Below are 72,089 nucleotides of genomic sequence, written 5' to 3'. Positions count from 1 at the left end.
CCATTTTCTTACTGCTTTCTTTTGCCAAAGTGGACTCATTACCATATTTAAATTGATTTAATTAAGGGAGGAGACTGGGGCGTTGTGCTCGTGCATGTGCGCTCAATTTTACGTTAATTGGGATGTACAAAGAGAATATGCGTGGGATCCTTCGTACGCAGAGATTCAGACATCTGTTTTTTTTTAAAAAAATTAAAAAAAATTCACCAATTCAGATTGGTGTCTGAATCTCTGCGTACGAAGGATCCCTTCGAATGTTTTAGTATGAATTCAACGCAAGTCTTTGTACATGAGGCCCTGGTTAGGTTCACAGAGTTAGTTGCCATGGTAACTGACTCTGAGTATAAGTTACCTCTCTTTCAGAAACGGGCTTAACTTACTCTGCTTTCTCAGGTTTGACATACCTCCCATTCTGAAACAGAAAACCCAGAGTTTCCCTCATTTCAGGGTTAACATACTCAGAGTTTTCACTTTACCTCCTTTCTGAAACAGGCCCCTGTTCTGTGGGAAGGGTATGAAAAGTGCTCACATCCCCTGCACAGCCTGGAACACACCATTTATCCATGATTTGCCATTTTTGCTACACTCTCAGAAAATAAAGTACATAATTGTACCTTTAGGGGTACAATGGCTTGTCACTGGGGCTGTACCCTCAAGGGTACAATATTGTACCTTAACCTTTAAAAGAAACGGTACATATATGTAACTTTTAATGCTTTTTGATCCTCTAAAAAAAGTAACATATATATACCTTGAGGTCCAACAGCAAACACTCCAGTGTTAATTGAACTCTCCTGGGAGTTTATATGACTCCAGACTCAAGAGTGTTAAAGTTAATGATATAATTAAGTGATTCATTGAGTGATGATTGAGCATTATTGAAGACACCTGATGTTAACAAGCAGACTCACTGAAGGAGAAAATATATTTTTTTAAGACACCGTTATGGAGATCAGTGTTTGCTTTAGTTGGGCTCTTGACCCTTAAAGCATTAACTTTAGAATTTGTTTGGCTGTTATATCTGAGTTATAACTGCCAGATGAACAAAGAGAAAAGTTGATCAGGTAGTGCTGGTTATGTTTTGACATAATCATAATTTTACCTGATTCACTGAATTCATTTAAAGTCTAATCTCATACTTAAATGTTTATTGTTGATTACGACATCACTGTGATTCTACAGCGAAAGATTTTCAGCATTTTCAATATAAACTAAATATTTGTAAAAGTTGTTCTGATCAAAAGACTTTGAAAATTCCTTTATGTAGACACACTGACATCAATAATCAGCCTATGAATCTGAACAATGGTGACAATAATAAAGCATGTTGCAGTGGCTGCCACCAATCAAAACTCATTCATGGCTCCCATCATGCATTGCGGTATGAATAAATTATGATCTGAATTGTCTATGTAATTTATTTTCCCTAATTGAATATTCTTTTTGTCACCATTGTTGAGATTCATACACTGATTATTGATGTCTGTGTGTGCCTAAAAGAAAGATTTGTTTTATCAGAACAACTTTTAAGAAATCCTCTAGATTATTTCAAAACTTCTGGATTTTATGCTATAGTATCACAGTGATGCTGTGATCAACAATAAACATTTAAGTCAGAAATTATATTTTAAATGAGTTCAGTGATTCAGGCAATTTCTGAGTATGTCAAAACATAACCAACACCACCTGATCAACTTTTCTCTTTGTTTATCTGAGAGTTATAACTCAGATACAACAACCAAGCAAAATCTAATGTTAACAGTTTAAGGGTCAAGAGCCCAACTCAAGCAAACACTGATCTACATAACGGTGTCTTAAAAAATGATATTTTCTCCTTCAGTGATTCTGCTTGTTAACATCAGGTGTCTTCAATAATGCTCAATCATCACTCAATGAATCACTTAATTAGATCATTAACTTTAACAATCTTGATTGTTAATTTAACATTCATATTTTAACACTTTAACACTCTTGAGTCTGGAGCCAAATAAACTCCCAGGAGAGTTCATTTAACACTGGAGTTTTTGCTGTGTTTAATATTTATCAGTATTTAATATCAGTAAATTGACTTACAAAATTTTTATTTCCTTTATTTCAAGGCTACTAAAATATAGTGATAAGTTAAAATATACCTTAAATGATTAAGGTATCATTAAAACCTTAAAAAAAAACAAAAAATAAAATAAAAAATTACTTAGCAGAGGCTGTCTTTTGATATTGTACCTTAACCTTTAAAAGAAACGGTATATATTTGTACCTTTTAATGCTTGGGGACATATATGTACCCTTTTGACCCTCAAAAAGGTACATATATGTACCTTGGGGGACAGAAATGGACTCCTGCTGTACCCCTATTTCTGACAGTGTATTGCACTGTAAAAATTAATACGCTATATGTACTCAATAAAATTGTGGCAATAGATTACAAGCAATATTATTAATTAAATTTAACAAATTAGAATTGAGTAATAATTAAATCATAATTTTAACCATTTAAAATGAGTAAAATTTGCAACCATTTTTTTTAAACAAAAATATCTGAATAACAGACAGATGTCAAAGATGAATTAAGAACTCTTTATTTTTATTGCCAACATTGAAGACACCTGATGTTAACAAGCAGAATCACTGAAGGAGAAAACCGTAATTTTAAGTCACTGTTGACCCTTAATTCATTAACTTTAGATTTTGTTTGGCTGCTGTACCTGAGTTATAACAGCCAGATGAACAAAGAGAAAAGGTGATCTGATGGTGTTGGTTGTGTTTTAACATAATCATTATTTCACAATCATTTAACCTGAATCACTGAGCTCATATAGAGCCCAATTTCTGAGTTAGGTTTACTTTATTAATTATAGCAGCACTGTCCTTGTACAGCATAATATGTTTAGCCTTTTCAATGAAATCCAAATGATCAAATCAATTAAAAAAAAAAATCTTCAATTTTTTTTTTTATGTAGACACACATAGACATCAAGAATTAACGTATGAATCTAAACAGATCAACTCTGAACATAAGCTCATTATTTATTCATGCAGCAAAGTATGATGGGAGCCATGAATGAGTTTTGATTGGTGGCACCCAGAATGCCCTGCAACATGCTTTATAATTGTCACCATTGTTGAGATTCACAGGCTGATTATTGATGTCTGTGTGTCTACAAACTAAACAAAACAAAACAAAACTATTTTATTGTATATGAGACACTTTTAAGAAAGTCTTTGGATTACATTGTAAAAGTTAGAAATATTATGCTGTACAAGGACAGTGCTGCTATGATTAACCCCCTGAGGTTGGCTATCGCGCCGGCGCGATAGGCTCGTTTTTTTCCTTATCAGTGAAAAAAATAAATAAAAAAAAATTACTTTTTATCTTATATGCTTGTTATACATCAATCGATCCTGTTAAGTGTGTATTATTTTTGTGTATACTCACAATAAAAACAAAGTGTTGTGCTTTTCGCCAAATAAAGAAAAATAAACATGATGCGAGTTCTGCCTTCTCTCTGTCAGTGAAGTCAATTCTGAAACGCGTCCAAAAATGAACTATAACTCGGCGAATACTCAGTCAAACAGACATACAGACACACAGGCATGAAGCTTGAATTATCTTCTTTTAAATGAAGTAATTTATATAAAAAACAAATATTCTCAACTTGTGAAATCTGTATTAAAAAGAGATCGAGCCGATGTCGCGTTGTGCTTGTGAACTTTCAAGTCGCTTTCAAACACTGGAGCGGCCGCGGCACAGAGTTGCCATGGAAACGCCGTGGGACCACTGCGACTGGTAAGCAGGAAAACTCCCTCTCTCGCTGTTGTTTTCAAATTCACTGCTTTCAGGTGATATTAGTCTCTAAAATCACACGGATAATACACACAATTGTTCTTGACACTTCTCTTACTTGTAATTGATACGCTTATGTTGAATATTTACTTTTATAGACATGGCTTTGTGTCTTCGGAAAAAGTCCATTAGCATCTCAACCGTTTTCAGAAGAGGTAAGTTAAGCTAAGTTAACGTTAACTCGGTTGAGCTTTTGTTTATGAAAGTTTGGGCTTTTAATCACCTCTTATGTGTATATGAGAGGTTTTGTAAAGGTTTTACTTGGAAGTGAGCTAATTTATTTTACACAAACGTAAACATAAACGTATGTAATCGGTGACGTCACTTACATGGAGAACTTACACTTAAGTTACATGGTTGAAACTAGCTCAATGGTAAACAAATATTGATTAAAAAAAATGTTCTGTGATTTCAGCAGCAACAAAATAACCCATAACAGAGGGAAAGCTCCACGACTTCAACATTTCTGAAGAAAGCTACTGCCGGAGAAGTAGGAAATACAGGTAACGTTAGGTAGGTAACGTTAGGAAATCCAAAACTAAAGAATTAATTACTGATTTTAGGAAACAGAGTCCCCCTCTTCCCCTCACTATCATAACCTATTGAGATAATACAAGAATACAACCTTGGCACAATAATTGATAGTAAGCTATGTTTTGAATTACACACTGATGCTGTTTGTGCCAAAGCCCAGCAGCGAATGTATTTTTACTGTAGACTGAGGAATTTTAACATTGACCCCACTTTGATGAGAATGTTTTATTCTTGTTTTATTCAGTCTGTTTAACCTTCTGTTTTATCTGCTGGTTTGGTTCCTTGTCTACAAAAAACGATTAGAGAGTATTGTTAGGACGTGTAGCAAGATTGCAGGCTTTAACTTTCCCCCTCTCTCACACATTTAGCAGCTCCTCCAACAGAGTGGCAAAGAAGGCACTATCTATTGCAGCTGACCCTAGTCATCCTTTGTCCTGCCAGTTCAAGCTACTTCCCTCAGGCCGTAGGTACTCCATGCCCAGATGCAGGTCAAATAGATTCAGAAACTCATCTCAGAAAAGCATTTCACCTCTGCTGTAGCTTATATATAATATAGCTTAGCTATAGCTTCTTACTTGTAATAAACCTGGCATTATATAATGATATTGTTGGCTCTGTGACAAATGGTTTGTTGTGTTCCTAGATCCTTCAATGTTGATGCCCTGGCCTCCACCGTAGCAGAGTTGGGCGGATCATCATCTCTAAGGCGCTATGAACCATATGATTAGTAAGTAAAACTTCAAACATACACTAATGTCTAACATGCACTAATTGTGTTGGTAAAAAAATTATGTTTTGAAAGAAGTCTCTTATGTTCACCAAGACAGCATTAAAAACAATAATATTGTGAAATAATATAACAAATTTTAAATAATTTTTTTCTATGTGAATATATTGTAAAATGTAATTAATTCCTGTGATCAGAACTGAATTTTCAGCATCACAGCTTCATATGATCTTTCAGAAATCATTCTAATTTGATGATTTGACGCTCAAGAAAAATGTATGATTATTACCAGCTTTCATTTTCTCAAAGGCGTAGCAGGATACCCAGGGCTTGGTTTACACCTATCACAATTTCTAGCCACTGGGGGACCATAGGCAGGCTAGGGGAACTCATATTAATGTTAAAAAACCTCATAAAGTGAAATTTTCATACCATGCAACCTTTAAGTGTTTTATACCAGTTTTCTATGTGAGGAAAACGCTTAACTGTACATAGTAGTCTATTTTTAATTAGTATGGTGTTTACAGAGTTATCATTTATTTATTTTAATATCACTGTCTATGCGTTAAGTCACGTTCTGCAAGTGCAAATCTCTAAATTCAACTTTGAACTTTGGTATTTTACAGGGGACAAGTTCTCAAATTCAACTTTTTATGCTCTTGAGTTTTGCTACTCTTTTACTTTCATAAATAACCTTCCTGATAATGTTCGGGGCTCAGACACACTCTCCCAATTTAAATCTAGACTAAAGACACAACTCTTTAGCCAAGCATTCAATTAACACATCTCATAATCTTGTTTTACAGTTAATATGTGATGAAATAGTAAAAAGTGCACATGATCATCTTTTGCCTGAAATAATATGAACTGCAGCTATGCTAATCTTTCTCCTGTTGCTTCCCTGTTTCTATCTCAGGATGCTCAGCAAGTTCACTAGAGATTATAGCAGCTCCAGTTTGGATCCAGCCTCACTTGTGAAGACTTCAGATGATGGCAACTATAGATGGACATAAAAAAACTGCCAGATATTAAGGTGGGGTAAGCGATATTTCAAAAACGCTGTTGGACACTGTTGATATTTGGAATGAACCCAAACAAACACACCCCTCTCTTCAATGCTCCACCTCCAAAACTCACCAGATTGCCCAGCAGCCGCATCACCTTATTGGTGTAAATAACTAATTTATGTTATTGCATGACCTGCTCAATAAAAGCGCAACACTAAGAACGTTTCAGGAAACACGTTTTTAATTATGATAAGGGCTGGATTTCCCGAAACCTTCTTAACGCTACGTCATTCCTAAGTTATACCTTAAGCTGTACCTTATCGTTAATACGTGTTTCCCGAAACGTTCTTAGTTAATTGTACCTTCTGTAAGTCATACGTTCGGATATTTCCCCACCGGTTAATCAAAGTGTGACAACACCGGTAATACCATAATAGAAGTGACGCGCATGCGATGCAGCGTGCTCGTTTTTCCAGGCACGCATATGCCACAGCGAGGTGAAAACATCTCAACTTTTCAGAATGCCACAAGCGCACCGCAGGTCATGTGACAAAAACCAACCGATCAGCTTTGGCCTTTCCGTAACAACATGGAAAACTCGGCCGAACAGCCGATCATAGCTGTACAGGGCGAGTTTTTATTTCTCATCTCCATAAATATATCTAGTAGTAAAGCTAATGCAAGGGCTAGAAATCAATTAATCCTTTGCTGATACTTCCTCGTCATCATGGAGAGCGCAGTTCATGGTTGCATAGCAACGACAGACGCCACGGGAGCGCAAGTGCTTGTAGAAAGGAGAGAGCGCTTTCCACACGTTTTTAGACGCGATATGTGAACGGCTCCTAATTCAGGATAAACTGAGAATCTATTTGGTTTAAAATCATTTTTGTTTTGTTTAAAATGGAGATCACGATAACATACATCAGAATAACATGTTTCAGTCTACTTAAAAAAAAGATACTCAATTGAATCATTAATTCAAACACTTTTAAAACCAATTAATTCAGTGTCTCATTCATAAACACCTGGGCTGGGTTTCCCGATAACGTTGTCTCTTAGCGTGCTACGAAGACTCTTAAGGTATAAGAGAACCATACCTTAGAAAGCTGCTAAAGATATTCCTTCTTACGTGTGACGTTACCCAGTGCTGCCCGTGGCGATGCTGCTGAATCTGCTGATATCGATGGCTCGAGAATCAATTATTCTTTCGTGCAGGGGCTGCTTCACTGCGTTAACTGAGAAAGCGGTGTTCTTTATAAAAGCAATTAAGAAATGTACGCGGGTTGGGTGAAAATAAACACTGACATTATGGATTCGGATGGCAATAAAATCACAGACTTACCCCTGTAAATGTTTAAAATACCATACAAACCCATGAGAAACAGTTAGCATCTACTTACAATTTAACTGACAGTATGCTTTCACTGGCCTTTGAAAGCACTCCGCGGACGGCGCCGTCTTTTAGCACAACTATTCGCTGTATCGCTGCCATAGTTTGAGCAAACTCCCCACAACAATCATTCCCTTTAAATAGACTATTAAACCTATTAAACTATTAAATGGTTTGCCAGCTGATGTACATTTGATTGTTGTTAGATTTTTAATTATATTATCCAGTGTAATGACAATTTTATTCTTAGCTTTAGTCCTAACTGCTTTTTCTCAATGTTTTTCACTCTGTTACAGGTTGCCAGGAAGAATCCTTCTCTACATTGTTGCTGTTCCTTTTTGATCCCTTTTCTCCTGGAGTTCTTTCTGGTGTCATTAAAATGTCTTAACTTGAATTGTGTCTGTTCATTATACTAGAGACAGTTACACACAAAATTAAGAAGATATTTTTCAATGTCAGTATAGCCTACTTTTTTCATATTGGATAGTCAAGTAACTCCAGGGCTGTGTACATAGACATTGAGGGGGACAAGTCCTACACTGCAAAACATGCTTTTCTTACTTAGTATTTTTGTGTTGTTTCTTGTGTTGTTTCCAGTCCAAATATCTAAAAATTCTTAAATCAAGAAGCATTTACTAGAGAAGTAAAATGACATAAGAAATTCTATTTTGTTTTCAGATAAACAGAGTAATTTAAGTAATTTTTGCTTAAAACAAGCTAAATTATCTGCCAGTGGGGTAAGAAAAAATAATCTTGATTCAATTGGAAAACAAGATTATTTTTTCTGTGTTGCACACCGGTGCACGCCGTTTCCAGGAACGGGAAGACGTTGCGCACCGTTTTGAACTTGAACGTGCCCCAGATCATTGTACTTGTTTACACTGTCTCGCAGCGCTGTGAGGAATAATACTATAATGGAAAATTTACCTCAGAAGTACGAGGAGCAACAGATCCGAGGCTATGGAATAATGTAGTAAGTTTTTTTTTCATTCTCAAGTGCGGCGCGTATCTGTGCATGAATGAATGAATGAATGGCAGAGATGCCGCTGTTTACCACAACTGGCAAAAGACGGTTTAAATTTGAATCGTTTCTGTCTGTGAATGTTTCGCTTTTAGCAAACTGTATTGCTGAGTAACTGAGTAAAAATCGAGTGAAATATGTTGAAATAAAATGTATTTGTATAAGCAACGTATTAAACTGCAAATTAACATTTATATTTCTTATAATAAAAACGAAAGTTACTATGTTACAGACATATGAAAGACAACATTTCATTGATTAGTTTTGGATAGATTATACATTTTTACTGTAAAATATCTGCCACCTCAAATAAGCTTTTGTTTGCCAATTTTTGCTCATATGTTAAATATAGTATGTTTTGTCAAAAATAATCAAATAATATGTTATAGTGTTTATTCCAATGTAGCCTAGGCTATATTCAAGTAATGAATCCTTAACTTTGAAATATGTATGATAAAATGTATACTTTAGTTTTTACAAAGAAAGATTACACTTGAATTGTTGTTGTAATTGTAACCTTTTTAATAAAAAAATAAATACAAGTTAGATGTAAACAAACTAATAAAAGGTAAATATAAGCCTTTTCTTTAAAATAATTTTTTATTGTGTTTTATTAGTGACAAATTTGGGGAGAGGATAAATATTCCAAAACTGAAAATACAGTATGAGAATTAACTGCACAATTACTAGACATGTTTTCCTTTTGATATTATAGGCCAATTTGCAAGAATTGAAAAATAAAAAAAAATTGAGATGCTTCCAACTGTTGCTCTTGCATTCTTTCTTGTGACACACCTGAATGAATGGCTCATTAAGTATGCGGGCCCCATTGTCTCCAGGTGTGAACCACTAAATATGCATGATCGTTGACGCCCACTCCGCATATGGCCTTTCCAGACAGAAAGTGTTTTGCAAAATTTAAATCAATGCATTGTGTTATGTGAATGATTAGGCAGGATAATTTTCACATCAAGAAAAAACTCTAGGCGATGACATCCATTAGTCAAAAGTCTTATTCACACATATTTAGAATGTGTTTTATGGCCTTATTTCAGAAACTTTAGTTTTTAGTTTTTTCAATAACCATGCATAAACATTATTCTCTCAAAAATACAAACATGAACATGCATGGTGCTCACATATGATGGTAGCCCTGTTTGTGCTATATAGAGTGAATTTACACCTTTGCCATTAATATGTTTATAAGCAACTGAAAAAAGCAAAAATGTCAGGGCATGTCAGAACATCTCAAGGGCCCCAAAAACACCTCAGACCCCAGAGGGTTAATAAACCTAAATTAGTAAACCTAACCATGGACTTTAACCCATGTGATATAGGCCGGGAGCCAGGTCCACTCCTCAGGATGTTTTTGCTAACTTTTTTTCACTATTATTTCCTATTATCTTATACCTTGGGCCATCACAAGTTGATAATGACCACCCCCAACTCGGCCCCGTTTGGTCTCAGGGGCCAAAAAACACCCTTTTTGGGAAAAGCTTTTGGCGGAATGATGTAATTGTGAATATAAAGGTACTGCAGCTACATTAATGGCCATATAACCCTAAAATTGTGCATGGTGTATCCTGACACATAGGGGAAACTAGCAGAAAAAGATTCTGGGTATTGCTGCCTTTTTTCTGTCAAATATCACCCTTAACATACCCCAAAAGACTAATAAATGGCTGTCTGCCTGACAAATTGTCATCAAAAGTGATCATTTTCAAGCATTTTATTATATATATCACTGCCTGAAATGTACATGAAAAACTTCCCAAGTTTATAAGCTTCAATTTAAGTCCATGATGATCTTTCTATCTAGAGGATTATAGCTGGTATAACCAAAGTTCTCCATTGTACCTCAAATAGGAGAAAACAGTACTTTCAAGCATTACCATTCCTTATGGGTTCCATAAGTCCACAAAGTCCTTGCAACACAAGGAATAAAGATGACTCTAGTGTGTAGTCTGTTATCAAAAAAACAACCTTCAATAGAGTAAACGTTAGTAACCTTCTGTACAGGTAAACATTCTTTACAGCCAAATGGCGAAACTAATATACAGCTCAAACATAAAATAGAAAACATTTATTTGGTTCTTAGATCTTTTTGCTGCTTATCCATGCTGTACTTTGACGACTGGTCATGTTAGTGTGTTGTATTAGTGTAGAAAATAAACTCTTAATCATCATTTTCCTCATCTTCATCTATATTTGTATGGATTTCATCAGTTTTTGGAGCCAAGCACTTCGATGTGTTCTACATACCTTCAAGGAGATTGTGAAACTGAGCGAGCTTCTTCTTCTTCGGACCTCTCCACACTGGTGCGGGTGACAGCACAGCAGCACGAGCGGTCTTTTTTCTCTCTCTTTCTTTTCTTTTTGCTTTTGTTTTGACTTGAGCAAACAAAATCTGTTCTCACAGCTGGTAAGGTAACGTGGTTGAGAACTTTGTCCAGCAGAAACTTTTTTTCAGAAGCAGAAAAGTTTTTTTCAGCCAGTTTTTCATGTACATTTGAGGCAGTGATATATATACTAAAATGCTTGAAAATGATCACTTTTGATGGCAATTTGTCAGGCGGACAGGCATTTTTTTTGTCTTTTGGGCTATGTTGAGGGTGATATTTGACAGAAAAAAGGCAGCAATGCCCAGAATCTTTTTTCTGCTAGTTTCCCCTATGTGTCAGGATACACCATGCAAAATTTTAGGGTTATATGGCCATTTATGTAGCTGCAGTACACTGTAAAAAAATTACTGTAGAATTTACAGCAACTTACTGGCAATTTTGGTTGCCAGTAAGCCTGTAAATTTTACAAGAGTACTGTAAAACATCAACTACAATTTAACAGTAAAAATACAGCACTAATAAATTGCTGTAAAATTTACAGCAACTTACTGGCAATTTTGGTTGCCAGTAAGCCTGTAAATTTTACAAGAGTACTGTAAATCATAAACTACAATTATACTGTAAAATTATACAGCACACCTGTAAAAGCATCGAAACAAGAGCAGCTGTGAATTTACAGTTCTTTAATGTAATCTTTACAGTATGTTACTGTTATTAATAATGTACTGAATTAAACCCTGAGATAACTCACTACATTTGAGGAAATTAATTGGTCAATTGCCATTAAATATTTACTAGAAACGTCAATTTAACTAAATCCTACTAGTGATCATCATCACACATGAATGAGTTGAAGAACATAAAAACTTAATCAATGCTTTAGCAACTACACAGTCACTGCCTTTAAATAAAGCAACATGCAGCATAACATCAGTGTTTCTCTGCTCATCCTGGACTGAAGCTCAGGCTCTACTCTTCAGCACAATGGTGACACACAAAACTCAACAGAAACCCTTTAAATCCTAACAGATCATTAAAACAGTAACATATCTCCACTATAGCATTATGTGCAAAAACACATGAAATCACACAAAGCAAATCACAGAATTGTACTTTTTGTTTAGTAAATTTGACAGTGAGATTTTACTGTAAACAACTGACTTAAGCCACAGCTTTAGATGAAATCACCTGAAGAGTGATAATCATAATCAGACTTAATGCGAAATAACTGAGGTTTAGATGTTGATGATATATTGACAACATTTAATTTGAAGTTACCATGATCGTGATTAGTGCTTTCTTTAGTTGGGCTCTTGACTCTTTATTTCTATAACATTCATTTTTCTTTTGCTACTATAACCATGTCTTCATAAGACAAACTGGTTATGGCAATAAAAGCCAAGGAAAAATATACTGTGGTGTTGATGGTTGTGTATTGATGATGGGGTATCAATGTCTAGTGGATGATATGCTGATGTTGACCAGAGTCTATTCTCTAATTATGAAAAATTGGTTGTAAGAGTCATATGATACTACAACATGTCATGAGATCAGATAATTTGTGTTTTACATATTTTCGAATCACAAAACTTCACAATTTACAGGAACACACATATATCAAGAATCAGCATATGAACCTCAACAATGGTGACAAACAAAATCTTCAGATAAACAGATAAACTCTGAACATCACAAATCAAGCTACTAAAAAGTCACATCAAAAACAACAACAAAAACAAAAGCACATGGTAAAAATGAAAGAAAATAATACAATTCAGCTACATAATTTATGCATGCAGCAATGCATTCTGGGAATTATGTACTATGGTGGTACCCAGCATACATTGCAACATGAAGCTTTTCATTTGAATGTCACCATTGTTGAGATTCATGCGCCGATTGTTGATGTCTGTGTGTGAGAAAATAACATGGCATTTTAAAACTTTCTATGCATTATATATTTTTTAAAATGTTCAAATTATAGCAATGCCATGGAATATCATGTGTGTATGCTTAATAATTAATCATATGAAATGACCCACATGATTGCTCAAGAATAGATTAAAGTGTGAATGAAATGAGATATAGTCTTGTAAGCTTTATTGATGACATCATCAATACAGAGCCATTAACACCATAGCACTTTTCTCACGGCTCTTTAGCTATAACTGTTGTGCCTCATAAACACACAGTTAAAGCAGCCAAAGAAAAACTAATGTTCCAATGTCAAGGGCAAGAGCCCAGCTAAAGCCAACACTGATCACCATCATGGTAACAATAAAAAAAAAACATCAACATCTAAACCTCCGTTAATTCTCAAAAAGACCTTCTGATTATGACAGAAATAAAGTCAGTCTGGTTCGTAATAAGTGAAGCTGGTAATGCTGTTTGTGGAGTTGTTTAATCCTCCTCTGCTGAGATCTTCACAGATTGAATGTCTTCTTTTCTCTTCAGGTGATTTCATCTAAAGCTGTGGCTTAAGTCAGTTGTTCACAGTAAAATCTCACTGTCAAATTTACTAAACAAAAAAGTACAATTCTGTGATTTGCTTTGTGTGATTTCATGTGTTTTTGCACATAATGCTATAGTGGAGATATGTTAGTGTTTTAATGATCTGTTAGGATTTAAAGGGTTTCTGTTGAGTTTTGTGTGTCACCATTGTGCTGAAGAGTAGAGCCTGAGCTTCAGTCCAGGATGAGCAGAGAAACACTGATGTTATGTTGCATGTTGCTTTATTTAAAGGCAGTGACTGTGTAGTTGTTAAAGCATTGATGACATTTTTATGTTCTTCAACTCATTCATGTGTGTTGATGATCACTAGTAGGATTTAGTTAAATTGTTGTTTCTAGTAAATATTTAATGGCAATTGACCAATCAATTTTCTCAAATGAAGTGAGTTATCTCAGGTTTTAATTCAGTACATTATTAATAACAGTAACATACTGTAAAGATTACATTAAAGAACTGTAAATTCACAGCTGCTCTTGTTTCGATGCTTTTACAGGTGTGCTGTATAATTTTACAGTATAATTGTAGTTTATGATTTACAGTACTCTTGTAAAATTTACAGGCTTACTGGCAACCAAAATTGCCAGTAAGTTGCTGTAAATTTTACAGCAATTTGTTAGTGCTGTATTTTTACTGTTAAATTGTAGTTGATGTTTTACAGTACTCTTGTAAAATTTACAGGCTTACTGGCAACCAAAATTGCCAGTAAGTTGCTGTAAATTCTACAGTAAATTTTTTACAGTGTACCTTTATATTCACAATTACATCATTCCACCAAAAGCTTTTCCCCAAAAAGGGTGTTTTTTGGCCCCTGAGACCAAACGGGGCCGAGTTGGGGGTGGTCATTATCAACTTGTGATGGCCCAAGGTATAAGATAATAGGAAATAATAGTGAAAAAAGGTAGCAAAAAACATCCTGAGGAGTGGACCTGGCTCCCGGCCTAATAATGAGCTGATGAGTTGAATCAGGTGTGTTTGATTAGGGAGAAAAAGAAAACGTGCAGTGTTGGGGTTCTTCAGGACAGGTTTGGGAATAGACTGTACACGTAATACGCATGTGCATGATGTCATCGTCTCCAGAGATTCGCATTTTTGTTGTTTACACGGAGACCGTTTATAAAAAATAGCACTTTGAAACCCGTTTTCAAAAGTTCACATTTTGTGGCATAAAAAGTTTTATGTTTTTAGTTGTAAACGGTGTCGTGTAAACAGCCCTTAAATATAATACTTTCAATACTTTTCACGATTCGTTAATCTCGATTGCTGTAATAGTAAAAACTTAGTAAATGTTTTTTGAGAGAGTTCCACATATAGTACTAGATATTTCATATGCAAACATGTCAGCCAATCACAGCAGTGGGCGTTTACACTGAAGTCTCACACAGACACGCCCCTTCAAACAGAGCGTTCAAATCAGAGGCTAAAATCAGGGTAAGAAAAATGCCTTTTATTTCTAAATTATGACAATTTTTGATGTAAAAATCATACTAACATTATAAGGGCACCCCAGAAAACATTATAAAATAATAAAATAATCCAGTTCATGACCCCTTTAATGTCCTCTTTTATCTTCACTTGGTTTCATCTAGGCTGTGGCTGAAGAAATTTGTAGTTTGTGTTCTTATTTCTCTTTCTTTCAGTGCTTGTTCACAGCAGGTGTTTGAATGATTGAAATAATGTTTCAGGATCATCACACTAACCTTTAAATAATATTTATAGTAACATTCAGAAAACTGGACATTTTTATGTTCTTGGAATGTTAAAAGTCAATGTTCTTAGAATGCTGAATTGTTAATCACAATCAAGTTGAAAGAACGTTTGAGGAACATCATGCCTTTGAAAACAAGTTCCTCTAACGTCAAGAAAACTGGGCTGGGGGGGACTGGCACAGCGGAAGAGTTCCCACTATAACCCTCAGATCACCCTGAGTATTAACCGAAGTAATCCTCTGCTCTGCAGAGTGACCAGATCGGGGAGTAGCAGAGGGGACTTTATAGAAATTATATAGACCCATTTCAAATCTTCCATTTATGTCTAAAATATTAGAAAAAGTGGTGTCCGCTCAACTGGGCTCTTTCTTACAAGAAAATGATATCTATGAAAAGTTTCAGTCTGGATTCAGACCGCATCACAGCACTGAAACTGCGCTCGTTAAAATCACAAATGATTTACTTTTAGCTTCTGACCAAGGCTGTTTCTCAATACTAGTTTTACTTGATCTAAGTGCTGCGTTCGATACTATAGATCACACAATACTCTTAGATCGACTACAAAATTATACTGGTGTTCAAGGACAAGCATTAAGCTGGTTCAAATCATACCTATCTGACCGCTACCATTTTGTCTCTTTAAATGGAGAAAAATTGATCATAACTCCAGTAAACTATGGAGTGCCGCAGGGATCTGTGTTAGGCCCTCTGTTATTCTCAATATATATGCTGCCACTTGGAAATATTATAAGGAAACATGGAATTAGTTTCCATTGTTATGCTGATGACACTCAAATATATATTTCATCACGGCCGGATGAAAACGCTAAATTATCCAAATTGACAGAATGTGTTAAAGATATCAAAGATTGGATGACGCGTAATTTTCTTTTATTAAATCCAGACAAGACAGAGGTAATACTTATCGGTTCAAAAAACCGCCCACAAAACCTCTCACAATACAATTTTAACATCGTAGGATGTCCTGTTACTTTATCCACTACAGTAAAAGACCTGGGTGTTATACTAGATTGCAACCTGTCTTTTGAAAATCATATTTCATATGTTACAAGAACAGCCTTTTTCCACCTTAGAAACATTGCTAAGCTACGTAATATGCTATCAGTTTCCGATGCAGAAAAGTTAGTTCATGCATTCATGACCTCGAGACTAGATTACTGTAATGCTTTATTAGCTGGTTGTCCTGCATCCTCAATAAACAAGCTACAGTTAGTCCAAAATGCAGCCGCTAGAGTTCTTACTAGATCAAGAAAATATGATCATATAACACCGATTTTATCATCACTGCATTGGTTACCTATAAAGTTCCGTATCAATTACAAGGTATTGCTACTGACTTATAAAGCCCTAAACGGCTTAGCTCCAGTCTATTTAACGGATCTTCTATCGCCCTATAATCCATCGCGCTCTTTAAGATCACTAAATTCGAGGCTTTTGGTCATACCTAGGATATCCAGATCCACCAAAGGAGGGAGAGCATTTTCACATTTAGCTCCGAAACTCTGGAATAGCCTTCCTGATAGTGTTCGTTGCTCAGACTCGCTCTCCCAGTTTAAAACTAGATTAAAGACGCATCTCTTCAGCCAGGCATTCATATAACATTTTAAATCTTACTGTTCAAACTACAATCTGGCCTATAGTTCATAAATGCCAGAGGAGAACTGGCCCCTGACTGAGCATGGGTTCTCCCAAGGTTTTTTTTCTCCATTGGGTCACCTGATGGAGTTTTAGGACACCATTAGGTCACTTGATGGAGTTTTCGGTTCCTTGCCACTGTTGCCTTTGGCTTGCTCAGTTGGGGATATTTTGGGGATATTAATTTAATTTTATCAATCAATAAATTTACACTAGAAACAACCTTGTTGTGTTATTTTGGTTTAATGCTGTGAAGCTGCTTTGATGCAATCTGTATTGTGAAAAGCGCTATATAAATACACTTGACTTGACTTGACTTGACTTGTTTCAAGCTTCAAGAGCCTCGATCTCAACATTGTGATGGTCATGTTCCCGCAGTGGGAACAATAATCATCAACGAACGCTGTCTTAGCATGCTTACAGCCCAGGCATGTGAGGCAGTGATTGTGGCTGTCAGACGGGGCCAGGAAACGGCCGCATTCAGAAACGTGTGGAACGCCATCTTAAAAAAAAACACACACAACGTCACCCATGTTTTATCTTTTAGGGAAATACTGCTCTTTTAAAGTTGAATTGTTGAACTGCCCAGGGGTACAGTTGCTGCACTTAGCTGTAAAAAACTCTTTCATGTCGCGACCACCGCTGATATGCTGTCACGCCAACACAGAACTGCTTCCCTTTTTTTTAGCCCACACGAACAATGATTGTCAAGAGCAGAGTGAGAAAACCGCTCGGCTCCAAAGTGAAAACTTGAATGAGGAACTGGAATGCCTTGAATCTGTGCGTTCTCTTAATTTGATTTATCCTTTTTGGTAACACTTTACGGTAAGGGTACATGAATTATCATGAATTCATGTATAAATTCATGCATGAAATATGCATTCATTCATGCATTAATATCTCATGAATCATCAGGAACTAACACGAGTTCAACGTTTTTCATTCATGACTTCATGGATGAACAACACCTTAATTAAAACATTAACTAAGATGAGTACATCATCATGAATTATGATTTATTACGCATGATCATGATGTTTTCTTTGTTCACACAAAAAATTGGTCTTTACCACCCATTGTGGATAAAGCTATGGTTATGGTACATGAATCATCATGAATTCATGCATAAAAAAGTATTAATTCATGCATGCAAGACTACTCTTCGAATTATTAAAGGAATGTACAAAAATCCACATTATCTAATGCATGCATACAGGCTAGAACAGTGTATCAATTAATGTGAGAACTTTTTTTCTGAATTATGATCTGAGTTTCCAAGCATGTTCATGTCTTCTTCATAGCCTGCAGGTAAATGGACAGAGCCCAAAATTGGCCAATCACAGCACATATTATACGAATTCTGTTGGCGTTCAAATACTAGTCATCATTAACTAAGCATTATTTATCAATGACTTCATCATGTGTGTGGCCCCTCAACTAAAGTGGTGACTCGGTCCTTTGAAACACTGATGAACAATGTGTTTTCATTATGATCTGAGTTATCCAGCATGTTCATGTCTTCTTCATAGTCTGCAGGTAAATGGACAGACCTCAAAATTGGCCAATCACAGCACATAACATACGAATTATGTTGGCATTCAAATACAGACTATACAGTAGTCATCATTAACTAAGCATTATTTATCTATGACTTCCTCATGTGTGTGGCCCCTCAACTAAAGTGGTGACTTGGTGCTTTGAAACACTGATGAACAATGTGGCATAACTGTGAAATGACATGAATATGAACATGAAAGTTCAAGCCTTTGCAAACAATGTACTGTGGACACAAATGGACTTTGATCTTAACTTGCAACGTGATCTCATGAGAATACGTGTGTATTTTTACGTAAAGTGTAGTTCTACCATACGTACATTTATTTACGTTTTATACACACAGAAACGTATAATACTGACAGTGGACAGCACAAAAACGTAATTTATTTACTTATAAACAACTTATACAAACAACGACGTACAAATTTGGGCGTATTCCTATTTAACTTATGCATATTCAAATCGTGGCATTAATGTTTTGACTCATAATACACTAAAACACAACATAAATTCACAAAAGAAATCAATTTTATTAGCTTAATGTGATCAAATCTTTATAATCCATACGTTGTTTGCAAGAATCCATACGTTGTTTGCAAATGCAGCCCTTTATCCAGTGATCTTCATCTCCATTTCTCTCAGAGACCAACGTCAGAGACCAACGTCAAATCCCGCGCTCGTGGTGAATTCAAATTCAAAAATTGCGCCCGAAGCGTTACGACATGTTTTACGGCAGTGATATCAAACGCTCATTGGCTCTCGCATGCTTCGTCACAGATTGCGACATGTTTAAGTTGTGTACTACATTTGAAATGGAGAAGCGCGCGCGCCTTCACAGAGCGAACAGCAAACCGAACCGGATTAACATTTTCATGGATTAATAACTTAAATTCTGCTCTGTAACGTTACCTCATACAAAACTATTATATAACGTTACTACCAGAGAGGACTGCGACACATCGTCATGTGAACGACTTTTGGTACCGGTTTTGACATTTTCTCAATAAATAAATGATTGTGATTGTCTGTCTGTTGTTTTAATTTATAATTGTAGTTACGTAGTTTTAAGAAATTGTTAGGTTTAGGGGTAGGGGTAGGATTAGTTGCTCAAACTATCTTTTAATGCTACATTGTTAATAAAACTGCCATTTCCCCACACATATCTGTCCATTACGTTTTATCCTTTTAATATTGTCTATAAAATGGGTATGTTTAGGTGTGGGAGTAGGTTTAAGGGATCTTACATTTATAATCTATAAAATGGTAAAAGGGAAATTATACAGATATCTTTATAATATGAAATATTCGTAAATAGTTTAACGTACATTTTTTAGCTGTAAAATCGTAATAATGTTATGTAACTTTACTGCTTTATTCTGAAACCAAACGGTATAAACCAGTTAAATCAACAGCTGGAAAGAGCTGAGAAGGAATTCAGTATACACCATGAACTTTATTTTAAGTGCCTGTATATCTGAAAACTCTTTACAAAACCATAAAGCTGTTTTACAATTTCATGATATGGAGGAGTCACATCAGTAGCTTAAAGGTGACTCTTTACCCAAAAAGAGATCAAGCTGTTTGTGAAACATTTTTTTTTAAACAGCTTTATGGTTTATACCGTTTAAGAATAAAGCAGTACAGTTAAGATCTTTTGAAGATCAAAAACAGTCCATTTGTGTCCACAGTACATTGTTTGCAAAGACTTGAACTTTCATGTTCATATTCATGTCATTTCACAGTTATGCCACATTGTTCATCAGTGTTTCAAAGCACCAAGTCACCACTTTAGTTGAGGGGCCACACACATGAGGAAGTCATAGATAAATAATGCTTAGTTAATGATGACTACTGTATAGTCTGTATTTGAATGCCAACATAATTCGTATGTTATGTGCTGTGATTGGCCAATTTTGGGGTCTGTCCATTTACCTGCAGGCTATGAAGAAGACATGAACATGCTGGATAACTCAGATCACAATGAAAACACATTGTTCATCAGTGTTTCAAAGGACCGAGTCACCACTTTAGTTGAGGGGCCACACACATGATGAAGTCATTGATAAATAATGCTTAGTTAATGATGACTAGTATTTGAACGCCAACAGAATTCGTATAATATGTGCTGTGATTGGCCAATTTTGGGCTCTGTCCATTTACCTGCAGGCTATAAAGAAGACATGAACATGCTTGGAAACTCAGATCATAATTCAGAAAAAAAGTTCTCACATTAATTGATACACTGTTCTAGCCTGTATGCATGCATTAGATAATGTGGATTTTTGTACATTCCTTTAATAATTCGAAGAGTAGTCTTGCATGCATGAATTAATACTTTTTTATGCATGAATTCATGATGATTCATGTACCATAACCATAGCTTTATCCACAATGGGTGGTAAAGACCAATTTTTTGTGTGAACAAAGAAAACATCATGATCATGCGTAATAAATCATAATTCATGATGATGTACTCATCTTAGTTAATGTTTTAATTAAGGTGTTGTTCATCCATGAAGTCATGAATGAAAAACGTTGAACTCATGTTAGTTCCTGATGATTCATGAGATATTAATGCATGAATGAATGCATATTTCATGCATGAATTTATACATGAATTCATGATAATTCATGTACCCTTACCGTAAAGTGTTACCTAATTTTTAAGTTAATATAGCCTATATCTTCCGCACTTAACATCCACATTTCTCCTACATAAAATATAGAAACATCATGTAGGTTATGTCCTGATAAGAAAGGTTCTAACACTACTTTCCATATAGAATTTTTTTTTTTAGTAAATATGCATCTTAAAACCTCACCTTCAGTGACAGATTCTCCAGATGCCATTTTCCAGGATTCAGCAACACATTTTCACTTACTGACAGATTTACACTGGGCCAGGGCAAATTGGTCTGCAGTTGCAATGTTGCACAAAGTTTCCCTGATCCCAGGTGTGTACTCTGATTCAGAAATGGAAAAGGGCTATTGAGGGGAATGCCCTCAGCGAGAGGACAGACTCCCAAAAAAAAGTAAAGGAGTATGACTGTTCTTCTCATTTTGACTGCTGTTGCTCACAGAAGAGATGGTGTTTTCTGCTGGCACATACAGTCTTTTATTTATGTCAAACTCTGCAAAATTAACAAACACAACCAGAAATTAGATTTTGTTTCACAGTTTGTTGAAATGACTGGCAGTGTGACTTCATATCAAAGTAAAATGTTATACATTATATTTCATGATATACAGTATGTCACAGAATATTAGAACAATATATTCCACCAAATAAAAACAAATATACTGACATTAGCATTACAATAATCAGATAATAATGCTCAATGAACATACACAAACTGTATACATGCACTTTAAGTAGCCATTTAACACTATATGACTGTAAACTCTATTCACCAGCATCATAATAGTCACCAAACAATGACAGAATGTTATAGGACACAAACGTTTTAATAAATAAATGTTACTCAACTCTCTTTACAAAAAACATTGAGCGCATTGTAATAAGACTACAATCTCTGACAACATCAGGCATTCTGTAATTTCGCAATACCAGCACAGCCGAGTTAGCCGCATAACAGCCGCAGGTGTGCTAATGTGGTTATTATTATATATATTTTTTTTATCGATTTAAAACATAAGCGCATCAAGCAAACACATCGAATACACATATAATCATTAGAAAACATCAGTTGCAATGCTCACTCATCTTACCTGCAAAATCAACAAGCACAATAAGAAATTAGATTTTGTTTCACAGCAGTGTGTTGAAATGACTGCACTGTGACTTCTTCATATCACAGTAAAGCTCCCTGAGGTCAGTGTGGTCGGATTTGGTCGACGATTTCCAGCCCAAAAGCTCACCAAATCCCACCCACTACCCCCCAAAAACGCCCAAAACTTTAACTGCTAAAATAATGTAATAGAAATGTATCCATGTCAATCAAGGTTGATAAGAACCACTTTGATCTCCTTAAAACAAAATAATTTTGACAAAATAAAACAAAAATAAATGAATTTCCAAGGGAAACGGATCAAAACAGAACGAATACATTAAAGAGAATCAGCAAACATGACTAAAATGTCCAGGTAGAAACTATGGCAAAATGGCAATCAAGAAATTAACTGATGACTTTAACCCTGGAAAAATACTTGCATCATTTTCAATGTCAACAGTAAAAATAAGCCATTTTAAGGGGAAAAAGTACCCAATATAAGTGATTGGAATAAGCAACGTATAGCAGGCATTTCACACGCTAACACACACACTACAGCCAAAATGTGTCATTCATTGGTACATAACATAGGACAATCTGAATCCTAGAAGAATGTGCTTACTGTTGTGTTGTGCTTTAGCTTCAGACAGAACTACAGTACATCTTTCTTGAACATGAAGTACATATTGTAGAACACAACGCAGAGTTCAGCACAGTCAAAACTGATAATTGTTGACTCAACCCTTTTTTCAGCAGCTGTCTGGGACGTGTAGATTACAGTCTGGATAGTTTTTAAAAGTTGCAGATGTCCTGATCAGTGCGCACATGACACAACTGTTACAGGTATAATATAATAACCATCTGTTTCACTAGTTTAGATAAGATATAAATTTGAACAAAGCATGCTGCAAAATATCATAAAAAAATTAACTAAATCTGAACAATTGAAAAAGGTCTGAAAACATGCCACGGTCTGTTTCGTAATCGACTGACTGCCCATAAAACAACACAGACACTTTTTTATATATATTTTTATATATCAACATATCTATAAATAATGGCTCAAATCCCAGTAAATTGACAAGCGCAAACCTTAGTAAATCACCTTGCTTGATTTAAATATTTTCCTCCAATAAATACTGCATCTAAAAGTGAAACTCCTACAAATGCATTTGCAATAAGGTCAGCCGCAAAAATAACCCTTTTCATGCCTTTTCTGCACTAATATTTCACAGTGTGTCTTTAGTAAATCATTGCGCTGGCGTTAGTAAATAGCTGTTAGTAAATCTGACCTTAAATAAATTTTTAGATTTTAATGTTGCAGTGCAAACTGATTATTGACCTCCTGAAAATCCAAGGCTTTCACACTAGAGGAACCTTTTCATAGTTCCTAGAACTAATGGTGGAAGTACACAATTTTAGTTCTGTTTTAGCAGGAACTGGGAACAATTTTAGTTCTAGGAACTCATTTTGAGGGAACAAAATTTAGCTCCTACACTCTCAGAAAAAAAGTTCAAAGCCATATCATCTGATCATCTTTTTTTTTCTGGCTTCCTTTGCAACAAATTATGTGTTTTGGTAAACACTGTTACAAAGACCACAAAATCACATAAAAAGACTGATCAGACAAAATCACTGATCACCATAACGGTGACCAAACATTTTCATCTAAACCTCTGTTAATTCTCAAAAAGAACTTCTGCAGAGATCTTGAGAGATTTATTGTCTTCTTTTATTAGCAGTTGATTTCAGGGTGTTATAGTTGTTGTGTTTCATTTTCTGAGAGTGCAAACATGATATTGAACCAACATCACATTGTAACATTTATTCAATAATGAAATTTTAACATTTTATCAATATTAATTGCGGCTGCAAAAGTGATGTTGATTCAATGTGGTTAACACTGGCACATTAACATTGTTTTAACATTGTTTCGATGGTTGCCTGCTATCTGGGTATGATAAAGATGTACCTTTTCACTTTTGTACCTTAGGGTCCTGCCCCAGTGACTGCTTTGTACCTTTTTTTTTTTTGAGGGTGTACTTCAGAGTAGGGTTCAGAGTAGGAAGGCAACAACTGTTGTAGAAAATGGAAGAAGTTCAAGATGAAGGTCAATCTCCCTCAGTCTGGGGCACCATGCAAGATCTCACCTTGTGGGGCATCAATGATCATGAGGAAGGTGAGGGATCAGCCCAGAACTACATGGCAGGACCTGGTCAATGACCTGAAGAGAGCTGGGACCACAGTCTCAAAGAAAACCATTAGTACCTCCACTCGCCGTGTTTGGGGGAAGAAGAAGAAGGTTGAGTACAACCCCAAGAACACCATCCCAACCGTGAAGCATGGAGGTGGAAAAATCATTCTTTGGGGATGCTTTTCTGCAAAGGGAACAGGACGACTGCACCGTATGAAGGGGAGGATTGATGGGGCCATGTATCTTGAGATCTTGGCCAACAACCTCCTTCCCTCAGTAAGAGCATTTAAGATGGGTCGTGGCTGGGTCTTCCAGCATGACAAAGACCCGAAACACACAGCCAGGGCAACTAAGGAATGGCTCCGTAAGAAGCATCTCAAGGTCCTGGAGTGGCCTAGCCAGTCTCCAGACCTGAACCCAATAGAAAATCTTTGGAGGGAGCTGAAAGTCCGTATTGCCCAGCGACAGCCCCGAAACCTGAAGGATCTGGAGAAGGTCTGTACACAGCAAAAACTCCAGTGTTAAATTAACACTCCTGGGAGTGTATATGAGTCCACTCTCAAAAGTGTAAAGTGTTAAAATATGAGTGTTAAATGAACACTCAAGAGTGTTAAAGTTAATGAGATAATTAAGTGATTAATTTAGTGATGGTTGAGCATTATTGAAGACACCTGATGTTAACAAGCAGAATCACTGAAGGAGAAAATCACTAATTGTAAGTTACCGTTATGGTGATCAGTGTTTGCTTTAGTTGGACTCTAGACCATTATACATTTACTTTAGATTTTGTTTGTCTGCTGTTATTGATTTATAACAGTCAGATGAACAAAGAAAAATGTGATCGATTGGCGTTGGTTATGTTTTGACATAATCATGTTGTGATCCGTAAAACAAAACTTATTGAGATGGCTTAACTTGTTAATTACAGCAGCTCTGTGATTCTACAGCACATGATTTTCAGTATTTTTCAAATAATCCAAAAATATTTCATAACATTGTTCTGATCTAAAGACTTTTAGATAAATTCATTTAAAACACAGACATCAATAATCAGCCTGTGAATCTCAACAATGGTGACAATAATAAAGCATGTTGCAGTGGCTGCCACCAATCACAACTCATTAATGGCTCCCATCATGCATTGCGGTATGAATAAATTATGATCTGAATTGTCTATGTAATTTACTTTTCCTAATTGAATATTCTGCTCATCACCATTGTTGAGATGCATAGACTGAATCTTGACATCTGTGTGTGCCTAAAAGAATGTTTTTTTTTTTCAAAACAACTTTTAAGAAATCCTTTGTATTATATCTAAAATTCTGGATATTTATGCAGATTCACAGTTATGCTGTAATCAACAACATAAATCTAAGTCAGAAATAAGGATCTTAATGAGTTCAGTGATCAAGTTCAAATGATGATTGTCATAATATAACCAACACCATCAGATCACTTTTTTTTCTTTGTTCATCTGGCAGTTATAAGATACAACAGCCAAACAAAATTTAAAGTAAACATATAAGGGTCTAGAGCCCAACTAAAGCAAACAGCCATCAGCATAGCGGTGGCTTACAATTTGTGATTTTCTCCTTCAGTGATTCTGCTTGTTAACATCAGGTGTCTTCAATAATGCTCAATCATCACTAAATTAATCACTTAATTATCTCATTAACTTTAACACTCTTGAGTGTTCATTTAACACTCATATTTTAACACTTTACACTTTTGAGAGTGGACTCATATACACTCCCAGGAGTGTTAATTTAACACTGGAGTTTTTGCTGTGTATGGAGGAGTGGGCCAAAATCCCTGCTGCAGTGTGTGCAAACCTGGTCAAGAACTACAGGAAACATACAGTATGATCTCTGTAATTGCAAACAAAGGTTTCTGTACCACATATTAAGTTCTGCTTCTCATGCAATAAAATGCAAATTAATTACTTAAAAATCATACAATGTGATTTTCTGGATTTTTGTTTTAGATTCCGTCACTCACAGTTGAAGAGTACCTATGATAAAAATTACAGACTTCTACATGCTTTGTAAGTGGGAAAACCTGCAAAATCAGCAGTGTATCAAATACTTGTTCTCCCCACTGTATATATAAGAAAATATATGATGATGAGAAACCTGATATTGATTATACCACATTAAATGTTATATGAATCTGAATCTAAAATTCTACCTTCAATAAAAGTGTGTGCAGAGTCAGCAGAACTGAAAGTGTTTTGATACAAATGTATCGTTTAATGATTGTTATTAGCATCATCATAAAAAAAATAAAAAAAAAATCTTAACATCAAGTAGCAGCCTATATACAATATTACAATAAATCCTATCAGAAGAAACCATTTTAAATGTGTACATGTGTCTTTTTTTCCCTTTTTATACAGTATATAGTCCAAAATAGACCATACTGATAATCTAGAAGTAGCAGAAGCATTGAGCTTTCAGAAACCGACAAATCCTGTTGGTTGAGAAGTCAGAGATGTCTTTAACTGTGATCAGCGAAAAATATGCACACAATGTTCCAGTAATGCAGAAACAAAACCATTTATTTTAATCAAACAACTGAGTCAGCAAAAGAGAAATGACAGACTTATGTTTTATGAACATCCAGGAAAATACAACACTTTTGATATACAGAGGCTACTTAAGATCTGAAAAGCCTTTGAAAATACTAGCATGCCAGCTTGTTCAGTAGTGGTATTTCTGACTAGTAAATACGCCTCATGACATCATCATTTGGCGAAATAACAAAGCCCCTAGAAGATCTGGATTAAGAATCTGTAGAATGTCTGAATTATTTAATCGGTTAGATAGTTTCACCGCTGTCTGTCTATCTAATCCAAACACGGCATAGAGCGGCTGAGTGAATGTGGCCTGGACTCTGTGGATGAGGCTCATTGTGTCTGAGACGCTGTAGAAGGACAAAATCCCTGCGCCGTGATCCACATACACTCCTATTCTACTGGAGACACTGACTACAGGAAGAACAGTCTCAATGTTATTGTGCCAGAATGAACAGTAGTTTGGAGAGCAGGGGTGCGTTTCCCGAAAGCATCGTTGGCCAACTATGGTCGCAAGTTCCGTCGTTACCAATAGAGTTCAATGGACATTGCGATGAACTTGCGACCATAGTTGGCTAACGATGCTTTCGGGAAACGCACCCCAGAACAAACTCCAGGACTGATTGTTTCGTCCAGCTGCACTTTCAGGACCATTTCCCTACCTGCAGATGCTCTTATATGTCACTCCTATATCCACTCCTAATCTCCCTTCACCAGCCCACTCCACCTCCCAGTAACAGCGTCCAGTCAGATTCTCTGCACACAACGCCTCGGTCCAACAATCAAATCTATCTGGATGATCAGGATATGGCAGACATGTGTCAGAGTAAGTGATCACTGTGTTTCCCTCAAACAGACGGAGCCAGTGATTCACTGTGTTCAGATCCAGAGTCAACAGACGGAAATCTGATGGAGATAAACACATAATCACTCATTTGACATTATATAAATATTTTAAAGGGGTGGTAAAACACCTTTTTTCGAAGGCTTGATTGTGTTTGTGGGGTGCACTGTAACATGTGTTCATGCTTCGTTTTAAAAAATTCACATTATTTTTAACATATTTAACCATTATTCTACACTGCTCTGTCCCTCCTTGTAAAAACGGCCGGATGATTTCCGGGTTCTATGAAGCCCCCCCTTCAAAATACGCAATGGGCTCAGATTGGTTAGCTGGCCCAGTGTGTTGTGATTCACTAACCACCAAGTGCACGTTGTTTGGAAACGTCACGCCCCCTTATCTTTACCGGTAGTTTGTGCTTCAGTAAACAACGGCGTCCATATTGCCATACCAGTTTGAGCCCGAATCAGACCCAGAGAATGTTAGTGGAGAGGATCGAGCAGAACCTGTTCAAGAACGGCTGTTAAAGGACGTTTCAGAAAGGTATGTTTTTTTAAGACTGCAGATCTATTGTGATCGCTATATGGCAATGTTACTTTTGTATATTTAGAACGATTGTAGCTAAATATCTGTCACCAGAACTATTAACCCAATATGAACACTAAACTTTGGCTTTACAACAGTAGCCAAATCAAACACAAAACCATGTTTAGCATGCCTGTAGATAAACAAGCATGTAGATAAACAATACATAAAAGCTATAATCAAAGAATAATTTACACTGATCACATAAACGACAACAACCACGAATATTCCAAGTTCGCTGCGCTGGTGATATTAAACAGAAGTTTGTATGTGTTTGTCAGATAAGTATGAATTAACGTTAGCATTTAACAAACTGGTTTGGAGCCAAACAGCGTTGTCCTTCGTTTACTTCCTTGCTGCAGCGTACAATTAACAATACGAACTATTACAGGAAAACTCAACGACGAAAAATAAATCATACTTACAGGTTGTGGCTCGTAAACAGTTTCTGTTTTTAAAGTTGGAACTGCTCCATCTTTCAGGACTAGCCGTTGTGCGAATCCTTCATCGGAGGAGGGGTTTGCAATGATTTCCTTATTTTACATGAAAGACATGTTTTTCATCTTGCAAATGTATTTGTACAAATCTATGCTAAATATTATGTGCAAAAAAGGTATCAACCCTTCTCACTCCTAAGGCACTAAAACTGAGGCATGGTCAAGCGCGCTCTTTCAACTCTCCTGAAGCTTTAAGGTATCTTTTTGCAAGGAACAGTGTGAAGATTTATTCACTGAAATTCAAGATTTTAATCCTGCTCTACCCACTAAGCAAAATGATGTCCGAAAGGTGTCTTTTCAATGTCTTTGTTACAAAAATCGGACGTTGAAAAGACGTCCACTGAGGAGCCAGAATGAAAGTTTTTATGACGTCTTTTTTTGACGTGTTCTGCACGTCCGATATAGACGTTCATCGAACCTTCGTACAAGGTTAAAACTAGTTCAGATGTGGCCATTGTGGACATATTTCAACATCATTTATGGTCTCATTTAGACATAATTACTTTGACTATTGCTGTCAGATGATCTTAGTGAGAATTAACAGAGGTTTAGATGTTGATATTTGTTTCATTTGAAGTGTCACCATTGTGGTGATCAATGTTTGCTTTAGTTGGGCTCTTGGTCCCCGCTCCTTTTACATTAACTTTTATTTGACTGCTTTAACTTTATGTTTGTAAAACACAATTGTTGTGGCAGAGAAAGCCAATAATAAATAAGATCAGCTGTTTTCAGCTTATTCATGATAATGAAATCATCTCAAAAAAAGTATCTAATGTTGTCAGATGCTTTGGCATTCATAACCACCAACCTTGTGGAACTGCATTATTGGTGCCAAAAGCATTAAAATTATGACTTATTTGAAGGTGTATAAAAAACATGTGCATATGATGTTTTGAGCAAGTGTATCACGTAGTCACACACAGACATCAAGATTTTGGATATGAATCACAACAACGGTGACAATCAAAACAAAAAAGCTTGGGAATTAAGGATGAGTTTTGTACTATGAAAGCTACCCATCATGCATTGCAGCATGAAGCTTTTTTTTAAAATTGTCACCATTGTTGTGAATCATATGCAAAATCTTGATGTCTGTGTGTGACTATATGATACATTTGCTCAAAACATCATGTGCACATGCTTTTTATACACCTTCAAATAAGTGATATTTTTAATGCTTTTGACACCAATAATGCAGTTCCACAAGGTTGGTGGTTATCAATGCCAAATATAAACACAAAACTTTAAACACAATATTAAAGGCCCATTTTGTGATGATTATGTGATCATCAACATTGAGCTGATAACACCTCAAGCTTTTTCTAGGCTTTCTCTGCCACAACAATTGTGTTACACAAACACACTGTTACAGCAGCCAAAGAAAAGTTAAAGTAAAAAGAAAGGAGACCAAGAGCCCAACTAAAGCAAACACTGATCACCACAATGGTGACACTTCAAATGAAACAAATATCAACATCTAAACCTCTGTTAATTCTCACTAAGATCATCTGACAGCAATAGTCAAAGTAATTATGTCTAAATGAGACCATAAATGATGTTGAAATATGTCCACAATGGCCACATCTGAACTAGTTTTAACCTTGTACGAAGGTTCGATGAATGTCTATATCAGACGTGCAGAACACGTCAAAAAAAGTAAGTAAGTCTGAACCAGAATATCAAGATATTTTATTATTTCCCATATGATGGTGAAAAGTAAAAAAGCGGTGTCCGTGTTACAGAGTAATTACTTAATTAATTACTTAGTAGTAGACGTTGTAATAACATGTAACAAAATGTAATTAACATGTAACTAAGTTATGGAACAGCCTGTACTTACAGATTGTAATTATGCACATGTAATAGGCAGTTTTTTACTTAGGCTACTAAGGTCGGGAAAAGCCTGCAGTTACACATGGTAATTTTGTACGTTCTGTAGCATTACACATATGTAACATAAAATAAAGTGTATCAAGATTGTACTTAAGTGTCATTTGTGTATACATACCTTATCCATCTGTGCCTTAGTTTGATTTAAACTCACTAGTTCACAGCTTAAATACATGCAGTAGCTTCCTAATTACATTGCAATTACATATTATTACACAGGGATAAGCTACATAAAATAAAGTGTATCAAGATTGTACTTAAGTGTACTTCATGTGTATCTATAAACCTTATCCATCTCGGCTTGTTACATATGTGTAACAGTAGCTGCCTATTACATGTGCGTAATTACAATCTGTAAGTACAGGCTGTTCCATAACTTAGTTACATGTTAATTACATTTTGTTACATGTTATTACAACATCTACTACTAAGTAATTAATTAAGTAATTACTCTGTTACACGGACACCGTAAAATAAAGTGTTATCAAAGCTTCACCATGTTATGTATAATAAATATTGGAGTATAACAAATAAAAATTCCTTCTAGATTATTTTATCCCTTGAGGTAGCCCTCGCACACAAAAAGGTTGGACCCTGGTATATAGTAACTATATGTTTTATAATTAAAAGTTTGTGTAATTTGGGGTTACTGTAGCCAGTGACATTTCATTATTTGTATTTTATGGCATTGTACATTTTTTGTTTTTATTTGAAGGCTGAGGCTTCATTAATAAACACAACCCCAATTATCATCATTGGTTCTGAGATGTTACTTGCTGTGAATGCCTTGTCTGATAGGCTACAGTATTGTGGCATATAGTATCAGGACATCCTGGCTAGTGTCTGTCGCGCACGGCTAGAGGCGAATGGCCGGATGATGGGCCTATTTGGGAGAAAGTCCAGGGCTGTTTTTTAGCTCCAGTCCGTCCCTGGTGCACTCTCAGAAAATAAAGTACATAATTGTACCTTTAGGGGTACAATGGCTTGTCACTGGGGCTGTACCCTCAAGGGTACAATATTGTACCCTTGGCATAGGGTACATATTTGTACCCTTGTGATTTGTACCTTAAGAGACCAGTCTTGTACCTGTGGTGACAATTTTGTACCTTTATTTAACAGTAAAAAAATGGACCCTTCAAAAATGGTACAAAATTGGCTTTGACAGAGTACAATTGTTGACTATAATGATAATATATATATATATACACTCACCTAAAGGATTATTAGGAACACCATACTAATACTGTGTTTGACCCCCTTTCGCCTTCAGAACTGCCTTAATTCTACGTGGCATTGATTCAAGAAGGTGCTGAAAGCATTCTTTAGAAATGTTGGCCTATATTGATAGGATAGCATCTTGCAGTTGATGGAGATTTGTGGGATGCACATCCAGGGCACGAAGCTCCTGTTCCACCACATCCCAAAGATGCTCTATTGGGTTGAGATCTGGTGACTGTGGGGCCATTTTAGTACAGTGAACTCATTGTCATGGTCAAGAAACCAATTTGAAATGATTTGAGCTTTGTGACATGGTGCATTATCCTGCTGGAAGTAGCCATCAGAGGATGGGTACATGGTGGTCATAAAGGGATGGACATGGTCAGAAACAATGCTCAGGTAGGCCTGGCATTTAAACGATGCCCAATTGGCACTAAGGGGCCTAAAGTGTGCCAAGAAAACATCCCCCACACCATTACACCACCACCACCAGCCTGCACAGTGGTAACAAGGCATGATGGATCCATGTTCTCATTCTGTTTACGCCAAATTCTGACTCTACCATCTGAATGTCTCAACAGAAATCGAGACTCATCAGACCAGGCAACATTTTTCCAGTCTTCAACTGTCCAATTTTGGTGAGCACGTGCAAATTGTAGCCTCTTTTTCCTATTTGTAGTGGAGATAAGTGGTACCCGGTGGGGTCTTCTGCTGTTGTAGCCCATCCGCCTCAAGGTTGTGCGTGTTGTGGCTTCACAAATGCTTTGCTGCATACCTCGGTTGTAACGAGTGGTTATTTCAGTCAAAGTTGCTCTTCTATCAGCTTGAATCAGTCGTCCCATTCTCCTCTGACCTCTAGCATCAACAAGGCATTTTCGCCCACAGGACTGCCGCATACTGGATGTTTTTCCCTTTTCACACCATTCTTTGTAAACCCTAGAAATGGTTGTGCGTGAAAATCCCAGTAACTGAGCAGATTGTGAAATACTCAGACCGGCCCGTCTGGCACCAACAACCATGCCACGCTCAAAATTGCTTAAATCACCTTTCTTTCCCATTCTGACATTCAGTTTGGAGTTCAGGAGATTGTCTTGACCAGGACCACACCCCTAAATGCATTGAAGCAACTGCCATGTGATTGGTTGATTAGATAATTGCATTAATGAGAAATTGAACAGGTGTTCCTAATAATCCTTTAGGTGAGTGTATATTACACACACACTGAATTAAAATCAGAAATTATTAAATCCTTTTCATTTTCACATTTTCCAACATTTCATTTTAAACTCAATGTCTAACTGTGACATATAAATTATCATCTGATTAAGTGTCATTTGCCTGAAAGTCCATTTCATGTCCTTTCATCTCGACGCCGGTTACTTCTATGCCTGCTTCTGATATTTTCTGAAGGACCTCCTCGGTTGAAATCCCTGTAAGAACCATGAGTAACCGTGCTATGACCTCTTCTCCACCGATGGCCAAAGGAAAGAAAGACCGCAAACTGGACGGTCTTTTAAATGGAGATTCAAGCAGCCAATCAGGGCTGGCTCTACATACACTCTCAGAAAATAAAGTACATAATTGTACCTTTAGGGGTACAATGGCTTGTCACTGGGGCTGTACCCTCAAGGGTACAATATTGTACCTTAACCTTTAAAAGAAACGGTACATATATGTAACTTTTAATGCTTTTTGATCCTCAAAAAGTTACATATATGTACCTTGAGGTCCAACAGCAAAAACTCCAGTGTTAACTCTCCAGACTCAAGAGTGTTAAAGTGTTAACATATGAGTGTTAAATTAACACTCAAGAGTGTTAAAGTTAATGATATAATTAAGTGATTCATTGAGTGATGATTGAGCATTATTGAAGACACCTGATGTTAACAAGCAGAATCACTGAAGAGAAACTATAATTTTTTAAGACACCGTTATGGTGATCAGTGTTTGCTTTAGTTGGGCTCTTGACTCTTAAATCATTTAATTTAGATTTTGTTTGGCTGTTGTATCTGAGTTATAACTGCCAGATGAACAGAGAGAAAAGTTGATCAGGTGGTGTTAGTTATGTTTTGACATAATTATAAATTGCTTGAATAACTGAACTCATTTAGAGTCTAATCTCAGACTTAACCCTCATTTGTGCTTTGGGGTCAATATGACCCCAATCGACTTTTCTTTAGTTAAAAATAATGGTTCCCTTTATCTCAGTGGAATAAAATCTTGTGACTTTTTCTAAATTATCTATCCATACACACACAAAAAAACTGGGCTTGATTCGGTTGTTCTAAAGGTATGTAAAAAAAAAAGTCACACTCATGACCTTTGGGGTCAATATGACCCCACATTGAAATGAATGGGAAAATCGAAAAAAAAATGTTTTTTATTTTTCATTTGTCAAAAAAAATCTATAAATCCAGAATAAACCTGAAAATTTCCATACCACAATGAAGTCCTGGTACTAGAGAACAAATGTAATGTGGAACGAACATGATCACTTGCACACACACATGCTCACACACACAAACACACACACAGGTGTGACTCCAATTGAAAGCATTTTTTTTAGAAATTGACAAATAAAATCAATAATTCCAGCATAAATCTGAAAATTTCCACACAGAAATGAAGGCCTGGTACTAGAGCAAAAATGCAATGTAGAAAAGACATGCTCACTCAACACACACACACACACACACACACACACACAGACAGGTATGACTGCCACAGCCAAATAAAATCAGCCACAAATGCAGAACAAAGATAAAAGGGGTGAGACCTAATGCACACATGCGCGCGCACACACACACACACACATACACACACAGACACACACACACACACACACACACACAGACAGAGAGAGAGAGAGAGAGAGAGAGAGGTGACTGTCACAGAGAGCATTTGTATGGAATTTGTGAAATCAGTCACAATCAGCCACAAATGTAGAACACGTGTGAGTGAATCAGTGAGACCTAATGCATGCACACACACACACATGCAGAGAGAGCAAGGGAGAGATGAAAGGCAACTGACCTGTTCAACTTTGAGAAAGTTTACTCTGAGATCTAAGAGCTGCAACTTTATTTTGAAAACAAAGAAATAGTTCCCACACAAAAGGTATAAAAGAGGGTCTTTGGTGTCACACAGTTCATTCTGTGTCAGTATGGCAAAGCGTTACACTCTCCTGGAGACTTTAGATTGCCTGCTTGATTCAAGTGAAACTGAATCATGCCTGGAAGACACTGCCCAGCCAACACAGCCATGTGGGGCCCAAATGGGTTTGACCTGGGCTATCTAACTGGGACCCAGCCAGTTTTGTCCTCGGTTTCCATGTAGGCCCCACATGGGTTTGCCCAGATGAAATGAACACTGCTTAGTGTGCACAGTACAGGCTGTTAAATGTAACACTGAATCAGTGTTGGAGGTAATGAGATAATTAAGTGATTGAATAATGATAGTGCATTAATGATGAACACCTGCTGTTAACAAGCAGAATCACTGAAGGAAAGAGAAACACAAGAACTACTTCCAGCCACTGCCTTGGATGAAATCAACTGAAGATAAAATACATTAAATCTCTCAAGATCTCATTAAACAACTCCACAAACAGCATTACCAGCTTCACTTATTACTAAGCAGACTGACTTTATTTATGTCAGACGTCTTCAGAAATTCTTATTGAGAATTAACAGAGGTTTAGATGTTGATTACTTATTTGAAAGTAATAGTTTGATTTGATGTTACCATTGTGGCGATCAGTGAGTGCTTTAGTCAGGATCTTGACTTTTTAACATTAGTTTTTCTCTGGCAGCTGTGTCTGTTTGTTATGGCAAGAACAGCAAGAGAAAATGTAATCAGATGTTGTATGCTGATTGATGATAAGAATATAATCATCATGTAGTGGCTTAGCTCATTGATTATGTGTGAGGTTCATACGGGTAGTATGATATTCATTTTGTTTTATTGTTGTGATTCTACAGCAAGAGAATAATAGAATTTAATCAGAACGTCAAATGATTTTTAACACCACTTACATATTTTAGGCTCCTCCTAATCTTGCTCACACACAGACATCAAGAATCAGCATATGAATCCCAACAATGGTGACATGCTTCATGGTGCAATGCATTCTGGGAGCTATGGATAAGTTTCGTATGATGCACCCAGAATGCATTGCACCATGAAGCATGTCACCATTGTTGAGATTCATATGCTGATTCTTGATGTCTGTTTGCGAATACAACTTTCAGTAGTCCAACATGTGTAAATGGGGTTTTAAAAATAATTTGATGTTCTGAATAAACTGTGCTGGATCTCTTGCTGTAGAATCACAACAATAAAACAAAATGAATGACATACTACCCGTACAAACCTTACACAAAATATCAGTGAGTTAAGCCACTACATGACGATGACTATATTCTTATCATCAATCGGCTTACAGCATCTGATTACATTTTCTCTTGCTGTTCTCACCATAACAAACAGACACAGCTGCCAGAGAAAAACTAATGTTAAAAAGTCAAGAGCCTGACTAAAGCACACACTGATCGCCACAATGGTAACATCAAATCAAACTATTACTTTCAAATAAGTAATCAACATCTAAACCTCTGTTAATTCTCAATAAGAATTTCTGAAGACGTCTGACATAAATAAAGTCAGTCTGGTTAGTAATAAGTGAAGCTGGTAATGCTGTTTGTGGAGTTGTTTAATGAGATCTTGAGAGATTTAATGTATTTTATCTTCAGTTGATTTCATCCAAGGCAGTGGCTGGAAGTAGTTCTTGTGTTTTTCTTTCCTTCAGTGATTATGCTTGTTAACAGCAGGTGTTCATCATTAATGCACAATCATTATTCAATCACCTAATTATCTCATTACCTCCAACACTGATTCAGTGTTACATTAAACAGCCTGTACTGTGCACACTAAGCAGTGTTCATTTCATCTGGGCAAACCCATGTGGGGCCTACATGGAAACCGAGGACAAAACTGGCTGGGTCCCAGTTAGATAGCCCAGGTCAAACCCATTTGGGCCCCACATGGCTGTGTTGGCTGGGTGAGGGCGATGACTCTGAGCCAGAGGACTGCAATCCTCCTGAAGAAAATACAGGTTTGGAAGAGGAGTCGGATGAGGAATATGAGGAGGCAGATGCAGACCAAACTTTTGCATCAAAAGATGGAAAAATATCCTGGACTGCTTCTCCACCTCCACAGGGACCAGGGAGAGCTTCATCTTCACGAGTCATAAAGCTGACACCTGGACCAACAAGGTTTGCAATTTCTCGTGTAGATGACATAAAGTCAGCTTTTTTGTTATTTTTTCCATCTAAAATCCAAAATATCTTGGTGGAAATGACCAATCTGGAAGGGAAACGTGTGTTTGGTGATGACTGGAGGGATGTGGACTGGACTGACATGGAAGCCTATATTGGTCTGCTCCTCCTTGCAGGAGTGTATCGCTCAAACAATGAGGCCCTGTCCAGTTTATGGGAGGCTGAGACTGGACGGGCAATTTTTCGGGCTGTCATGTCACTAAGAAGATTTAGAAGATTGTCTAAAGTCATTCGATTTGATGACAGGGCCACAAGATCTGCTCGGCGCGAAAGTGACAAGCTGGCACCCATTCGTGATGTGTGGAATTTATGGGTTGAGCGTCTCCCACTGATGTGCAACCCTGGCCTGGACATTACAGTGGATGAGTGCCTGGTGCCATTCCGAGGTCGCTGCTCCTTCAAGCAGTATATCCCCAGCAAGCCGGCAAGATACGGAATAAAAATCTGGGCAGCATGTGACGCCAGGACAAGCTATGCATGGAACATGCAAGTTTACACCGGTAAGCCAAAAGGTGGGCAGCCAGAAAGAAATCAGGGCATGCGTGTGGTCCTTGATTTGACTACTGGTCTCCAGGGACACACGGTAACATGTGATAATTTCTTCACATCATATGCCCTTGGCCAGGAGCTTCTGAGAAGAAAGTTGACAATGGTTGGTACTGTCAGAAAAAACAAGCCTGAACTCCCACCTGCCCTTCTAACAATGAGAGACCGAGTTTGTTTTTCCTCCATCTTTGCCTTCACTGAGACACACAGTGTTGTGTCATACTGCCCCAAAAGGGGTAAAAATGTGCTGCTGATGAGCACATGCCACAAAGATGCCAAAGTGAGTGACAGGGAGGACAAGAAGCCTGATGTCATCCTAGATTACAATCGCTGCAAAGGTGGAGTTGACAACCTTGACAAGGTATTTACAAATTTTATATTTTGATGCATTTTTTTGCTAATTTTTATTCAAAGTTGGTGACAGAGTGGCATTTATTTTGCCATCAGATATACTAATGTGTGTGTTTGTGTGTGTGTGTGTTTGCAATATTGCAGATGGTTGCAAGCTACAGTTGTAAGCGGAAAACAAATCGCTGGCCAATGGTGGTCTTTTCTACCATCCTGGATGTATCTGCCATAAATGCATTTGTCATTTGGAGGGAGGTAAATCCATCATGGGAGAGAGGGAAGAATTTCAAAAGGAGGCTCTTTCTAGAAGAGCTGGGGAAATCTCTGGTGTCCCCTCACATGGAGCGACGAAAAAGCCTGCCTCATGCACCAGCCTCTGTAGCAATCCTGAAGAGAAAACAAGATTCTTCTGACGCTCCAGGCCCCTCCACTGAACCTCCATCATCCAAAAGAAAAAGATGTCAGGTTTGTCCACGGGCCAAGGACTCAAAAACAGATAAGCAGTGCGCAAACTGCAAAAGAGCCATCTGTGCTGCACACACCGTATACCTTTGCCAGATGTGTGTGGACTGATTTTTGTTCATGATACTTGTTCATTCACAACATTCTGGACTGTGGTTTTTTTACAATGTGTATTATGTAATAATTTTTTTTTGTAGCTTGTTATAATTGGTTCAGTGTTCAGAATTTGATTATCAAAAAATTGTATTGTTATTCAGTGTTCATTCTTCACTCCTGTTCATTTCTGCATATTGCTGCTGTTTTTTATATATATATTATTAAATTAATATCTTCTAAATTCTAAAGTTAATTATTTGTTTCACATTTGGTTCATTAAAATAAATAATATTCAACTACAATCTGATTCTAAGTCTTGTCCTTTAGGTGTTTCTTATGTGGCAATTTCTGTGGTATTTTGTAAAAACAGACATTTCAAATCGCTTCAAAAACGACCAAAATTCTACTATTTGAAAGAATATTTATTTTTAATGTCTTTAATAATGTTTATACATGTATAAATTTACAAAATCTATCACAAAAGTTATAATATGAGCAGTTGGCTACATCCAGTAAAATGAATGGATCTCTATTGCCCTCTTCTGGGTATCTATGGACAAAACAATTTCTTTCTTAAATTGTAATTCCTAAAGGTTTGTCTTTGACCAACAGATGGCAGAATTGTACAGCTAACACCTAGATCAATATCCAGAAACAACTTATATTTAATTTAGATCATTGTTTTAGTATTTTTTTCATAAAAAAATAATATTTTATATGCAAGCTAATGGTATAGTTGAGGAATTGTGTGGTAAATAGGTACAAAAGTACTTTGTATATCCAAAAACACAGCATTACTGTACAGATGAGAAGTAAACAAAAAAAATAATATATTATATGTATTATTAAAAATGTACATTTTTTTTACAATCATTCTTTAAATTTTGGGGTCATATAGACCCCAAATGCACTGAGTGTGAACAGGAAACTAAGGTCATATGAGGGTTAAATGTATATTGTTGATTACAGCAACACTGTGATTCTACAGCAAATGATTTAAAATTTTAAATTTATAATCCAAAAATTCGTAAAAGTTGTTCTGATCAAAAGACTTTTAAAAATACTTTATGAAGAAACACTGACATCAATAATCAGCCTGTGAATCTCAACAATGGTGTCAATAATAAAGCATGTTGCAGTGCATTCTGGGTGCCACCAATCAAAACTCATTCATGGCTCCCATCATGCATTGCGGTATGAATAAATTATGATCTGAATTGTCTTACTAATTTCCTTTCCCTAATTAAATATTTTGTTTGTCACCATTGTTGAGATTCATACACTGATTCTTGATGTCTGTGTGTGCCTAAAAGAAAGATTTGTTTTATCAGAACAACTTTTAAGAAATCCTTTAGATTATTAAAAAAATTCTGGATCTTATGCTGTGGAATTACATGCTGTAATCAACAATATACATTTAAGTCAGAGATTAGACTTTAAATGAGTTCAGTGATTCAGGTCAAACTATGATTATGTCAAAACATAACCAACACCACCTGATCAATTTTTCTCTTTGTTCATTTGGCAGTTATATCTCAGATACAACAGCCAAACAAAATCTAATGTTAACAGTTTAAGGGTCAAGAGCCCAACTAAAGCAAACACTGATCTACATAACGGTGTCTTAAAAAATTATAGTTTCTCTTCAGTGATTCTGCTTGTTAACATCAGGTGTCTTCAATAATGCTCAATCATCACTCAATGAATCACTTACTTAGCTCATTAACTTTAACAATCTTGATTGTTAATTTAACATTCATATTTTAACACTTTAACACTCTTGAGTCTGGAGCCAAATAAACCCAGGAGGGTTATTTTAACACTGGAGTTTTTGCTGTGTTATAATGATTTAATATAAGTAAATTGACTTAAAAAACTTTTATTTCCTTTATTTCAAGGCTACTCAAATATAGTGATAAGTTAACATCTACCTTAAATGATTAAGGTATCATTAAAACCATAAAAAAACCCTTCTTTTTTTTACAAAAAAAAAAAAAAAATACTTTGAGAGGCTGTCTTTTGATATTGTACCTTAACCTTTAAAAGAAACGGTATATATTTGTACCTTTTAATGCTAGGGGACATAAATGTACCTTTTTGACCCTCAAAAAGGTACATATATGTACCTTGGGGGACAGAAATGGACTCCTGCTGTACCCCTATTTCTGACAGTGTGGTGAGAAAACAGCATTAATAGTTGGGGATGGATGTAACCGATCGCCAGGCGGGAGAAGATTTGAAAAGGGAGATGTCAATTTACTTTCTGGTTCCCGTAGTGATGATCGTGCAGTGTTTGCATACTTTATCAAAGATTAAGTGGATTACATGCTAAATTTGTTGTATGAATCAAGTTGTACAAATCAAGTTGTATGAATTCATAGGAATTAGCCACCTTGTAAAATATATTTTTTTTTCTCATGAGATCGGGTTGTAATAAACACCTTGAATCACACTTTCAACAGTATTTCTCAGAAATCACTTTCTTTACTAATGGCTGCGTTCCATTCTGAAGGGCACATCTGTATGTCCATAACGTTTCTAAAAACAAAAATCCAAGATTACATCTCACTCCAATGAACTTATCTGGTTCTGGAACGAATCCCTGTTTAGATCATCATGTTTAATTAGCACAGAAGATCAAGATGATCTCCCAGTGATCGCCAGTGTTTGTGTGTGTTTTCATTGTAACTTACATTGTAGAAACTCCTTCCTAGTCGTAAACTGGCGACTCGGGACAATGATCTGGACGGTTTTCACTATGAACACCAAAGAACATCTGTGCATCAGTGCCAGCCCTTTAATTCCCATGACGAGAATTAAACTACTACCATTTTATATTTAATCAACGGTGCTCAACTCTTTTCTGAGTAAATCAGTATTTACCTGTTTTAGATAACCTTTCTATCTTGTCTGTGCAGAACTGCTGCAGTTTGTCTCTGAGTTGAGAGACAGATTTCACTACTTCATCAAAATTGGGGTGAGAACTGACAGTGAAGTCGTCTGTAGATCCAGAGAGAGAGACAGACGGGCAACTCTATAGACACAAAGAAAAAAACAAACTGTGCAATTAGAGAAGCCTGCCCACATAGCAACATTGTGTCGGCCCAGATCCGGCCCACATCTGGCACACGTGGAAAGATGATCTGGCCCACATGCAGCATGGACTTACGGCACTTGAGTGGCCCACTCCTGTTTGCCAGATCTGGGCCACAAGCAGGCCATAGCAATGCCACATGTCAGCCAAGAGCAAAGAAATAAACCAGAACTGGACCTTATCTGAGCCACAAAGTCTGTGTATATTAAATATGAAGTCATCTCAGCCTTAATAAGTTAACAAAAAGAATCACTGAAAGAAAGAAGAGAACAGAAAAAAGAGACAAGCAGAAACACAAGATCTACAACTGACTTCAGACACAGCCTTAGAGGAAATCAACTGAAGAGAAAAGAAGACATTAAATCTGTGAAGATCTCAGCAGAGGAGGATTAAACAACTCCACAAACAGCATTACCAGCTTCACTTATTACTAACCAGACTGACTTTATTTCTGTCAGACGTCAACAGAAGTTTTTATTGAGAATTAAAAGAGGTTTAACTCTAATGTGTTTCATTTGAAGTCACCATAACAGTGATGAGTGCTTCCATTAGTTGAGCCCTTAACTCTTATTATATCTGTTGTCTTCTTTGGCAACTGTGACAGTGTGTTTGTTAAACACATTTGCAGCAGCAAAGAAAGCTAAAGTGAAATGAGATCAGGTGATGATGGTTACCTGTTGATGGCTTTATAATCATCATGAAATAACCTGTTTCACTGATGTCTTTGGAATCTAACAATTGTTTTGTTCCATTAATATATTCTCATCACAAACCCTGTGTTACTGCAGCGTGAGATTCAGCAACAATCAGTTAGAAGATTTTAACAAACATGAGCACGAAAAATGAAGCAATGGTGACACGCAGCGATATGAGAAATCAGCACATGAATCTCAACAATGGTGACAATATTTTTTTTTTTAAATAAACAGAATAATTCAGAACATCACTGAAAAGCTACTAAATGTCACAACAAAAACAACAGCAAAAAAATAAAAGCAAATATTTAGAATCAAACAAAATTATAGGACAATTCAGCTGCATAATTTATTCATGTTGCAATGCATGCTGGGAGTTTTGTACTATGATGGTACCCAGCATGCATTGCAGCAAGGTACTTTTGATTGTCACCATTGTTGAGATTCATACGTTGATTATTGATGTCTGTGTTTGTCATCGAACAGTAATGTTTCATGCTCATGTTTGTTAAAGTCTGCTAACTGATTGTAATAATATTGCTGGACCTCACGCTGCAGATGTTATGTATCCATGCAGATGTATGTAATGTGAATGTATTAGTTGAACAACATAACTTTTAGATTTCAAAGACATCAGTAAAACAGGTTATATCATGATGATTATAAAACCATCAACAGGTAACCATCATCACCTGATCTCATTTCACTTTAGCTTTCTTTGCTGCTGCATATGTGTTTGACAAACACACTGTCACAGCAGCCAAAGAAGACAAAAGATATAAGAAGAGTTAAGAGCCCAACTAATGGAAGCACTCATCACTGTTATGGTGACTTCAAATGAAACACATTAGAGTTAAACCTCTGTTAATTCTCAATAAAAACTTCTGTAGACGTCTGACAGAAATAAAGTCAGTCTGGTTAGTAATAAGTGAAGCTGGTAATGCTGTTTGTGGAGTTGTTTAATCCTCCTCTGCTGAGATCTTCACAGATTTAATGTCTTCTTTTCTCTTCAGTTGATTTCATCTGAGGCTGTAGCTGAAGTCAGTTGTAGTTCTTGTGTTTCTGCTCGTCTCTTTTTCTGTTCTCTTCTTTCCTTCAGTGATTCTGCTTGTTAACAGGCTTATTAAGGCTGAGATGACTTCATATTTAATATACACAGACTTTGTGGCTCAGATAAGGTCCAGTTCTGGTTTATTTCTTTGCTCTTGGCTGACATGTGGCATTGCTATGGCCTGCTTGTGGCCCAGATCTGGCAAACAGGAGTGGGCCACTCAAGTGCCGTAGATCCACGCTGCATGTGGGCCAGATCATCTTTCCACGTGTGCCAGATGTGGGCCGGATCTGGGCCGACACAATGTTGCTATGTGGGTGTTGAAGTCTTCAGTCCTGTGTTAAAGAAGATATATGTTACCTTGAGGAAATTAATATGATCATCTGTGTTTAAAAACTGTTTCAGTTAAGTCTCTTTCCACCTCAGATCATCGAGCTCCAGCTCCAGTCGTGCCAGTCGTTCTTCAGCTTGGTTCACTGCAACTCGTTCGTGATCTCTGATCAGCTGTTTCACCTCAGTGCGACGTTTCTCAATGGAGCGGATGAGCTCAGTGAAGATCCTCTCACTGGCCTCAACTGCCGTCTGTGCAGAGTGCTGTTATAGACCACACATTACAATCTGCTCTTATTGGCACCTCACACAGACATAGAGCTCTAGTGTTAAACTCTTAAAACCATCTCGACCATCCCCCATGTTAGCACTAAAAGAGATTTCTCTAAAAGAGCAAGCATGTGTGTATGATTTTGTATCCTTTTAAAGATGTCATTCCACCCGTGTGTTTCTGGCTGCTGACGTTTCCTATCTCCATCTGACAGTCATGATTGCTGCCTCTTCTCGACCCTCTCGATGCTGCGGTCGAGACTCGCTTCCCCACCCGTCTCGCTGGTTCATTAGGACTGTCAGACTCAGCTATGAGATTTAGGTCATCAGGCAGACACTGCCTGACACTGTGCAAGGTCAGGGAAGACGAGGAGCAGGTCTTGCTAGTTGTGCCTTACTAGCCCAACCGGACCTGGTTCCCCGATCTAATTCTCCCTGCTACAGTCCCTCCTTGGTGAATCCCTCTGGGGAAGGACCTGCTTTCTCAGAGACCTATGGCCTCTGGATCCTCCACGTGTGGGGGACTTGAGTTATCTACTGATCTACCACCGGGAAACGAGGCACGCTTACACTCTGAAGTGGAACCTGTTCGTTGAGTGGTGTTTTTATCGCCGAGAAGACCCCTGAAAGTGCCTGATCGGATCGGTCCTTTTTCTGTAATTGTGCCTGGAATTTGGCCGGCTAAATCTGATCTTGAGACCCTGGCCTGGATATGTGCCTAAGGTTCCCTCCACCCCTTTGAGGGATCAGGTGGTGAACCTGCAAGAGCTGCCCGTGGAGGAGGCAGACCCAGCCGGGACTCACCGTCTCAGCTCCTCAGCGCAAAACTTAACTGAATGAGTGCTCTGTCAAGTTTTGGTCGACAGTTAGGAACCTGGGTGTGCTCTTTAATACCAATCTTTCATTAAAAGCCACATTTCTAGCATTTGTAAAACAGCAATTTTCCATCTTAAAATATATCTAAGATATGACATATGTGCTCAATGACTAATGCAGATCAGTTGCATCACTTGAGCAAGCTCTTAACGTATTATAGTCCTTCACATCTTTTGTGGTCTCAAAATTCTGACCACTTGATAATATCTAGAATATAAAAATCAACTGTATCAAAATAATTTTACATAAACACGATTTGATAAGATGTGTATTGTGAAAATCGCAATACAAATAATTGTGGACTGCAGCAGGTAGATCCTTTTCCTATTTAGTACCCAAACTCTGTAATAGTCTTTCTAGCATTATTCAGGACGCAGACACACTATGTCATTTTAAATCTAGATTAAAGACATCAACGTAGCATACACAAAACACACTATGACATTCCTATACATTTAGATTGTTAGGCTGCACTGTTAGACCTTACCGGGTTTTTTTACAGTAAAATACTGGCAACACTGTTGCCAGTAAAATACTGTTAATTGTACAGTTCTTTGCTGTAATCTAGTTTGTTTCTGTAAAAATGCACTAAATTATAGTTAACTAATTACACTTGCAGAAACCGACTGCCTTAAATTGACCAACTGTCATTTAAATGTATTAACTAAAATTTATAATGCATTAATAATGTGAGCAAAGTATTACTGTGAACTTCTTTCATTTGAGACCACTAAAAAACTATTGTACATAAAAAGATTTTCACTGGATCAGCAACTACACAGTCACCGTCTGTTAAATAAAGCAACATGCAGCAAATCATCAATGTTTGTAGATCTTCTCCTGGACTGAAGCACAGGCTCTACTCTTCTGCACAATGGTGACCCAAAAAAATAATTTTACAGTAAACTACTGGCAACAGTGTTGCCAGTATAAACCTGTTTTATAACTTACAGTTTATTACTGTTAAAATACATTTTGTGGGTGTGTCTTTTTTATCTTACACAGTTAACCCTTTCAACCCCTCAGGGAAATCCACACTACGAGTAAAAAGTAGCGATGCAGTGAGATAATTAAGGGAATATGTAAGTGATTGTAAGCAGAATCACTGAAGAAAAGAGAAACACAAGAACAGAAAATAGAGGAACACAATAACTACGACTGACTTCCAGCCATTACACATTATTACACTTATTATTAACCAGTATGACTTTATTTCTGTCATACAGAAGTTGTTATTGAGATGTTTAATTGAAAATGTTTGGTTTGAAGTTACCGTTATAGAGATCAGTGCTTGCTTTAGTTGGGATGCTGATGCTAAAACGTTAGTTTTTCTTTTGCTGCTTGAGCTGTGTTTTTGCAAGTCACACTTGCGCACACACAGTTTATGAATGACTGCAGTTATAATGATTATGATGACAAAATCATCATATTGCCTGTTCACTCACTAAGGAATTCATTCTCACTTATTCAGAGTTTAATCCTCAATCAAAAGTGTTGCATTAGCACCACTGTGAAAACGCAGCAATAAGATACAATGACTCTTTTTTTTAACACATGATGCATAGCCAGAGAAACAGAGCTACACTGTGTTTTAGAAACACTGAGATATCACAATTTAGCACATGAATCTCAACAATGGTGGCAATATTTCTTTATTATTATTATTATTATTATTATTATTATTATTCATGCAGCAGTGCATGCTGGGAGTTTTATATTATCCTGGAACCCAGCATGCATTGCGACATGAAACTTTTCACCATTGTTGAGATTCATACGCTGATTGTTGATATCTGTGTGGGTCTCAGTCAAGCAGGAGTAAAATAAAATTGAATGCACTATATGATTACAATATTCTTCAGAAGACCTGATTACAGAAATATTGATTTCATTTTGTAGATTCACAGATATATGCTAAATATGAGATAACTATAATTTCAATGACTATATACAGGAAAAATCTGAAAACCAGGCATGTCCAGGATGATTGTGACATCATCACAAAAAAAAAAAAAAAAACACCTGATCATCTTCCTCTTGACTTTTTCGTGCCATAACAAATGTGTTTTATAAACTCACCGTTACAGCAGTCAGAGAGAGATGAATGGTAAGAAGTCCAGGGACAAGAGACCAACTAAAGCAAATACTGATCTCAATCATGGTGACAACAGATTTTATTAATAACTAAATCTCTGTTAATTCTCAACAAGAACTTTTGTACATGTATGAAAGAAATAATCGTAAACTGGTTTGTAAACTGGTTTCACACTCAGTGTGGCTGGAAGTCAGTTGTAGTTTTTGTGTTTCTCTTTTTTCTGTTCTTTTTTCTCTGTCCTTCAGTGATTCTGCTTATCAGGTGTTCATCAGTGTCTCAATTCACTCACTTCTTTTCATTCAAGTGGACTATATTAGTGAACTAATGTAGAGAATAGTGAATGAGGGTATAGGGTGTGATTGGGAAAACAGCCTCTGAGTGTCGACTTTGAGCACTGTTAATTCACAGTATATTCCTGTAGGCTACTTTTATTTTCTACGGTATATTACTGTTTTAATGGAAAATGGTATAATATTGTCAGAATTTTACAGCAAGGGTTAACAGTGTGCATAAAGTAGGTCAAACGGAACTGGGAACACTTCCAACAACATTCAATGTACTTGTTACATTGTTAGAAGAATGGGACCTGTACACTAATATTAGTCTGTCTATCTCTTATCTCGAGTTTACCACAATCATCCGGATCCAGGCCATATCCAGATTAGATGGTGGACCTGTAACTACACCAAGACAAGACCACAACACAGCCCTTTTGCAAATTATCATATTATCATAGTCATATAATTTTTAATAAACCCTTCACTGAAGGCTTCTTCAGAGAAACAAAAGTCCTTCAACAGCATTGTTTCTTCCTGGCACCTTTATTTTTAAGAGTGTGAAGGAGACTTCTTAAACTTCTCCAAACTCACCTTGTGAGACTCCACAGCCTCTCTCATCTGCTTTAGATCTTTCTTTCTCTGCTGGATTGTTTGCTGGATGCTTCTCTGTGTTTCATCACAATGTTTCTGCAGAAAACAGATATATAATTAAATGAAAAAAAAAAAAAAAACAGGTATCTTATTTATTTTTAGTCACTTAAGTCTGCATTTATTTGATCAAAGACACAATTTCAATCTTTCTAAAACATAATCAATTACAACAGTTTGAGAGAAAAATCACATAACAAATGAGGAGAGAAACATCATGATATCATGTCGCTCATGAGATCCAGTAAGGAACAGTACCTGTTTCTCTGTTCTTGCCACTCCAATTGATACAGTGTCATGATTTTTGTGTTCATCCACCAAACACAGCATACAGATACACCGCTGGTCAGTATGGCAGTAAATCTCCAGCATTTTACCATTACGAGGGCAGATCATCTCCTGCAGTCGTCCAGTGGCGTCCATCAGATTGTGTCCTTTACCTCTGAAGAGACTCTCATGCTGTTCAAGGTGATTTTGACAGTAAGAGCTTCGACACTCCAGACACGACTTCACTGCTTTCTGTTTATTTCCAGTGCAGGAGTCGCACTGCACATCTCCAGATCCAGTGTGAGGAACTGCAGGAGCAGCAGGAGGAGCAGGAGCAGATTGGAGTCTCATCATCTTGAGTTTCTCCACCATCTCAGCAAACACCACATTCTTACTTAAAACTGGTCTTCGTACGTAGGTTTTCCTGCACTGAGGGCAGCTGTAGATTCCCTTCTGATCCTCTTGATCCCAGCAATCTGAGATGCAGCTCCTGCAGTAACTGTGTCCGCAGGGAATCGTCACTGGATCCTTCAGGAGATCCAGACACACTGAACAGCTGAACTGGTCCTCAGCCCATGAGAAACTGGCTTCTGCCATTTCACTGTAAATGAACACACAGATAGAGAGACGATACACACTGCAGCTCCACAGTAGAGTTCCTTCCAACTGAAGGGTTTATATATCTTACTGGTAACATAACTGAGAAACTGTTTTTTCTGCAGGGTGTGACTTACTGTAACTTGTTCATTTCAGTGTGTTTTTTTTTATGACTACAGTGTTTAGACAACAAAGTCGTCTAAAATACGATGAACTAATTATGATTTAACTCTGCAAACTGATTTCTGTACTTTAATAGTACTAGCATCTCCAACTATCACACAATAATATAAATCATGTTACATCACAATATAATAACTGGATCATGACTGAGGCTGCAGCAAACGGAGAGAGACTCACTGATGTCCAATAGATCAACTCATCATATCAAATCAAATCAAATCAAGTATATTTGTATAGCGCTTTTCACAATACAGATTGTATCAAAGCAGCTTCACAGTATTAAAATAAAAATAATACAACAAAGTTTGTTTCTAGTGGAATTTATTGATTGATAGAATAAAATTAAATATCCCCAAAATATCCCCAACTGAGCAAGCCAAAGGCAACAGTGGCAAGGAACCGAAAAAACTCCATCAAGCGGCCTAATGGAGAAAAAAAAAAAACCTTGGGAGAACCCAGGCTCAGTCGGGGGCCAGTTCTCCTCTGGCATTTATGAACTAGAGGCCGGATTGTAGTTTGAAACTGTGAGATTAACAATATTATATGAATGCCTGGCTGAAAAGATGCGTCTTTAATCTAGTTTTAAACTGGGAGAGTGAGTCCGAGCAACGAACAGTATCAGGAAGGCTATTCCAGAGTTTTGGAGCCAAATGTGAAAATTCTCTCCCTCCTTTGGTTGATCTGGATATCCTAGGTATGACCAAAAGCCTTGAATTTATTGATCTTAAAGAGCGCGATGGATTATAGGGTGATAGAAGATCCGTTAAATAGACTGGAGCTAAGCCGTTTAGGGCTTTATAAGTCAGTAGCAATACCTTATAATTAATACGGAACTTTATAGGTAGCCAATGTAGTGATGATAAAATCGGTGTTATATGATCATATTTTCTTGATCTAGTAAGAACTCTAGCGGCTGCATTTTGGACTAACTGTAGCTTGTTTATTGAGGATGCAGGACAACCGGCTAATAAAGCATTACAGTAATCTAGTCTCGAGGTCATGAACGCACTAACTAACTTTTCTGCATCAGAAACTGATAGCATATTACGTAGCTTAGCAATGTTTCTAAGGTGGAAAAAGGCTGTTTTTGTAACATACGAAATATGATTTTCAAAAGACAGGTTACAATCGAGTATAACACCCAGGTCTTTTACTGTAGAGGATAAAGTAACAGGACATCCTACGATGTCAAAGTTGTATTGTGAGAGGTTCTGTGGGCGGTTTTTTGAACCGATAAGTATTACCTCTGTCTTGTCTGGATTTAATAATAGAAAATTACGCGTCATCCAATCTTTTATATCTTTAACACTCTCTGTCAATTTGGATAATTTAGCGTTTTCATCCGGCCGTGATGAAATATATATTTGAGTGTCATCAGCATAACAATGGAAACTAATTCCATGTTTCCTTATAATATTTCCAAGTGGCAGCATATATATTGAGAATAACAGAGGGCCCAACACAGATCCCTGCGGCACTCCATAGTTTACTGGAATTATGATTGATTTTTCTCCATTTAAATAGACAAAATGGTAGCAGTCTGATAAGTATGATCTAAACCAGCTTAATGCTTGTCCTTGAACACCAGTATAATTTTGTAGTCGATCTAAGAGTATTGTATGATCTATAGTATCGAACGCAGCACTAAGATCAAGTAAAACTAGTATTGAGATGCAGCCTTGGTCAGAAGCTAAGAGTAAATCATTTGTGATTTTAACGAGCGCAGTTTCAGTGCTATGATGCGGCCTGAATCCTGACTGAAACTTTTCATAGATATCATTTTCTTGCAAGAAAGAGCCCAGTTGAGCGGACACAACTTTTTCTAGTATTTTAGACATAAAAGGTAGATTTGAAATGGGTCTATAATTTGCTAGATTATGCGGGTCTAATTGTGGTTTCTTAATGAGAGGTTTTATCACTGCCAGTTTAAATGTTCTTGGAACATGACCTAAAGATAAAGACGAGTTAATAATATTGAGGAGAGGCTCTTCCACTACAGGTAACACTTCCTTCAGTAGTTTAGTTGGTATAGGATCTAATAAACATGTTGTTGTTTTAGATGAAGTGATAAGTTTATTTAACTCTTTTTGTTCTATAGTTGTAAAGCACTGTAATTGTTCTTGCGGGGGGAAAATTGAGGCTGAATTATAAGGTGCGATTGAGGATTGAACGTTTACAATTGTGGTTCTGATGTTTTCTATTTTCTCAGTGAAGAAGTTCATGAAATCATTACTACTAAACTGTAACGGGATATTTTGTTCGGGTGACGTCTGTTTATTTGTTAGTCTAGCCACGGTGTTAAATAAAAACCTAGGATTGTTTTGGTTGTTTTCTATTAGTTTGCGGAGATGCTCAGCCCTGGCCGCTTTTAGGGCCTTTTTATAACGTGACATACTGTCTTTCCACGCGATTCTAAAGACCTCTAAATTAGTTTGTTTCCATTTACGCTCTAAATTACGGGTTTCTCTCTTTAGAACATGCGTAGTATTATTGTACCATGGTGCTTTAATTTTCTCTGTGACCTTTTTTAATCTAACGGGTGCAACAACATCCAATGTTCTAGAGAGAATGGTGCTCATAGTGCTAGTTAGTTCTTCTAGTTCAACTGTTTGTTTGGGTTCAGGCAGCAGCTGAGACAGATCAGACAAGCAACTCGAGAAATTATCTATTGTGGATGGAAGGATTGTTCTGCCTGGTCGAAAACGCGGCGCCGCATGACATATTACAGCAGTACGTAATATGCAAGTTACCAAGTAATGGTCAGTGACATCATCACTTTGTGGAATGATATCTATATCGGTTGGATCGGTTCCATATGATATAATTAAATCGAGTGTGTGATTAAGACGATGAGTTGGTCCGGTGACGTTTTGTTTGACCCCAAAGGAATTTAATAAATCTATAAACGCAGCCCCTAACGCATCATTTGGATTATCTACGTGTATGTTAAAATCTCCAACAATTAATGCTTTATCTACATTGACCAATAGATCTGAGAGAAAATCTGCAAACTCTTTTAGGAAATCAGCGTAAGGCCCAGGCGGTCTATATACGGTAGCCAAGGCTAGAGATAATATGGATTTGTTTCTAACATCTAAGAGCGTAACATTTAGTACAAGTATTTCAAACGAAATAAACTTATAACCCATTTTCTGAGTAACATTGAGAATATCTCTATAGACCGCTGCAACACCGCCGCCACGACCAATCAGACGGGGTTCGTGCTTATAGGAGTATCCTGATGGAGTAGACTCATTTAGACCGAAATAATCATTAGGTTTAAGCCAAGTTTCAGTAAGGCAAAGTACATCGAAGCTATTATCCGTGACTATTTCATTTACAATAACTGCCTTAGGTGTGAGTGATCTAATGTTTAGAAGACCTAGCTTTAGAAATTGTTTTTGGTTACTAATAGCAACATTTTCTGGTTTAATAACAATTAGATTTTTTCTAGATCCTGCAGTAGATTTATTATTTGATCTCACTAAACGAGGAATAGACACAGTTTCTATGCAATGTTCTACACTATTTATATCAGTTAATTTGGTGCAGCAGAGACTATGATTTGAACTTTTGGTTACTAGTCAAAAGGTATTTAACATTTTGGAGATGTTATCTGACAGAAGATCCGATCCGAATCTGCTTGGGTGTAAGCCATCAGCACGGTAAAGCCTAGGACGCTCCCAAAACAGATTCCAATTATTTACAAAGAGCAGTTTCTGCTCATTGCACCATGACATTAACCATTCATTTAGCGCGAATAATCTACTAAACTTTTCATGACCTAGTCGGTACGTGGGAAGCGGTCCTGACACAATGATCGTTATATCAGGCGATGTGCTGCGTACCGTATCGATCAGATTCCTGAAGTCTTTCTTCAGAACCTCTGTCTGTCGCAGCCTGATGTCGGCCCCTCCCGCATGAAAACAGTGTTAAATTAACTCTGATTTTGAGTCCACACTCAAGAGTGTTAAAAAGAAAACTGAATGCTTTAACTGTGTTTGATTATCTGAATTATTTAATTATCTCATAAACTTCAAGACTGCTTCAGTGTTACCGTGTTAAATTAACTGGGGTCTTTGCTGTGTAGAAACTTCCAGGCAAGTGTAGTGGTGGAACTGGGTTGTAATTAAACTCTGCAGGATATTGAGCAGGATTGAGCAAACCATGAAGCAACCCAATCAAACAAGGTGAATTGCAACATTACAATCTATGATTACAAATAAAATAGCATTTGCATCCCATGAAGCATTGTGAATAATTTTAATTTTAGTTTATATAATATATTAATAATTGGATTTTTTTTGCTGTTGAAACACTCAGAAAACTTAAATATAGCTAAAACACAAAAAGCATGTGTGCGATCTCTCTAGGTAGAAATGTAACTCTGGATATTAGATTTATTATAGTGACAAAAAATGCATTAGTACTGAAGACAAACTGACGAAAGACATTTAGAATTCAGAATAATTTCTTTTTTATATTTCAATAAATTTGCTGTGTTTTCTCATTGTTGAATTCAGCAATAACCTGCATTCAGAATGAGACTCAATGAGCACCACAAATTTGAATAGCCTATCGAGCTGAAAGTATTTGGGGCGTTTTAAAGATTCACTGATCCGTGATTGAGAGGCGTGGAGTCGGACACTTTCTGCTTTCCGTGAAGTCACCTGATCTACATTAAATGAAACTACGCAGTTTATATAGGCTACTGTTTTCATTCGAGCAAAACCAAAACACCTGCTGTTTATTTTGAATTACAATGTTTTATTTTCTTGGCAATACAAAACTGAGGATGTTCTAGAATGAGCTGAATCTGTAGGCTATGTCATATAGGGCCTACAGTTTTACAATAAATGTAGTCCTATCAGTATCATTTTGAATGCAGTTTTTTATTTTTATTTTAATAAGAGTGAGCTCAGAGGAAATAATGAACTTAAAACAATCTTAAAATCTGAAATACATTCATACTAATGATCAAGATATAGCAGAAGCAGTGAGCTTTCAGAAACCTGTTGGTCAAGATGTTAGAGATGTCTTTAAGTTAAAAAAAAAAAATATATATATAGCTGCGAGCAGCTATTGCGGGCCCAAGCCGGTGGCACCGCCACCCTGGTGCCTTTAGTTACACTAAAGCCACCGGGGTGGCGGTGTCACCGGCTTGGGCCCTCCATCGCTGCTCGCAGCTATATTTATATATATATATATATATATATATATATATATATATATATATATGTGTGTATATATGCCAGTTGGTGGCGCTATAACTTTGACTCCCAATAGTTACATCCATCTGATCGGCCTCTTACCACGAACACACTGCTGAAGTTTCATCAAGATCAGTTAACGTATGCAGAAGTTATATTACTTCGTGTTTCTCTTTTCTCGCCATTGTTTCCTCGCCACGGCCAAACCATTCGAGATATCAAAAATCCGTCCGGAATTTATCATCCTCAATGTCTTGACTTCATGCTGACCGAGTTTGGAGGCAATTGGATGAATTCTCTAGGATGAGTACATCAAATTCCACAGCATGCGTTTTTCAAACAACCCATAATAGCCGACTTCCTGTTGGGCGGAGCTAATAACTTAGAGTGCGGAAGTTGTTCGGCCCGATGAGATCTATATGTGTACCGAGTTTCATATTAATTCATGCAAGCGTGTTTGATATATGGACCAAGTTTTTAGACCGTGTCCAAGGGGGCGCTGTTGAGCCCCCCTGCCACGCCCGGGTACCAGCTTCAGCCCGGCTCTGATGACTGTGGGTTCTGACCTGTATGCAAAGTTTCAAGAGTTTTTGAGCATGTTAAGGGCCCCAAAAGTGGCAAAAAGGCAACAAAAAAAATAATGAAGAAGAAAAAAAAATAAAAATAATAATCCTTACGAAAACAATAGGGCCTCCGCCCTTTCAGGGCTTGGGCCCTAAAAACTACACAAATCCCAGTAACACTGACATGAAACATTCTGTGCGTTATAAAAATGTGCAGCAAAATGTGTAGTGAATGCCCATTTATATTTACACCAATAACTTCTCACGTTATCGGAAACTTGGTGAAGAATGACTTTGGATAATATGTGGCTATAAGCAAACTAATGAAATTCTTCCTTGTGTTCTGCTGTAGCCCTACTGTGTTTTCCTCGCCTCAGGATGGCGCTTGTTCTCAGTGTTGTGGTTTCTATATGAGTCGCTGTACTGTGTTTTTTGTCCTCTACACTAGACGGCACTGTTGTGACCATATTAAGACACACGGGATGGAATGTCCATATTAAGATAAAGACCATATTAAGACAATGGCGAGACGCGGAGTGACTTCTCGGTTGAACTCTGTTGTACATTCTGTCGCAACTTCTGTTTGCTTTGAGACTTATAGGCTACTGTCCTCGATGTCGGAGTCAAAAATGTTTACACAGCGAACAAACATGTTTGAATGTTTTTAATTAACGTTTATTTTATATGGAGACATGAACAAACCTCAATAAGAGAAGCAGTGAAAGTGAAAATGAACGGAAAACGAGGACGATAATGTGCGCTGTGTGTGTGTGTGTGTTATCAATAGGTTAAAGTATCGACTAATCAGTGATTTAATGTTCGCAGGTAAATAAGGATTAAACCAGAGCACGATCATCACGTCCTTAATTTAACTGGGTTAAAATGTAAAATTAAACAACTAAAATGACAATAAAATTAGCTGGTGTATAGTCTTTCATAGACAACTCACTTACAAAAAATGATATTATTATATCCTCCACAATTCCATTATTATTGTTGCAGCAGTAAAACTGTGGTAGAAATAATTAAAATAGACATGAATAACAAAGATTCTGAATTGTATTTTTAAAATTTTGTTTTTTAAATATTATAACAACAAAGATTCTGATTTTTTTTTAATTAAAAATAATATAAAACAACAAAGATTCTGAAAGATATTTATTAATATAATAGTTTATATATTAACAACTTATTTATTAAATATTCATAATTCGATTTTTTTAAATAACTTTTTATTTAAAATAAAGACCCTAAAAGCCTCTTTCAATTTTCTTTTTTCAATACCCTAACCCTAACATACAAAAAAAACTTTCTTGAAAAGACTGAGTGGAAATGTTCTGGTAATATCAGAAAGTGGTAAAAATATAAATCATCGCGTGGCATTTGTCAAACACAGAGCCAAATGTAAAGCATCACACTTTTCAGCGTGTTACCTAATGATTGTCCAGATCAGCGTGTCTGTTGTCTTGTAATGGTTAGTGTTCTTTCCTTTCACTCGTTTGCGTAAGAGACTCGTTTGAGGTCATCGGTCTTATCAGCGCCCCTCATTCAGAAAGGCTTTGTTTCTGCGGATAACCCTTGTTCATATCAGAAAAATACTGATTGAGCTGGAAAAACTCAATTTACCTCACAAGTTGATCTTTACAGAAACATTTGTGACAGGTTGAACTGGCAGAGGAGTTCAGGAAAGGCATGTCGATTTCCCAGTTTCCTCAAGCCAGTTTGAGCGATCTGTCCCAGACAGAAACATAGCGTTGGCCCAGATTCGGCCCACATCTGGTACACATGCATTCCACATCTGCTAGATTTGGGCTGGATCTGGGCTGACACTTTAGAATGAGGGTACATTTACATGGCAAACGATATGGTTAAAACGGAGAAGTTTTTCCTTTGAGTTTTTCGCGTTCAGACGACACCAATAGGCTTGTTTGAGATGCGCCTTGCCTCGCCTGAAATGTAGGCGAGAGTAGGCGGCTGCAGTGAGAGGCGGAGTGAAAAAAGCGCAGGCAAGCCGGACAGTTCTCCCTTCTCGCAGTGGATCTGACACCTGCGAGATCAACGATGGATATCGCGGGATTCGCGGGATTCACGCTCGTGCACAGTGTTGCTAATAAACTGGATGTAATTTAAGTTCTGTTGCTTTTATATGAAAATAAATATAATGAACAAGACACCCAAAGTAGCCTACTTATTTAATTCCATTCCAAATACATGTTTATCAGTCTTTTTTTCTTTAATACAGACATGTGTTTTTTAGGCCTACTTCCAGCCACTGCCTTGGATGAAATCAACTGAAGATAAAATACATTACATCTCTCAAGATCTGATTAAACAACTCCACAAACAGCATTACCAGCTTCACTTATTAGTAACTAGACTGACTTTATTTCTGTCAGACGTCTACAGAAGTTCTTATTGAGAATTAACAGAGGTTTAGATGTTGATTACTTATTTGAAAGTAATAGTTTGATTTGATGTTACCATTGTGGCGATCAGTGTGTGCTTTAGTCAGGCTCTTGACTTTTTAACATTAGTTTTTCTCAGGCAGCTGTGTCTGTTTGTTATGGCGAGAACAGCAAGAGAAAATATAATCAGATGCTGTAAGCTGATTGATGATAAGAGTATAATCATCATGTAGTGGCTTAGCTCATTGATTATGTGTGAGGTTTATACAGGTAGTATGTCATTCATTTTGTTTTATTGTTGTGATTCTACAGCAAGAGAATAATAGAATTTAATCAGACCGTCAAATGATTTTTAACACACCATTTACATATTTTGGGCTCCTGTAAAATTTACTCGCACACAGATATCAAGAATCAGCATATGAATCTCAACAATGGTAACATGCTTCATGGTGCAATGCATTCTGGGAGCTATGGATAAGTTTCATATGATGCACTCAGAATTAGGGCTGGGCGATTTAAATCGCGATATTGTTATGCGCATCTCGTCAGTAAAGCCGGTTCCTTGATTAGTAGTAAATCACCATCACCTGCTTTCAGATGAAGCGGCATTTAGGGCTGAGGAGATAATTAAGTGATTAATTTAGTGATGATTGAGCATTATTGAAGACACCTGATGTTAACAAGCAGAATCACTGAAGGAGAAAATCACAAATTGTAAGTTACCATTAAGGTGATGGGTGTTTGCTTTAGTTGGGCTCTAGACCATTATATGTTTACTTTAATATTTACTTTTGTTTGTCTGCTGTTATTGATTTATAACAGTTAAATGAACAAAGTAAAATGTTATCTTATAGTGTTGGTTATGTTTTGACATAATCATGCTGTGATCTGAAAAAGGAAACTTATTGAGATAGTTTAGCTTAACTTGTTAGCAGCAGTTTAGTTATTCCTCAGCCTATGATTATCAGTACTTTACTTATAATTCAAAATATTTAATGAACATTGTTCTGATCAAAAGACATTCAGATAAATTCATTTAAAACACAGACATCAATAATCAGCCTGTGAATCTCAACAATGGTGACAATAATAAAGCATGTTGCAGTGGCTGCCACCAATCACAACTCATTAATGGCTCCCATCATGCATTGCGGTATGAATAAAGTATGATCTGAATTGTCTATGTAATTTACTTTTCCTAATTGAATATTCTGCTCCTCACCATTGTTGAGATGCATAGACTGAATCTTGACATCTGTGTGTGCCTAAAAGAATGATTTTTTTTTTGTTGTTAAAAAACAACTTTTAAGAAATCCTTTATATTATATCAAAAATTCTGGGCATCGAAGTCAGAAAGAAGGATTTTAATGAGTTCAGTGATCAAGTTCAAATGATGATTGTCATAACATAACCAACACCATCAGATCACTTTTTTCTTTGTTCAACTGGTGATTATAATTCAGAAACAACAGACAAACAAAATCTAGAGTTAATAATATATGGGTCAAGAGTCCAACTAAAGCAACCATTGATCGTCATAACGGTAACTTACAATTTGTGATTTTCTCCTTCAGTGATTCTGCTTGTTAACATCAGGTGTCTTCAATAAAGTTCAATCATCACTAAATTAATTACTTAATTATCTCATTAACTTAAACACTCTTGAGTGTGGACTCATACACTCCCAGGAGTGTTAATTTAACACTGGAGTTTTTTGCTGTGTACAAAGAGCCGTAGTTAACTGACAAGCTGAGCCATATCGCATTAATTATCGCTGGCGATACGTCCGCGATATTAATGTGATATGGCTCAGCTTGTCAGTTAACTACGGTTCTTTGTAGTAAATGCCGATCCATCTGAAAGCAGGTGATGGCGATGTACTACTAATCAAGGAACCGGCTTTACTGACGAGATGCGCATAACAATATCGCGATTTAAATCGCCCAGCCCTACTCAGAATGCATTGCAGCATGAAGCATGTCACCATTGTTGAGATTCATATGCTGATTCTTGATGTCTGTGTGCAAGTAGAACTTTCGGTAGTCTAACATGTGTAAATGGGGTTTTAAAAATCATTTGATGTTCTGATTAAACTGTGCTGGATCTCTTGCTGTAGAATCACAACAATAAAACAAAATGAATGACATACTACCTGTATAAACCTCACACATAATATCAGTGAGTTAAGCCACTACATGACGATGACTATATTCTTATCATCAATCAGCTGACAGCATCTGATTATATTTTCTCTCACCATAACAAGCAGACACAGCTGCCTGAGAAAAACTAATGTTTAAAAAGTCAAGAGCCTGACTAAAGCACACACTGATCGCCACAATGGTAACATCAAATCAAACTATTACTTTCAAATAAGTAATCAACATCTAAACCTCTGTTAATTCTCAATAAGAACTTCTGTAGACGTCTGGCAGAAATAAAGTCAGTCTGGTTAGTAATACATGAAGCTGGTAATGCTGTTTGTGGAGTTGTTTAATCAGATCTTGAGAGATGTAATGTATTTTATCTTCAGTTGATTTCATCCAAGGCAGTGGCTGGAAGTAGGCCTAGTTCTTGTGTTTCTCTTTCCTTCAGTGATTCTGCTTGTTAACATCAGGTTAATCATTATTCAATCACTTAATTATCTCATTACCTCCAACACTGATTCAGTGTTACATTAAACAGCCTGTAGTGTGCACACTAAGCAGTGTTCATTTCATCTGGGCAAACCCATGTGGGGCCTACATGGAAACCGAGGACAAAACTGGCTGGGTCCCAGTTAGATAGCCCAGGTCAAACCCATTTGGGCCCCACATGGCTGTGCTGGCTGGGTATTGTCAAAACGATCCAGTTCACACGGATCCGCGAAAACGACTAAAAACGCTGTATTCTGCTGCCAGACCATTAGATGGCGATGAAACACTACAGACTGAACACGTAATACGCATACATGACGTCATCGTCTCCAGATTCACGTGTTTGTTGTTTGCACGGAGACGTGCAAAAACGTGCGTTTTCACATTTGTGTTTCAAAACTTTGCGTTTTCAGGCACCCGAAACGCCGTTGTCGTGTAAACAAACGGCCAAAACGCATAAAAAGTTTGTTTTTAGTTGAACATGGTGTCGTGATTATTACGGGGGCCGTTTGAGTTGAGTGTTTTCTTGCAGATCATCCCTCATTTCTTCCTGATCGTCACATTCAGCATTCAAATGATTTGAATAAGGAGGGATTGTGTGAATGCAGGGTAAGTGAAGAAGCCCCGCCCTTTGTTCTCGCAGAAGCCGTTGCACTTGGATATACATCACAATAGGGAAGAAAAAAATGATCACAAATTCTGTTTCATGTTGGCTTTAATAATAATTTGACTCAAACAACATATCAAGTTAACCTGACAATCATAACCTGCAACATAATACTATAAAATCAAACAGATTATGACTGTCTTAAAGCAGTTCATGATACAACACTGTATAAAAATGTTATAAGCAGCGTAATTTACTCAAAAACAGACAAGCTGAGCTGACATATAAAAGTGCGTTTCAAAGCTAAATATCTGTGTTCAAGACGTTTTTCACTTCAGTTCACCATGATTGAGAATCAAAGCAGTTTGTGATGATCAAACAGCTCAATTTCTCTGGACCCACATGATCCTCACCATGTAGGACCTCAGAGTCAAACACTGAAACATCAGACGTCCCGTGTGAAGATCTCGATCAGAGCGTGATGTGTTTGATCGTTTTCAGGACTGGAGGCCCATCTGAGCCATCAGCTGCTCGTACACCGCCCAGGCCATTGCCGCCATCATGGTTCTCCTCAGAGAGCGAGGAACCGCACCGCGGAAAAACCCCACCAACCCTTGATCCTGAAAGACAGACAGAGGCATCACTTCAATTAGTTTTATTTGAATATTTTAGGTACAGTAATTTTGTTGTGTGTGTTTGTGAAAAAATTAGCATATTGTGATAAAGTTCATTATTTTCCATAATGTAATGATAAAAATTAAACTTTCATATATTTTAGATTCATTGCACACCAACTGAAATATTTCAGGTCTTTTATTGTTTTAATACTGATGATTTTGGCATACAGCTCATGAAAACCCAAAATTCCTATCTCAAAAAATTAGCATATCATGAAAAGGTTCTCTAAACGAGCTATTAACCTAATCATCTGAATCAACTAATTAACTCTAAACACCTGCAAAAGATTCCTGAGGCTTTTAAAAACTCCCAGCCTGGTTCATTACTGAAAACCGCAATCATGGGTAAGACTGCTGACCAGAAGGCCATCATTGACACCCTCAAGCAAGAGGGTAAGACACAGAAAGAAATTTCTGAACGAATAGGCTGTTCCCAGAGTGCTGTATCAAGGCACCTCAGTGGGAAGTCTGTGGGAAGGAAAAAGTGTGGCAAAAAACGCTGCACAACGAGAAGAGGTGACCGGACCCTGAGGAAGATTGTGGAGAAGGACCGATTCCAGACCTTGGGGGACCTGCGGAAGCAGTGGGCTGAGTCTGGAGTAGAAACATCCAGAGCCACCGTGCACAGGCGTGTGCAGGAAATGGGCTACAGGGCACGCATAATGGGCACGGGTATGCCCATAATGGGCATAATGGGCACGCATTCCCCAGGTCAAGCCACTTTTGAACCAGAAACAGCGGCAGAAGCGCCTGACCTGGGCTACAGAGAAGCAGCACTGGACTGTTGCTCAGTGGTCCAAAGTACTTTTTTCGGATGAAAGCAAATTTTGCATGTCATTCGGAAATCAAGGTGCCAGAGTCTGGAGGAAGACTGGGGAGAAGGAAATGCCAAAATGCCTGAAGTCCAGTGTCAAGTACCCACAGTCAGTGATGGTCTGGGGTGCCATGTCAGCTGCTGGTGTTGGTCCACTGTGTTTTATCAAGGGCAGGGTCAATGCAGCTAGCTATCAGGAGATTTTGGAGCACTTCATGCTTCCATCTGCTGAAAAGCTTTATGGAGATGAAGATTTCATTTTTCAGCACGACCTGGCACCTGCTCACAGTGCCAAAACCACTGGTAAATGGTTTACTGACCATGGTATTACTGTGCTCAATTGGCCTGCCAACTCTCCTGACCTGAACCCCATAGAGAATCTGTGGGATATTGTGAAGAGAAAGTTGAGAAACGCAAGACCCAACACTCTGGATGAGCTTAAGGCCGCTATCGAAGCATCCTGGGCCTCCATAACACCTCAGCAGTGCCACAGGCTGATTGCCTCCATGCCACGCCGCATTGAAGCAGTCATTTCTGCAAAAGGATTCCCGACCAAGTATTGAGTGCATAACTGAACATAATTATTTGAAGGTTGACTTTTTTTGTATTAAAAACACTTTTCTTTTATTGGTCGGATGAAATATGCTAATTTTTTGGATTTTTGGTTTTTCTTTACTTTTTTGCCAAAATCATCAATATTAAAACAATAAAAGGCTTGAACTACTTCAGTTGTGTGTAATGAATCTAAAATATATGAAAGTCTAATGTTTATCAGTACATTACAGAAAATAATGAACTTTATCACAATATGCTAATTTTTTGAGAAGGACCTGTATATGTGTCTGTACTGTATGCATATATATATATATATATATATATGGACGACAAACCTGTGAATTTATTTTAAAAATCTCTCATTCAAGTTCAAGGGGCTCAAACAAAATCTACAGACTTTTTTTTCTATATTTTCGGAATTTGTGGAATGAGGAACGCAAAAATTCAAATGTGAAGAGGGTCATTTTTAAGATTCAAACAGAACTGTTTATTTAAGCGTCAAAAACAGAGCAGGAAACTACTAGCCGATGGCGGAAGTGTTTGGGGAAACCTGTATGAACATAATCAGATGCAGTTCTAGCTTGTAATGACTAATCTATCTAATGATTATTAATGCACTATATTACAGTAATATCTGCCTTGCATCATGTCTATAAAACCCCTCAATCATGGTTAAATCACAGTAACATACAGCCTCTCATAGAAGCCAAGTGCCAGTCTGAGGCAGCAGAGAGAGGTGCATGTTGGGAGACAGCATCTGTTACCTTGTAAATGTATCGCAGCACATCTGATGTCCTGCTGAAGACGTCTGGGCTCACTTGAACATGAGTCTTCACCACATCCGCCGGCTGGGTCACGACGGAGGCCAGGACGCCGGCCAGAACCCCACAGCTGAAGTTAGCCAGCGGAGCGTAAGACGACTGACTGATCTCTGAGAGAGAAACAGTTTATCAGTGCAGACTGTTACACAATGAAGGAATGACTGGACAGCTCTCTTATCTCATATGGAGAAACATTTCCACATCATGAGCAATATTCCTGTTACCTGTTATCACAGCGAACCTCTCAAGGTTCTGAGAAAAAAATGTCCCAAAAGGACATGGGGATGGAAAAAATATGAGATGGGAGGAAAAACTGAATTTCTTTTTTGTTTACTTGCAATTTTTGCTTTCCTATGAGAAACTTTGCGGTCACTCGTAACAACTGCGTTCCCTAAGAAATTTTGTGTTTGCTCACAAAAATTCTGCATTTCTTCGAGATATTTTGCAACAATTGCGTGTTTATATCTCACAATTCTGAGAAAATAAATCAGAATTGCGATATATAAACTCCCAATTGCAAAAAAAAGTCAGAATTGCGAGAAAAAAGACAGAATTGCGAGAAAAAGCAAGAATTGCAAGGGAAAAAAAAAAAGTTAGAATTGCGAGATATAAACTCCCAATTGCAAGTAAAAAGTCAGAATTGTTAGAAAAATGTCAGAATTGCGAGACATAAACTGGCAGTTGCGAGAGAATAAATCAGAATTGCAATATATAAACTCCCATTTGCAAAAAATGTCAGAATTGCGAGAAAAATGTCAGAATTATGAAAAAAAGACAGAATTGCAAGAAAAAAAGTTTGAATTGTGAGATATAAACTCGCAATTGCGAGAGAAAAAAATCTGAATTGCGAGATAAGTCGCAATTATCTTTTAAATTGCTTTATTCCCAAGAAACGTTGGATTTGGTTGCAATTTTTTTTTTTGCGTTCCCCTGAGAAACGTTGCATTTGTTCGCAAAACTTCTGCGTTCCTTCAAGATATTTTGCAACAATTGCGTGTTTATATCTCACAATTCTGAGAAAAGAAATCAGAATTGCAATATATAAACTCCCATTTGCAAAAAAAAGTCAGAATTGCGAGAAAAAGCCAGAATTGCAAGAAAAAAAAGTTAGAATTGCGAGATATAAACTCGCAATTGCAAGTAAAAAGTCAGAATTGCGAGAAAAGTCAAAATTGTGAGACATAAACTGGCAATTGCGAGAAAAGAAATCAGAATTGCGATATATAAACTCCCAACTGCAAAAAATCAGAATTGCGAGAAAAAAAGTCAGAATTGCGAGAAAAAAGTCAGAATTGCAAGATAAAGCCAGAATTGCAAGAAAAAGCCAGAATTGCAAGAAAAAGCCAGAATTGCAAGTAAAAATTCAGAATCGCGAAAAAAACGTCAGAATTGCGAGATAAGTCGCAATAATCTTTTAAATCGCTTTATTCCCGAGAAACATTGCATTTGCTTGCGATTTTTTTTTGCGTTCCCCTGAGAAACGTGGCATTTGTTCGCAAAACTTGCGTTCCACTGAAAAACTCATAAGATTTGAGTACAGCAAGAAATTTTGCATTTGCTCACAAAATCATTGCGTTCCCCTGAGAAAGTCACATTTGCTTGCAAAAATTTGTTTTGTGAGCAAACTAATAATATAATTTCCTCCCATGACACGAATGTTCCAGCGCAAAAAAAAAAAAAAATTCCTAACTTTCTTTCTATAAAATAATTATGAGCCAGATGTTTCTTGGTAAAATGAACCCTTTAAGCTGCTAAAATTCTATTGAATCAAACACATATTTGACGCACATGTAGTGTATATCACACTCTCAGTGTGTGTTCAGACCTGGTGGCAGTGAGTATTTGGCCTGGCTGTAGATCATGACGTATATCCCGGAGAACGGTGCGTCTCTGAGCAGTGTGGCCGTCAGACCGGAGAACAGGGCCTTGGGTCCCTCCGTCCGGAACACGGACCGCAGCGCTCCTGACACACTGCTGTACTGATAGCGGCCGCTCTGAAACACACACACACACACACATCATGGTTTCACACTCTCTCATGAGGCCGATCTACACTAGTGTTCAAGAGTTAGTAAGATATTTCAATGTTTTTTAAGGAAGTCTCTTCTGCTCAACAAGGCTGCATTGATATTTGATCAAAATACAGTAAAACACTCAAATATTATTACAATTTAAAATAGCTGTTTTCTATGTGAATATAGAGTAAACTGTAATGTATTCCTGTAAAACAAAGCTGAATTTTCAGCATCATTACTCCAGTCTTCAGTGTCACATGATCCTTCAGAAATCATTATAATATGATGATTTGATGCTCAAGAAACATTTATTATTATCAATGTTGAAAACAGATAATATTTTTGTGTAAACTGATACATTTTATGTTTCAGCATTCTGTGACGAATAGAAAGTTCAAATAACAGCATTTATTTGAAACCGCAATCTTATGTAACTTTATAAATGTGTTTACTGTCACTTTTGATCAACTTAATGCGTCCTTGCTGAATAAAAAGAATTTTGAAAAATAAAATGCACATTTTGAATGCTAGTGTATTGATTTGTATTTATCTACACACATGCACACACACACACCTCGAAGCGTGTTTTGATGACAGTGACGGGCAGCATGCAGACGCCGGCCACACATCTGGCTCCGGCTCCCAGCAGCACTGAATGCAGGGGCCCCGGGGCCCCGTCAGCGAAAAAATGCTGCTTTAGTGTGAAATACGTGCTGAAGTAGATCCCGACTCCTGGAATACAGCGCACAAACGACTGCGGAGAGAGAAACAGAGAATATAATAGGGCTGCACAATTAATCGCAATGAAACCGTGCGAGATTTGGCAAAAGGCTGCGATTATTTTATGCCCAGTTTGTCAGTGCAGAACGGCTGATCGGTAGTAAACGCTCCATCTGAACACCAGAGGGCATCACACACACACACACCCCATATATCCATCTGAACACCAGAGGGCGTCTCACACACACACACACACACACACACACACACACCACATATCCATCTGAACACTAGAGGGCGTCTCACACACACTCCACATATGTCCCGCCGCAGAAGTACGTATTCCAGGAAACCCCTATCGCTGTATCTGAATAAACAGAAGATTGAAGCGCTTTGATTATACATGACTAATAAACACACGACTGCCTTATTCTGTGTAAGACTCATCATCTCACAGAAGGAGGAACTCAGCTCTCGTTATGAAGTGAGTTTGGAGTAAAAGCATGTTATTAAATTTTGTCTTTTGTTGTACAAGAGGTTCATAAATGCTTCTCATGTTTGGAAAGATGTTTGACTTAGATGTTGGAAAGACTCAAACTCAGTGCTTTCAGATGGAGCAGCGTTTACAGAGCTGTACGTCACTGACAAGCTGCACATAAAAAATAATCACAGCCTTTGCGATTTCATAATCACAATAAGCCAAATCGGTTTAAGTGTGATTACATGTAAATTGCGATTAATCGTGCAGCCCTAGGATATAACCACACAATCAAACATAACAGAAGTATCGTCTCGGATGAGTGTGACACTCACAGGTGAGACGCCTCTCCACAGTCCCAGGAGCTTCTCGGTCCGCAGGACACTCACAAACACCTCCACCATGCCGACCCGACCCGACCTGAAGCACAGAACACAGTTCAGTCACACTTCCCTTAGCCAGACTGAAGCGGTCCTCGACCCCGTCCTGTGTGTGCACTGACCCGGGCTGTAGCGTCTGCAGGCGCGTCTTCAGCAGGTCCAGGGGCTGGAAGAGCAGTGTGGAGCACGTCCCGCTCAGAGAGCCACACATGAACGCCTTCAGGGCCGGATGAGCCTGAAACAGGGTTAAACATGCATAAACAGTCAGTCAAAAACTGCTCTGATCATATCGGTTTAAATAATTCTGATTATGGTAAAAAAAAAATAAAAAAAAAAATTGTGTTTATAAAAATAATAATTAATATTAATATTAATATTAATATATATATATATATATATATATATATATATATATATATATATATATTTATTTATTTATAAAACATTTTTTTTTAAAGATATAGATATATATATATATATATATATATATATATATATATATATATATATATATATATATATATATATATATATACATACACACACATTTTATTTATAGATCCATTTTAAAAGAGTGCTAAAACTAATTAAAATTAAAATAAAAATGGAAAATATAAAAAAAACTAATTCAAAATATTAATAAAAACTATAATAGTATATTAGTTATACTAAACTTAAGCCATAACATTTTTTGCTACTTGAAATAAAAATTTAATTAAATATAAATAAAATCAGCTAGTCAACATTTCTCAGTTTACTTGTTTTAAATTTTATGAAATGAAGTAATGAAATACATATTTTATATAATATATAGCAATGTTTATATATATATATATATATATATATATATATATATATACTAATTCCAAATCTTAATATCTACCAATGATATGAAAATAACACTGTTACACATTAGTTTTAGGTGTGGTGTATTTTGGCCATCATAGACACACCGATCAATGAAATGATTTCATGAGTGAAAGATATGAATGTGATGATGTAATGCATGACCCAGCAAAGATTCAGTTCTGCTAGACTTTAACTGAAGCTTCTCGCCTGTGTGTCTGTCTACCGTTTAACCAAACGCTTCACACGGACCAATCAGAATGCAAAAAACGAGAGGCTTGGCTAAATCCCACCCCTTCAGAGGATTAACAAAAAAATTGGCAGTCTGCTTCACTTCTGCAAACGCTTGAAGTAAACAACAACAAACTCTGTATAATCAACCTGTTCAGGCCTTTAACTGCATATTACAATCACTCTATATGATCAAATGCACTGAACATGTTAAACCCCATGGTTTGAAATGTGACAGTCCTCCAGCCACTGTGATATGGCACAGTCAAAGCTAACTATCTGCCATATCACTAACAAGATAACATGACTGATATGACCCTGTAGAAACAGGGCAAGTTGATGTGACCGGATCGAGTCAGAGGTCAGAGTTCAGAGGGAAACTGCAGAACAGACAAAATGATACATTTCAACTAAACTGAATGTCCAGTTTTGCGTTATGTAGTGTATAGCCTACTTTCTGTTGCATACATTATACTGTAGAAGGTTGCAGGTGAATGAGAAAGGAGGAAAAAACAATATTTCAATAGATTTCAATTAGGGCTGCACGTTTTCAAGTTTTTCATTAACCAGTTAACCGAGGCCCTTAGCGGTTAATACTCGGTTAACCATAGTGTGTGCGCCGCAACCCCGAGAAAGGCGTAATTTGCGGGTGGGACGGGTGGGACATGTCCCCACCACTATTTTCTAAGGTCGCCACCACTTTTGAAACATCTCGCGGCACGAATGTACCAATACAAAAACAAAACATCTCCAGTTAACTAGCAGAGCATTCATTTATTTCGTTTTTTAAATAAGAGGTGATCTAGCGCTGAAATGTGTTGTTTTTTAAATCAACTGATCAAAGTGCTCGTTGCCGCTGCGATCAGTGGCGCGGATACTATGTTTGTTTCTGAAGTATACCTAAGCACTGCATTGCAATACTTGCATTTTGCCCTGTCATTCTCGATTTTAAAGTGCTCCCACGCTGTGCTTTTCTTTGCCCGCTTCATTAGAAAACTGGTCATGACTACTTCTTGTGGACATTACAAATGTCTGGGAGCGCTCTAGCGGTCTCTGGTGGTGCAAAAATGTATTACAACTAAATTCAATGCACGCCATTGATGCCACTTAACCGAGCAAAATGTTTCACTCGGTTACGCAATTTTTAACGGTTAATCGGTTAACCATGGACACCCTTAATTTCAATGTTCTCTTGCAAACTTGAATTGTCGTGAGAAACTGCGTTCGCTAACAAAACTATTTCGTTCATCTGTTAAACTTTGCGTTGACTCTTAAAACTCTTGCGTTCCCCTGTGAAACTTTGCGTACATCTGATAAACTTTTCGTTCGCTTACAGAACTCTTGCGTTCCCCTGAGAAACTTAGCGTTCATCCGAGAAACTTTGCGTTCCCCTGAGAAACTCTTCGTTCGTTCTCAAAACTCTTCGGTTCACCTGAGAAACTCTGCGTTCACCTGATAAACATAGCGTTCATCCGAGAAACTTTTTGTTAGCTTACAAAACTCTTGCGTTCCCCTGAGAAACTTAGCGTTCATACAAGAAACTTTGCTTTCATCCGAGAAATTTTGCATTTATCTGTGAATAATTTGCATTCATCCGAGAAACTTTGCATTCTTCCAAGAAAAGGAAACTTTTCATTCCCCCGAGAAACTTTGCGTTTATCTGAGAAACTTTGCGTTCATCTGATCCAAGAAACTTTTCGTTCACTCTCAATGCTCTTGCATTCCCCTGAGAAACTTTGCGTTCATCCAAGAAACTTTTCGTTCATCTGATAAACTTTGTTCGCTCTCAAAACTATTGCCTTCCCTTGAGAAACTTTGCGTTCATCTGATAAAATTTTCGTTCGCTTACAAAACTCTTGCGTTCATCCGCTAAACTTTGCGTTCATCCGCTAAACTTTGCGTTCGTCCGCTAAACTTTGCGTTCGTCCGCTAAACTTTGCGTTTGCTCTCAAAACGCTTGCGTTCCCGAGAAACTTTGCGTTTATCTGAGAAACGTTTCGTTCCCCCGAGAAACTTTGCGTTCATCTGATAAACTTTTCGTTTGCTTACAAAACTATTGCGTTCCCCTGAATAAACTTTGCGTTCCCCTGAAAAACTTTTTGTTCGCTCTTAAAACTCTTGCATTCCCCTGATAAATTTTGTGTTCATCTGATAAACTTTGCGTTTATCTGAGAAACTTTTTATTAATCTGAGAAACTTTTCGTTCACTCTCAAAACTACTGCGTTCCCCTGATAAACGTTTCGTTCGTCTGAAAAACCTTTCGTTCGCTCTTAAAACTCTTGCGTTCTCATGTAGCCTATAACAGGTTTGCAAAAAGCAATAAAACACACAGACTTACCAGCAAGAACTCCATGTTGTTTGAGATGATCAGTAAGTTGGTCCTTGAGAGCAGCTCAGCTTCTGAAAACACCAGTGATCTGAGAATGAATTACTGACCGCATCTATTTAATTTCACACAAACTAACATCACCTGTTTCTCTCAACACACACACACACACACACACACACTCACGCGGTGCTTATTATTCTATCAGTGTATGCACCGTGCCTCTCATTCATGCGCGCGCTTCCCACGTGAGGTGCACGTTCATTTGGTTCTGACTGATGTTTTAAGCCAGAAAAAGTAACAGCTTATACGGAATTATAAAGATCAGCTCACCTCTTCTAGTCTATGATCCGCGGCGGGTGTTCATCATTCTGGGAAATAGGGTTTCCAATTAATGTTGCTGCAAAGGTGAAAAATATTCCCAGATGACCTCGATGGGTATAGCTTAGAAATAAAAAGTAATACAACAACAATAATAATAATACCGAAAAGAAACAGAAGATGAGGCGATCACACACCGGACATCAGTCGGTTCAGTAGCACTGTCAGTCTGTCCGTGCACGCGCTTCACAGGTAGGTATTAAAGAAAGGGGCGGGGCCTGGTGAAGGTGTGCTATACACTAAATCTGATTGGCCCATTACCAGCTAGCGGTTGCAAGACAGTGCCCAAATGTAACAGTTGAGAAATAATGTTCTCTCACACAAGAAAATAATAGTAATAAAAATGATCTCAGTGAAACACAATCATAAACACACTGATTTATAAATTCGCTTCAATGAAAAGCAGATAAATACGCTAAAAACGGCTCTTTCTGGATTAGTGCGCGCTCTCGTGGCAGAACTCAGTACAACTGATATCAGAACTGATATCAGTCAGTCAGAACTGGCTGTGTACCATTTAATATGAACATACTGTTCGGGACAGGTAGCCTACCGTGTTGCAACTCTCCTTTTGAAAACCATTTTCATCAGTAATTTATTAAAATGCTATAACGTAATTCACGGTGAACATAAATATGTAATACTGATTCAAATTAGGTTCCGTTCACATACTTTTCAAAATGGATTAATCTGCCTAGCAACAATGCAGCGACGAGTTCTAGACGCGCGGGCTTTTTTCAAGAGAGAGAAAAAAAGTATGTTTTGCCAATAAATACAGTTGTTGTATTTTCTTGTATACTTTAATATTTGTAACAAACTCTCCTTTTTTTGTTAATTAAAAAAATATTTTGCCAATACATGTTTGGTGAGAAAAATAGATGAAAGAAATGCTGAGGTAGGGAACAATGGTTATGTTTCACATTCAGATTCTAAGCATTTATTTTGTTTGTTGCTCTATTCATTTGATGTTAAAGTTCATTACTTTATAGGGCTACATCTATTATGTGGTACAGCAAATTGCTGAAATTAGTGGGTTGAGCAGTCCATTTTACTATTTAAATTCAGTTTATGGACCTTGTTTTGTAGCTAGAATAAAAAAGAAAAGAAAAAAAGATCAAGTCAAGAGACATACACTTAAAGCGGTTTTGGAAAAGCCATTTTATTGCATATCATTATAACGATTTATGACAAATCTCTCCAGATATCATTTAGGAGCTGCAGAGAGAGAACATAACAACATCACAAAGTCATTACTGGGAGACAATGAGAATGAGAGAGAAAAATGCTCTACGTATCCATACATAATCAGTAATAGTACATTTCTCTCACTTCCCAGCAGTGTGAGCGGAAAAGCAGAAACTGAGCACTAGCTTCGAGGAGTGAGATCGCCAACCCCATAAAATCCTCAACAGAATAATCTCTGCC

At 37.2% G+C, this 72,089-nt stretch overlaps 2 protein-coding genes, 1 long non-coding RNA gene and 1 pseudogene across 7 annotated transcripts in view; 1 reads left to right on the top strand and 3 right to left on the bottom strand.

Moving 5' to 3' along the window:
• The first annotated feature begins 3,887 nt into the window (after positions 1-3,887).
• LOC311083384 lies at positions 3,888-7,896 on the top strand. 3 transcript variants are annotated; one of them, XR_014606277.1, is made up of 6 exons: positions 3,888-3,999; positions 4,260-4,347; positions 4,762-4,841; positions 5,022-5,105; positions 6,022-6,143; positions 7,799-7,896. It is a non-coding gene; the product is annotated as an uncharacterized lncRNA (long non-coding RNA). The 3 variants fall into 3 exon arrangements; XR_014606278.1 differs by having other exon boundaries at positions 4,750-4,841; XR_014606279.1 differs by having other exon boundaries at positions 4,747-4,841.
• Positions 7,897-41,190: 33,294 nt separating this feature from the next.
• Positions 41,191-48,812, bottom strand: LOC311097462 (E3 ubiquitin-protein ligase TRIM47-like; annotated as a pseudogene). The gene is made up of 6 exons: positions 48,207-48,812; positions 47,892-47,987; positions 43,812-44,045; positions 41,495-41,645; positions 41,305-41,367; positions 41,191-41,213 (listed from the first exon to the last, which is right to left on the bottom strand). The product of its transcript is annotated as an E3 ubiquitin-protein ligase TRIM47-like (transcript).
• An 11,697-nt stretch (positions 48,813-60,509) lies between these two features.
• slc25a38a (solute carrier family 25 member 38a) lies at positions 60,510-70,838 on the bottom strand. Its single transcript, XM_084111813.1, has 9 exons — positions 70,769-70,838; positions 70,617-70,683; positions 70,296-70,357; positions 67,002-67,114; positions 66,835-66,919; positions 65,876-66,055; positions 65,112-65,280; positions 63,230-63,396; positions 60,510-61,039 (listed from the first exon to the last, which is right to left on the bottom strand). The coding sequence occupies exons 3-9, from the start codon at positions 70,308-70,310 to the stop codon at positions 60,917-60,919; spliced, it is 852 nt and encodes a 283-aa protein (XP_083967939.1). The 5' UTR covers positions 70,311-70,357; positions 70,617-70,683; positions 70,769-70,838; the 3' UTR covers positions 60,510-60,916.
• Positions 70,839-71,803: 965 nt separating this feature from the next.
• The window catches only part of myh9b (myosin, heavy chain 9b, non-muscle), a 55,465-nt gene continuing 55,179 nt past the window's right edge, over positions 71,804-72,089 (bottom strand). For both annotated transcript variants that reach the window (XM_084098824.1, XM_084098825.1), the window contains one exon: positions 71,804-72,089. This exon is cut by the window's right edge and continues 1,130 nt beyond it. The gene's annotated coding sequence lies outside the window, so the exon portion shown is untranslated.

The sequence above is a fragment of the Abramis brama genome (genome assembly GCF_963993115.1).
Source record: "Abramis brama genome assembly, chromosome: 1".
Lineage (NCBI taxonomy): Eukaryota > Metazoa > Chordata > Actinopteri > Cypriniformes > Leuciscidae > Abramis > Abramis brama.
The sequence above is the reverse complement of the archived record's forward strand: the minus strand, read 5'-3'. Positions and strand labels throughout refer to the sequence as shown.

Coding starts and splice junctions, on each gene's coding strand:
- slc25a38a (XM_084111813.1), bottom strand. Junction 65,281..65,875: donor TCATCAAAACACGCTTCGAG/GTGTGTGTGTGT, acceptor TGTGTGTTTCAG/AGCGGCCGCTATCAGTACAG. Junction 61,040..63,229: donor TGCTGCGATACATTTACAAG/GTAACAGATGCT, acceptor TCTGTCTTTCAG/GATCAAGGGTTGGTGGGGTT.